The 60948-nt window shown below is 46.0% G+C and overlaps 1 protein-coding gene and 1 pseudogene across 1 annotated transcript in view; one reads left to right on the forward strand and one right to left on the reverse strand.

Annotated features, from left to right (window-relative positions):
• mrpl1 (mitochondrial ribosomal protein L1) overlaps nucleotides 1-14641 on the reverse strand; it is a 19568-nt gene extending 4927 nt beyond the window's left edge. The window contains exons 1-7 of the mRNA XM_036979250.1: nucleotides 14487-14641; nucleotides 8799-8907; nucleotides 6795-7062; nucleotides 4698-4781; nucleotides 3876-3947; nucleotides 3565-3676; nucleotides 2787-2884 (exon numbers count right to left, since the gene is read on the reverse strand). Of these exons, the coding sequence (XP_036835145.1) occupies nucleotides 2787-2884; nucleotides 3565-3676; nucleotides 3876-3947; nucleotides 4698-4781; nucleotides 6795-7062; nucleotides 8799-8907; nucleotides 14487-14514 (771 nt within the window). The 5' untranslated portion in view covers nucleotides 14515-14641. The remainder of the gene's footprint in view (nucleotides 1-2786; nucleotides 2885-3564; nucleotides 3677-3875; nucleotides 3948-4697; nucleotides 4782-6794; nucleotides 7063-8798; nucleotides 8908-14486) is intronic.
• Nucleotides 14642-22861: 8220 nt separating this feature from the next.
• LOC110525066 lies at nucleotides 22862-60589 on the forward strand (annotated as a pseudogene).
• Nucleotides 60590-60948: the final 359 nt, after the last annotated feature.

Consider the following 60948-nt stretch of genomic DNA (forward strand, 5'->3'; position numbering starts at 1 on the left):
CTTTACTTCTTTGACTGAGTGAGTCGTTTTATAGTAGTGGTTCTGGTACCAGCCTTTACTTTGACTGAGTGAGTCGTTTTCTAGTAGTAGTTCTGGTACCAGCCTTTACTTCTTTGACTGAGTGAGTCGTTTTCTAGTAGTAGTTCTGGTACCAGCCTTTACTTCTTTGACTGAGTGAGTCGTTTTCTAGTAGTAGTTCTGGTACCAGCCTTTACTTCTTTGACTGAGTGAGTCGTTTTCTAGTAGTGGTTCTGGTACCAGCCTTTACTTTGACTGAGTGAGTCGTTTTCTAGTAGTAGTTCTGGTACCAGCCTTTACTTTGACTGAGTGATCCGTTTTCTAGTAGTGGTTCTGGTACCAGCCTTTACTTTGACTGAGTGAGTCATTTTCTAGTAGTGGTTCTGGTACCAGCCTTTACTTCTTTGACTGACTGATCCGTTTTCTAGTAGTGGTTCTGGTACCAGCCTTTACTTTGACTGAGTGAGTCGTTTTCTAGTAGTGGTTCTGGTACCAGCCTTTACTTTGACTGAGTGAGTCGTTTTCTAGTAGTGGTTCTGGTACCAGCCTTTACTTCTTTGACTGAGTGAGTTGTTTTCTAGTAGTGGTTCTGGTACCAGCCTTTACTTCTTTGACTGAGTGAGTTGTTTTCTAGTAGTGGTTCTGGTACCAGCCTTTACTTCTTTGACTGAGTGAGTTGTTTTCTAGTAGTGGTTCTGGTACCAGCCTTTACTTCTTTGACTGAGTGAGTTGTTTTCTAGTAGTGGTTCTGGTACCAGCCTTTACTTCTTTGACTGACTGAGTGAGCCGTTTGTTCTACATTGTAGAATAATAGTGAAGATATCAAAACTATGAAATAACACATATGGAATCATGTAGTAACCAAAAAAAGGGTGGCTACTTTGAAGAAACTAAAATATATTTTGATTTGTTTGACACATGATACAATGTAGAAAATAGTAAAATAAAATAAAAACTTGAATGAGTAGGTGTCCAAACTTTTGGCTGGTACTTTAAATATATACATATACACAATTTGAATAGCAGGACACCGTAAAGTCCACTATCCCTCTGAAGAGCATTATGTTGGAAGCACCTCTATGAGTGAGGCTGTTTGAGAAGGTTCGAATCCTAAGAAACCTGCCTTACACATTGTTGGAATTACAATAGACCAACATAGCTACTGTAGTAGGTCAACGCTGTGTACTGGGACACCTTGGTAGAGCATTGTGGTACTCATGTGAATTTGTTTTCTTTTTTGCCAATAGCTACTTTTCTTACTGAGGAGTTGGCAACACTGCTCCCAACACCTTCAGACTTACCGTTCCTACTCTAGTGATGACAGCGTCCTTCAGACTTACCGTTACTACTCTAGTGATGACAGCGTTCCTACTCTAGTGATGACAGCGTTCCTTCAGACTTACCGTTCCTTCTCTAGTGATGACAGCGTTCCTTCAGACTTACCGTTCCTTCTCTAGTGATGACAGCGTTCCTACTCTAGTGATGACAGCGTTCCTTCAGACTTACCGTTCCTACTCTAGTGATGACAGGGTTCCTACTCTAGTGATGACAGCGTTCCTTCAGACTTACCGTTCCTTCTCTAGTGATGACAGCGTTCCTACTCTAGTGATGACAGCGTTCCTTCAGACTTACCGTTCCTACTCTAGTGATGACAGGGTTCCTACTCTAGTGATGACAGCGTTCCTTCAGACTTACCGTTCCTTCTCTAGTGATGACAGCGTTCCTACTCTAGTGATGACAGCGTTCCTTCAGACTTACCGTTCCTTCTCTAGTGATGACAGCGTTCCTACTCTAGTGATGACAGTGTTCCTTCAGACTTACCGTTACTACTCTAGTGATGACAGCGTTCCTACTCTAGTGATGACAGCGTTCCTTCAGACTTACCGTTCCTTCTCTAGTGATGACAGCGTTCCTACTCTAGTGATGACAGCGTTCCTTCAGACTTACCGTTCCTTCTCTAGTGATGACAGCGTTCCTACTCTAGTGATGACAGCGTCCTTCAGACTTACCGTTCCTACTCTAGTGATGACAGCGTCCTTCAGACTTACCGTTCCTACTCTAGTGATGACAGCGTTCCTACTCTAGTGATGACAGCGTTCCTTCAGACTTACCGTTCCTACTCTAGTGATGACAGCGTTCCTACTCTAGTGATGACAGCGTTCCTTCAGACTTACCGTTCCTTCTCTAGTGATGACAGCGTTCCTACTCTAGTGATGACAGCGTTCCTACTCTAGTGATGACAGCGTTCCTTCAGACTTACCGTTCCTTCTCTAGTGATGACAGCGTTCCTACTCTAGTGATGACAGCGTTCCTACTCTAGTGATGACAGCCGTCCTACTCTAGTGATGACAGTGTTCCTTCAGACTTACCGTTCCTTCTCTAGTGATGACAGCGTCCTTCAGACTTACCGTTACTACTCTAGTGATGACAGCGTTCCTACTCTAGTGATGACAGCGTTCCTTCAGACTTACCGTTCCTTCTCTAGTGATGACAGCGTTCCTACTCTAGTGATGACAGCGTTCCTACTCTAGTGATGACAGCGTTCCTTCAGACTTACCGTTCCTTCTCTAGTGATGACAGCGTTCCTACTCTAGTGATGACAGCGTTCCTACTCTAGTGATGACAGCCGTCCTACTCTAGTGATGACAGTGTTCCTTCAGACTTACCGTTACTACTCTAGTGATGACAGCGTCCTTCAGACTTACCGTTCCTACTCTAGTGATGACAGCGTTCCTACTCTAGTGATGACAGCATTCCTTCAGACTTACCGTTCCTACTCTAGTGATGACAGCGTCCTTCTCCACTGCATACTCATGGCCAGTCTTGAACAACTCCAGCATCTTGGGAATGTCGACTCCAACCGACCCTGAAACAGTGAGACAGACAGACAGACAGATAGACAGACAGACAGAGAGAGAGAGAGAGAGAGAGACAGAGAGAGAAAGACAGACAGAGCACGTGAGAGAGACAGACAGAGAGACAGACAGACAGAGAAAGACAGACAGAGAGAGAAATATGGTTGTCATGTACTCCTAACTTCTACCTCTCTGAGCCTGGTTCCTCTCAAGTAAAGCTGGGGGGCTTAAAAACAGAAAACACCGACCACTTACCGCAGGCATTTTGTTGACAGTGTTCATTACGATAAGTACGTTAGCCTATTCTAGAGAAACGCAACGTTTCGAATTAAATACATTTTTGCTAACATGAATGATATTTAAAGGATGGCTACAACCATCAAACTAGCAGTGGTTCATGGGATAATAAAATAACCGTGGTACAAATGAATGTTAGAAACTAAAATGTATCATTGAATCGCATCGATTCAGTCAATTTGTTACAGTATGGATTTTTGTTAATATTTCCTCTACGTTTCTTTCTTCCAGGGAATTTCTTTGCCACTGTGCTTCTGATTGCTCTTTGGGGGATCTAAGGCGGGTTACTGTAAAGAACTTTCGTAAAGTGGACTGTATATGCAAATACAATTTGATTGATTGGTTGGTTGGTTGGTTGGTTGGTTGATTGGTTGATTACTGGAGTGTGACCTACCTCTCTTGTTCTTCGGGAACTTCTTTCGCAGTTTGTTCTTCAACGGCAGTAGTTTGGAGATCATGTCTGGGACCGCTACGTAGAAATCTGCATCCACTTCATCATCTAAGATCTACAATCATTAAGGACAACGGGTTGAGACATGAACTAAAACTAATGTGTGTGTAGGGGGTGGGGGGGGGGGGGGGGGGGGGGTGGCGGGTGGCAGAGAGAGAGAGACACAGAGACACAGAAAGACAGACAGAGAGAGAGAGAGACACACACAGAGACAGAGAAAGACAGACAGAGACACAGAGACTTGTGAAACTCACTTTCTGTACAAGGTCGGCCCCTCCCACAAACGCAGCTCCGTTCTCCTGGGCTACTTTAACTTGATCAGGATTCTGTACAGAAATAGACATAATAGACACAGTGTCATTTATTTACACAGTAATATCGTATGAGCACAATGCATGGGACCTATCCTGACATGGGGGGGGCGCAGGATACAGCTGATGTAAACGGTACCGTGAAATGCAAGTGTCATGGAACGTTACGTTAAGTGTGTTTATTTTAACTAAGACTTCACCCCCTGTATAATAAATTATAGAGATATAATGTAATTTAGCAGACTTCACCCCCTGTATAATAAATTATAGAGATATAATGTAATTTAGCAGACTTCACCCCCTGTATAATAAATTATAGAGATATAATGTAATTTAGCAGACTTCACCCCCTGTATAATAAATTATAGAGATATAATGTAATTTAGCAGACTTCACCCCCTGTATAATAAATTATAGAGATATAATGTGTAATTTAGCGGGCGCTTAGAGTACAGTGACTGCATACATGTTTTGTTTGCGCAATGCGGGAATTGAACCCACGCCCTTGATGTTGCTAGCGATACTTTCTTACTGTGGCACACAGAGGAGCCTCATGCTAGTTGACATACAGATTGTGTATTTTCATAAATCACCGCCAGCTCAACAAAAAATAATTTCAATAGAATGACGGATTAAAATTATTATTTTTAAATGACAGCAATGTCCGTCAAGGAAGACACAGCAGATTGATCAATTGAATATTTAGTTAGGACGAAAAAGGGAGATGATCAAGTATAAACAGTAGTTGATAGTCAGATAATATACCTCTGTGAAAACCGCAACTTTGTTGACTTCTGTCTTGAACGGATGAGGCAAATGAACAGTGCTGACAAAGGGATCCACTTTTTTCTGGAAGAGAAGATTCAAACCAAGCAGGTAAATACTGTACATCTTTGTTCTGATTCAAACCAAACAGGTAATACTGTACATCTGTTCTGCTTCTAACCAAGCAGGGGAATACTGTACATCTTTGTTCTGCTGTGAACTCAAAGCCGACATAAAAAAACTATGTGCATAACAGATGGATGAAGAAATCTGGATTTGACTAAACAATATTTACCTTCCTAGACTTCCATGACAATGGTCACCATGACAACACAAAGTGTACTTCCCAAACGGCACACCAGCCAGTACGTAGTGCACTACTTTTGAACAGAGTCTTTAGGGCCCTGGTAAAAGTAGTGCACTATATAGGGAACAGGGTGCCATAGGGCTCTGGTGAAAGTAGTGCACTATATAGGGAACAGGGTGCCATAGGGATCTGGTCTAAAGTAGTGCACTATATAGGGAACAGGGTGGCATAGGGCCCTGGTGAAAGTAGTGCACTATATAGGGAACAGGGTGACATAGGGACCTGGTGAAAGTAGTGCACTATATAGGGAACAGGGTGGCATTTGAGACACAGCCCAACCTCTTCTTTAAATCAACTATTCAAATGTTTTCTTAGTTTCGGGTGCTCTGAAATTATTCTGCGTTTCAATCTATGATTGTTACACACATTTTTCAACTTTTGTATTAATGATACAGCACTGTGAGGAAGTACGTACACCCCCTGAAAAGTTGTGCATTTGATTTATTTATTTTTTTTACATATTTTGGAGATTAGGATATGTGATCTTCATTTCAACACTGACAGATAAAGGTACCCTAATACAACAAATAACACTCAAATTATATTTGCAACCATTTATTTAACACAATTCTACAGAAATTAAATGTCCTTGGGCAGAAAAAAACGAGTACAGCCCACTTCAATAGCTTGTCTTGCCCCAGAAATCACTTCAATAGCTTGTGTTGCCCCAGAAATCACTTCAATAACTTGTGTTGCCCCAGAAATCACTTCAATAGCTTGTCTTGCCCCAGAAATCACTCCCATAACTTGTCTTGCCCCAGAAATCACTTCAATAGCTTGTGTTGCCCCAGAAATCACTTCAATAACTTGTCTTGCCCCAGAAATCACTTCAATAGCTTGTGTTGCCCCAGAAATCACTTCATGTAGGCATTTCTTGTGACTATCAGTCGACTGGGAGGAGTTTTTGTTCACTCTTGCATGTCTCCCTCAGCTTTTCTACAGGATCAACACCTGGGCTTTGACTCCATAACCCTCAGTATTTCTACAGGATCAACACCTGGGCTTTGACTCCATAACCCTCAGTATTTCTACAGGATCAACACCTGGGATTTGACTCCATAACCCTCAGTATTTCTACAGGATCAACACCTGGGCTTTGACTCCATAACCCTACATTTCTACAAGTGGTGCTCTCTGAATGTTCAGACAGACACAGCATTGGCCAAACTCCCTCTTTCTATATGAATCTGGTTTCATCGTTCCCTGCAGGCATCAGCTCTGCCATAACCACAGCTAGACTGGAGTTCAGAAGACAAAACAAATTCAGAAGACAAAACAAGCGAGAGGAATTCCTTGAAGATATTCAACACCCCTTGTTAGGACAATAAGTTTAATTTAATTTTTGAAGCAAACTGCACCACTATCCTATCAAGGGTTGATGAATATCTTCACATCTTCAGTCTTGATCTGCTACACGGGGTGACAGGGTAGCCTAGTTGTTAGAGTGTTGGACTAGTAACCGGAAGGTTGCAAGTTCAAATCCCAGAGCTGACAAGGTACAAATCTGTCATTCTGCCCCTGAAAAGGCAGTTAACCCACTGTTCCTAGGCCGTCATTGAAAATAAGAATTTGTTCTTAACTGACTTGCCTAGTTAAATAAAGGTAAACAAACTAACACTGTTCATGAACAGTTGCTCAAAAAGCGAGGGAGTGATTTCTTTTCTCCGAAGAGAAGAACTACAAATGTTTTTAAAAAATCTGTTCTATAGTTCTATTTTGCTCGTCCGTACCTTTTTCTCCAGCTTCATGTCCAACTTGAGGTTGATATAAACAGGCTGGTCCATAGTTGTGTAGTCCAGCGTCTGGAAACTCTTCAGCATGTCCACGGCCACCGCGGTCTCGTACACCGGCTTGGGGTAGAACCTGGTCACGTACACGTCATCCACCGGCGCCCACGCCGTCAGCCCGTACGGTTTGTGACGACCTGTGTTGTCTATAGGCTTCCGCTCTCTCTTCTCTTCTTTCTCTTTCTCATCTTTTTTGTCTTTTTTAAATGTCCTGTGGAGAAAAAAACATGTTTGTGTTATTTCAATGTCCTGTAGAGAGAGAAAAATGTGTTTTTATTAAATATGTTAATTTTGGTATATTGTGTGATGAATTATAATGTTTTATACACATGTTTTATTATTCTGTTTGAATTGTAATGTACAGTCGTGGCCAAACGTTTTGAGAATGACAGAAATATACATTTTCACAGAGTCTGCTGCCTCAGTTTGTATGATGGCAATTTGCATATAGTCCAGAATGTTATGAAGAATGATCAGATGAATTGCAAATAATTGCAAAGTCCTTCTTTTCCATGCAAATGAATTGAATCCCCCAAAAAACATTTCAACTGCATTTTAGCACTGCCACAAAAGGACCAGCTGACATCATGTCAGTGATTCTCTCGTTAACACAGGTGTGAGTGTTGACGAGGACAAGGCTGGAGATCACTGTCATGCTGATTGAGTTCGAATAACAGACTGGAAGCTTCTAAGGGAGGGTGGTGCTTGGAATCATTGTTCTTCCTCTGTCAACCATGGTTACCTGCAAGGAAACACGTGCCGTCATCATTGCTTTGCACAAAAAGGGCTTCACAGGCAAGGATATTACTGCCAGTAAGATTGCACCTAAATCAACTATTTATCGGATCATCAAGAACTTCAAGGAGAGCGGTTCAATTGTTGTGAAGAAGGCTTCAGGGTGCACAAGAAAGTCCAGCAAGCGCCAGGACCGTCTCCTACAGTTGATTCAGCTGTGGGATCGGGGCACCATCAGTACAGAGCTTGCTCAGGAATGGCAGCAGGCAGGTGTGAGTGCATCTGCACGCACAGTGAGACGAAGACTTTTGGAGGATGGCCTGGTGTCAAGAAGGGCAGCAAAGAAGCCACTTCTCTCCAGGAAAAACATCAGGAACAGATTGATATTCTGCAAAAGGTACAGGAATTGGACTGCTGAGGACTGGGGTAAAGTCATTTTCTCTGATGAATCCCCTTTCTGATAGTTTGGGGCATCCGGAAAAAAGCTTGCCCGGAGAAGACAAGGTGAGCGCTACCATCAGTCCTGTGTCATGCCAACATTAAAGAATCCTGAGACCATTCATGTGTGGGTTTGTTTCTCAGCCAAGGGAGTGGGCTCACTCACAATTTTGCCTAAGAACACAGCCATGAATAAAGAATGGTACCAACACATCCTCCGAGAGCAACTTCTCCCAACCATCCAGGAACAGTTTGGTGACGAACAATGCCTTTTCTAGCATGATGGAGCACCTTGCCATAAGGCAAACGTGATAACTAAGTGGCTCGGGGAACAAAACATAGATATTTTGGGTCCATGGCCAGGAAACTCCCCAGACCTTAATCCCATTGAGAACTTGTGGTCAATCCTAAAGAGGCGCTGGACAAACAAAACCCCCAAATTCTGACAAACTCCAAGCATTGATTATGCAAGAATGGGCTGCCATCAGTCAGGATGTGGCCCAGAAGTTAATTGACAGCATAACAGGGTGGATTGCAGAGGTCATTCTCAAAAATGTTGTACACGACTGTAAAAATAGATGCTTCATCTCAATGGACTCCCTGTAGAGATGAAATATGTTTGTGATTTTTTTTGTCTGATGGTGAATAATAATGTCTAAGATAAATGCATGTGTAAATGCCCATTCAGTAAACAACACATTTTATATTCCATCTGACTCTGTGAACGGAGAACATTCGATGTGTGTGTGTGTGTGTGTGTGTTAAATGACTTACTTCGCGGCAGCATAGGTCCTAACAGGAAGATGTCTGAGTGCAACCGGAGAAACACTCTTATATGTTGGACCACCAGCCACCAGGAGATGTCTTTGGCATCCTGCTAAAACTAAGAGAAAACCAACCACATAGCAAGTCACTTCGAGCTGGAATCCTTAAATGGTGAATCAACCACATTAAATTTACGATATTACAACAAAGAAGTTAACGCAAACAACAAACAGTTTGATTTCTCCCTCAGACATCTAAGCATGCACGATATAAGAGCACAATATGTACAGTAATGTTCCCCCACAAGGCTGCGGGCCTTTCCTTAGCTTGGCAACAAAAACAATAACAGCAGTGAGATAACGCCGTTAAGATTTGACTTTTACCTCACCACATTCCTAAAGAAAAGAATGTACTTTTTACTCCATACATTTTCCCTGACAGCCAAAAGTACTTGTTACATTTCGAATGGTTAGAAGAAGGACACTGGTCCAATTCACACACTTATCAAGAGAACTTCCCTGGTCATCTCTTACTGCCTCTGATCTGGAGGACTCACTAAACAGAGAACATCCCTGGTCATCCCTACTGCCTCTGATCTGGTGGACTCACTAAACAGAGAACATCCCTGGTCATCCCTACTGCCTCTGATCTGGAGGACTCACTAAACAGAGAACATCCCTGGTCATCCCTACTGCCTCTGATCTGGAGGACTCACTAAACAGAGAACATCCCTGGTCATCCCTACTGCCTCTGATCTGGAGGACTCACTAAACAGAGAACATCCCTGGTCATCCCTACTGCCTCTGATCTGGAGGACTCACTAAACAGAGAACATCCCTGGTCATCCCTACTGCCTCTGATCTGGAGGACTCAGTAAACAGAGAACATCCCTGGTCATCCCTACTGCCTCTGATCTGGAGGACTCGGTAAACAGAGAACATGCCTGGTCATCCCTACTGCCTCTGATCTGGAGGACTCACTAAACAGAGAACATCCCTGGTCATCTCTTACTGCCTCTGATCTGGAGGACTCACTAAACACAAATCAATGTTTAATTATGCCCCTGGCTATCTGCTAATTAAATAAGGAATTTGAAATTAATTTATACTTTTGATACTTAAGGACATTTAAAACCAAATACTTTTTACTCTAGTAGTATTTCACTGGGTGACTTTCACTTGAGGGTAAATCCATTTCAAGTCAATAACTTTGACAGCACTTCTTATGGTTTGAAGGAAACCTTCCATTCATACAGTGTATTCAGAAAGTATTCAGACCCCTGTACTTTTTCCACATTTTGTTACGTTACAGCCTTATTCTAAAGTTGATAAAAAACGTTTTAACTCTCAATCTACATTCAATACCCCATAATGACAAAGCAAAAACAGGTTTAGACATTTTTGCAAATGCATTAAAAATACTAAACTGATATACAACATTTACATAAGTACTCAGACATTTACATAAGTACTCAGACATTTACATAAGTACTTTATTCAGTAATTTGTTCAAGCAGCGATTACAGCATCAAGTCTTCTTGGGTATGATGTTAGAAGCTTGGCACACCTGTCTTTGGGGAGTTTCTCCCATTCTTCTCTGCAGATCCTCTCAAGCTCTGTCAGGATGGGTGGGGAGCGTCGCTGCACAGCTATTTTCAGGTCTCTCCAAGGATGTTCAATCGGGTTAAAGTCCGGGTTCTGGCTGGGCCACTCAAGGACATTGAGACTTGTCCCAAAGCCACTCCTGCGTTTTCTTGGCTGTGTGCGCTCTCTGTACTTTTCTCCGTTCATCTTTCCCTCGATCCCGATTTGTCTCCCAGTCCCTGAGGCTGAAAAACATCCCCACAGCATGATGATGCTGCCACCACCATGCTTCACAGTAGGGAAGGTGTCAGGTGTCCCCCAGACATGACGCTTGGCATTCAGGCAAAATAGTTCAATCAGACCAGAGAATCTTGTTTGTCATGGTCAACGTCCTTTAGGTGCCTTTTGACCTTCTGGAAGATTCTCCCATCTCCACAGAGGAACTCTGGAGCTCTGTCAGAGTGACCATCAGGTTCTTGTTCACCTCCCTGACCAAGGCACTTCTCCCCCGATTGCTCAGTTTGGCCAGGCGGCCAGCTCTAGGAAGAGTTTTGGTGGTTCCAAAATTCTTCCATTTAAGAATGATGGAGGCCACGGTGTTCTTGGGGGCTTTCGATGTTGCAGAAATTCTCTCTCTGACCTCTACGGACAATTCCTTCGACCTCATGACTTGGTTTTTGATCTAACATGCACTGTCAACTAGATGTCAACCAATTATGATTTTTCAATGCCGATACCGATTATTGGAGGACCAAAAAAAGGCGATATCGATTAATCAGACGGTTTTTATTTATCTATTTGTAATAATGACAATTACAACAATACTGAATGAACACTTATTTTAACTTAATATAATACATCAATAAAATCTATTTAGCCTCAAATAAATAATGAAACATGTTCAATTTGGTTTAAATAATGCAAAAACAAAGTGTTGGAGAAGAAAGTAAGAGTGCAATATGTGCTATGTAAGAAAGCTAACGTTTCAGTTCCTTGCTCAGAACATGAGAACATATGAAAGCTGGTGGTTCCTTTTAACATGAGTCTTCAATATTCCCAGGTAAGAAGTTTTAGGTTGTAGTTATTATAGGAATTATAGGACTATTTCTCTGTATCCGATCTATATTTCATATACCTTTGACTATTGGATGTTCTTAAGTATTAACTATTGCCAGTGTAACAGTATAGCTTCCGTCCCTCTCCTCGCTCCTACCTGGGCTCGAACCAGGAACACGTCGACAACAGACACCCTCGAAGCAGCGTTACCCATGCAGAGCAAGGGGAACAACTACTCCAAGTCTCAGAGTGAGTGACGTTTGGAACGCTATTAGCGCGCAACCTGCTAACTAGCTAGCCATTTCACATCGGTTACACCGAAGTTGAAGTCATAAACAGCGCAATGCTTGAGGCACAACGAAGAGCTGCTGGCAAAACGCACGAAAGTGCTGTTTGAATGAATGATTACGAGCCTGCTGGTGCCTACCATTGCTCAGTCAGACTGCTCCACCAAATCATAGACTTAGTTATAACATAACAACACACAGAAATACGAGCCTTCGGGTCATTAATATGGTCGAATCCGGAAACTATCATCTCGAAAACAAGACGTTTATTCTTTCCGTGAAATACGGAACCGTTCCGTATTTTATCTAACGGGTGGCATCCCTAAGTCTAAATATTCCTGTTACATTGCACAACCTTCAATGTTATGTCATAATTATGTAAAATTCTGGCAAATTAGTTCGTAACGAGTCAGGCGGCCCAAACTGTTGCATATACCCTGACTCTGCGTGCAATGAACGCAAGAGAAGTGACACCATTTCACCTGGTTAACATTGCCTGCTAACCTGGATTTATTTTAGCTAAATATGCAGGTTTAAAAATATATACTTCTGTGTAGTGATTTTAAGAAAGGCATTGATGTTTATGGTTAGGTACAGTCGTGCAACGATTATGCTTTTTTCGCAAATGCGCTTTTGTTAAATCATCCCGTTTGGCGAAGTAGGCTGTCTTTGTTAGGAAGAAATAGTCTTTACACAGTTCGCAACGAGCCAGGCGGCCCAAACTGCTGCATATACCATGACTCTGTTGCAAGAGAAGTGACACAATTTCCCTAGTTAAAATAAATTCATGTTAGCAGGCAATATTAACTAAATATGCATACTTGTGTATTGATTTTAAGAAAGGCATTGATATTTATAGTTAGGTACACGTTGGAGCAACGACAGTCCTTTTTCGTGAATGCGCATCGATTATATGCAACGCAGGACACGCTAGATAAACTAGTAATATTATCAACCATGTGTAGTTAACTAGTGATTATGATTGATTGGTTGTTTTTTATAAGATAAGTTTAATGCTAGCTAGCAACTTACCATGGATTCTGCTGCATTCGCATAACAGGCAGGCTCCTCGTGGAGTGCAATGTAAGGCAGGTGGTCAGAGTGTTGGACTAGTTAACCGTAAGGTTGCAAGATCGAATCCACTAGCTGACAAGGTACAAATCTGTCATTCTGCCCCTGAACAGGCAGTTAACCCACCGTTCCTAGGCCGTCATTGAAAATAAGAATGTGTTCTTAACTGACTTGCCTGGTTAAATAAAGTTGTAAAAAGAAAACTGGCCAAATCGGTGTCCAAAAATACAGATTTCCGATTGTTATGAAAACATGAAATCGACCATTCCGATTAATCGGTCGACCTCTACTGTCAACTGTGGGACCTTAAATAGACAGCTGTATGCCTTTCCAAGTCATGTCCAATGAATTGAATTTAGCACAGCTGGGCTACAATCAAGTTATAGAAATGTCTCAAGGATGATCAATGGAAACAGGATGCCCTGAGCTCAATTTCAAGTCTCATAGCAAAGGGTCTGAATACTCATGTAAATAAGATGTGTTTTTTCTATTTTTTTATAAATGTGCAACATTTTCTAAAAACCTGTTTTCCCTTTGTCATTATTGGGTATAGTGTGTAGATTGATGAAATAAAAATGTTTCCTCATCAATATTAGAATAAGGATGTAAAGTAACAAAATGTGGAAAAAGTCAAGGGGTCTGAATACTTTTCAACGGGAAAAAGTCACACTGCCCCGAGCTGGAGATATCAGGTCAGTTACCTTCCCTAGTCAGCTGGAGATATCAGGTCAGTTACCTTCCCTGGTCAGTCAGTCAGCTGGAGATATCAGGTCAGTTACCTTCCCTGGTCAGTCAGTCAGCTGGAGATATCAGGTCAGTTACCTTCCCTGGTCAGCTGGAGATATCAGGTCAGTTACCTTCCCTGGTCAACCAGTCAGCTGGAGATATCAGGTCAGTTACCTTCCCTGGTCAACCAGTCAGCTGGAGATATCAGGTCAGTTACCTTCCCTGGTCAACCAGTCAGCTGGAGATATCAGGTCAGTTATCACCATCTTTACTTTTACTCAAATATGAACATTTGGTACCTTTTCCACCACTGGACGTTTCAGCTGTCCAGTTAATTGTATGTTTTTCTAACCAGGCAATTAGTTAAGAACAAACTCTTATGTACAATGACGACATTCCCTGGCCAAACCAGGAAGACGCCGCCCTATGAGACCCCAAATCACGGCCGGTTGTGATTCAGCCTTGATTGCTGATTGATTGTTTAAAGTAAAGACGCATTTCACCCGACAATCTGTGAAGTTTAGCCAACTTAGAAACATGAAATCAACATATCCAAAAGGTTTGCATAGTAACGTTAGGTGACGAAAAAAAAATACAGGAATCGTATTCAAAACAAGTCGTACTCGTAGATACAATGTCAGACATTGATTGTGTCATCACGCTCACCAGCATAGACACTGCTGGGCAGATCAGTTAACCACACTAGAAAATGAGTTAGCGCACAGTGGTACATTTATGGACGCGATTTAAGCGTAAAAACAACAACTGGTTAGTTAGTCATATACTGGCGATAGTAGCTAAGACACTAGAACTTGCTAAAAATCTAACCTCGCTAATTAGCTACTGGCCCAAGTCGGCAGCTAAGAACTAACCCGACAATGTATTGGCAAGTTCTGATATATGTCGATATTTTATTGTAATAGTTGAATTGCATGAGAACAGACAACAACAAAAAAACAGTTCGTGGAACTGACCTTTTACAATCCTCGTGCAGGTTGCCATATTTGGTTTCTACGGGTGTCCTTCATTCAATTCGTCTCGTTTAGAAACAACGGAAGGTAACTTGGTTCCGAGGGGCACATACATGGCCCGTGCAATCTGGGATATTTGGGACGTCCATACCCCACATTGAAGTTGGAATTCAAAAGGTTTACATTTAGACACTAATCGGACAACACGTTCCGCTGTGTGTTCAAGTTGTCAGAACTGCTGATATGCATTTCTGACTGATGTTTGCAGATGTCATGAATGGAGGGTTTTGACAGCTCACAGCTGGAAACTAAACTTCTCTTGCAAATCAGGCCCGATGCAGTTGCATAGCTGTTGCTACGTTTGACATTTAGCGATACCCACTACTGTCAGCTAACAAATCAACAACAAGCAATTGTCACTATGTTTACAATCAACGATAGCTACTATTGCAAATGGCTAGTTAACTTCATTGAAATGTACAGTAGATAGCTAGGTTGGTTGGTTGGTAAAGCATTTACAATAGTGTTTTAAGTTAGTTATCAGACATAAATAAACCGTGTCTGCAGTTGCCAATATACTTCGAAAATATATCATTGGATGACAACCCCAGTGTTTATTTCATAACATGGGGTCTGCAGCCACTCAGCAGCCTAGGAACAAGCCCTGTTAAAGCGTTATTGATACTGTGATGCTGGTGCCACTGTCACCGCAACAGGACACGTGACCGGATGCTGGCGCCACTGTCACCGCAACAGGACACGTGACCGGATGCTGGCACCGCTGTCACCGCAACAGGACATGTGACCGTCTTGTGTTTAAACAGAAAAAACGCTTATGTAACTACTAAGCGCGATCCAAACTTCTTCTAGCCACCCATGAGGGAGGAACCTACATGCCAAGTATAGACCATATCTTGTGTTCCCTGCAGGTTGTTGAAAAGAGCAGAAGCTCAGTTCAGATTCCAGTCCTACCTACCTACAGGTTATGGAACATTTCCTTAATAAGGAGAAAGCCCCCCAAATCTATGTAAAAAAGACACTACAGTAAATAGTATTGTAACGACCCTGCGTTTATAATCGCGGATATCGACTCTACCGGTCGAGCATGCTTTTGGGACACAGTCGATAGCACGCTGGACTTCGGGCTAGAAGGTCGAGGGTTCGAGTATACTGCTCCCTGCCTGTTTCATTACAGTGTCTATTACCGTTTTTACAATAGCAATACTACAGTATTTATACTATAATAAACCTTACTACAGTATACTACAGTCATGTCCGCAAAAATACTACAGTGAACTGAATACTATAGTATACTACAGTCATCACGGTTGTGTTTTTGCGCAACAACACTACTGTGAATTCTATAGTATATCAATAGTAATACTACAGTATTTATACTAAAATAAACGTTACTATAGTATACTACAGTTATGCCCACATCACTCCAGTAAATACTATAGTATATCAATAGTAATACTACAGTATTTATACTGAAATAAACGTTACTATAGTATACTACATTTATGCCCGCATCACTCCAGTAAATACTATAGTATTATTACAGTATTTAGAGACACATTTTTATTCATATGGTAAAACTCTACTTTGTTATTTGTTGGGTTATTTGTTCCCAGAACTCCCACTGCATTGAATCAGGTCCATAAAATCAACTTTGAATGACATTCAGGCGTCCAAATGAGTCAGTCTCATAACTGAACCTAATTTTATCTCAGTATGAGCAGAGCACATACCTTCTTTCGTCGTTCTATAATCTACCTTGATGGAAATAAAGTGCCTTTAGCATTGCGTGTTTATTTTTAAATGTTTTATTTATTTTACCTTTTATTTAACTAGGCAAGTCAGTTAAGAACAAATTCTTATTTTCAATGGCGGCCTAGGAACAGTGGGTTAACTGCCTGTTCAGGGGGCAGAACGACAGATTTGTACCTTGTCAGCTCGGGGATTTGATCTTGCAACCTTCCGGTTACTAGTCCAACGCTCTAACCACTAGGCAACCTGCCTCCCTCCTCTAACCACTAGGCAACCTGCCTCCCTCCTCTAACCACTAGGCAACCTGCCTCCCTCCTCTAACCACTAGGCAACCTGCCTCCCTCCTCTAACCACTAGGCTACCTGCCTCCCTCCTCTAACCACTAGGCTACCTGCCTCCCTCCTCTAACCACTAGGCTACCTGCCTCCCTCTTCTAACCACTAGGCTACCTGCCTCCCTCCTCTAACCACTAGGCAACCTGCCTCCCTCCTCTAACCACTAGGCTACCTGGCACAGTCAAGGTTACAACAGTGCTACTGACTGGTACTTTCCTATAGCTTTCAATAACTTTTCCCCATAACTGTTTCACTGACAATCAGCTCTGCACACTCAAACTGAAATTTCAAGTATCCTCCCCTAGAATGAAATCCCCTAGAGAAAGCAGGTACCTCAAGAGACCATGTGTAATTCAATCTTTGGTGTTTGTCTACTAGGCATTTAACCTAGTTTGTTAGTGTTACCAGGCCTTTTAACCTGGTTTGTTAGTGTTACCAGGCCTTTTCACCTGGTTTGTTAGTGTTACCAGGCCTTTTAACCTGGTGTGTTAGTGTTACCAGGCCTTTTAACCTGATCTGGTGGTGTCCGTGTTCCTCAGATTAACAGGTATGCCAAAGGAAAACTATGATCCCCCGGATCCTCGTCGACTATACACCATCATGTCAGCCGAGGAGGTAGCCAACGGGAAAAAGTCACACTGGGCCGAGGTCAGTTACCTTCCCTGGTCAGTCAGTCAGTTGGAGATATCAGGTCAGTTACCTTCCCCAGTCAGTCAGTCAGCTGGAGATATCAGGTCAGTTACCTTCCCTGGTCAGTCAGTCAGCTGGAGATATCAGGTCAGTTACCTTCCCTGGTCAGTTGGAGATATCAGGTCAGTTACCTTCCCTGGTCAGCTGGAGATATCAGGTCAGTTACCTTCCCTGGTCAGTCAGTCAGCTGGAGATATCAGGTCAGTTACACTGTCAACTAGATGTCAACCAATTATGATTTTTCAATGCCGATACCGATTATTGGAGGACCAAAAAAAGGCGATATCGATTAATCAGACGGTTTTTATTTATCTATTTGTAATAATGACAATTACAACAATACTGAATGAACACTTATTTTAACTTAATATAATACATCAATAAAATCTATTTAGCCTCAAATAAATAATGAAACATGTTCAATTTGGTTTAAATAATGCAAAAACAAAGTGTTGGAGAAGAAAGTAAGAGTGCAATATGTGCTATGTAAGAAAGCTAACGTTTCAGTTCCTTGCTCAGAACATGAGAACATATGAAAGCTGGTGGTTCCTTTTAACATGAGTCTTCAATATTCCCAGGTAAGAAGTTTTAGGTTGTAGTTATTATAGGAATTATAGGACTATTTCTCTGTATCCGATCTATATTTCATATACCTTTGACTATTGGATGTTCTTAAGTATTAACTATTGCCAGTGTAACAGTATAGCTTCCGTCCCTCTCCTCGCTCCTACCTGGGCTCGAACCAGGAACACGTCGACAACAGACACCCTCGAAGCAGCGTTACCCATGCAGAGCAAGGGGAACAACTACTCCAAGTCTCAGAGTGAGTGACGTTTGGAACGCTATTAGCGCGCAACCTGCTAACTAGCTAGCCATTTCACATCGGTTACACCGAAGTTGAAGTCATAAACAGCGCAATGCTTGAGGCACAACGAAGAGCTGCTGGCAAAACGCACGAAAGTGCTGTTTGAATGAATGATTACGAGCCTGCTGGTGCCTACCATTGCTCAGTCAGACTGCTCCACCAAATCATAGACTTAGTTATAACATAACAACACACAGAAATACGAGCCTTCGGGTCATTAATATGGTCGAATCCGGAAACTATCATCTCGAAAACAAGACGTTTATTCTTTCCGTGAAATACGGAACCGTTCCGTATTTTATCTAACGGGTGGCATCCCTAAGTCTAAATATTCCTGTTACATTGCACAACCTTCAATGTTATGTCATAATTATGTAAAATTCTGGCAAATTAGTTCGTAACGAGTCAGGCGGCCCAAACTGTTGCATATACCCTGACTCTGCGTGCAATGAACGCAAGAGAAGTGACACCATTTCACCTGGTTAACATTGCCTGCTAACCTGGATTTATTTTAGCTAAATATGCAGGTTTAAAAATATATACTTCTGTGTAGTGATTTTAAGAAAGGCATTGATGTTTATGGTTAGGTACAGTCAAGCAACGATTATGCTTTTTTCGCAAATGCGCTTTTGTTAAATCATCCCGTTTGGCGAAGTAGGCTGTCTTTGTTAGGAAGAAATAGTCTTTACACAGTTCGCAACGAGCCAGGCGGCCCAAACTGCTGCATATACCATGACTCTGTTGCAAGAGAAGTGACACAATTTCCCTAGTTAAAATAAATTCATGTTAGCAGGCAATATTAACTAAATATGCATACTTGTGTATTGATTTTAAGAAAGGCATTGATATTTATAGTTAGGTACACGTTGGAGCAACGACAGTCCTTTTTCGTGAATGCGCATCGATTATATGCAACGCAGGACACGCTAGATAAACTAGTAATATTATCAACCATGTGTAGTTAACTAGTGATTATGATTGATTGGTTGTTTTTTATAAGATAAGTTTAATGCTAGCTAGCAACTTACCATGGATTCTGCTGCATTCGCATAACAGGCAGGCTCCTCGTGGAGTGCAATGTAAGGCAGGTGGTCAGAGTGTTGGACTAGTTAACCGTAAGGTTGCAAGATCGAATCCACTAGCTGACAAGGTACAAATCTGTCATTCTGCCCCTGAACAGGCAGTTAACCCACCGTTCCTAGGCCGTCATTGAAAATAAGAATGTGTTCTTAACTGACTTGCCTGGTTAAATAAAGTTGTAAAAAGAAAACTGGCCAAATCGGTGTCCAAAAATACAGATTTCCGATTGTTATGAAAACATGAAATCGACCATTCCGATTAATCGGTCGACCTCTACTGTCAACTGTGGGACCTTAAATAGACAGCTGTATGCCTTTCCAAGTCATGTCCAATGAATTGAATTTAGCACAGCTGGGCTACAATCAAGTTATAGAAATGTCTCAAGGATGATCAATGGAAACAGGATGCCCTGAGCTCAATTTCAAGTCTCATAGCAAAGGGTCTGAATACTCATGTAAATAAGATGTGTTTTTTCTATTTTTTTATAAATGTGCAACATTTTCTAAAAACCTGTTTTCCCTTTGTCATTATTGGGTATAGTGTGTAGATTGATGAAATAAAAATGTTTCCTCATCAATATTAGAATAAGGATGTAAAGTAACAAAATGTGGAAAAAGTCAAGGGGTCTGAATACTTTTCAACGGGAAAAAGTCACACTGCCCCGAGCTGGAGATATCAGGTCAGTTACCTTCCCTAGTCAGCTGGAGATATCAGGTCAGTTACCTTCCCTGGTCAGTCAGTCAGCTGGAGATATCAGGTCAGTTACCTTCCCTGGTCAGTCAGTCAGCTGGAGATATCAGGTCAGTTACCTTCCCTGGTCAGCTGGAGATATCAGGTCAGTTACCTTCCCTGGTCAACCAGTCAGCTGGAGATATCAGGTCAGTTACCTTCCCTGGTCAACCAGTCAGCTGGAGATATCAGGTCAGTTACCTTCCCTGGTCAACCAGTCAGCTGGAGATATCAGGTCAGTTATCACCATCTTTACTTTTACTCAAATATGAACATTTGGTACCTTTTCCACCACTGGACGTTTCAGCTGTCCAGTTAATTGTATGTTTTTCTAACCAGGCAATTAGTTAAGAACAAACTCTTATGTACAATGACGACATTCCCTGGCCAAACCAGGAAGACGCCGCCCTATGAGACCCCAAATCACGGCCGGTTGTGATTCAGCCTTGATTGCTGATTGATTGTTTAAAGTAAAGACGCATTTCACCCGACAATCTGTGAAGTTTAGCCAACTTAGAAACATGAAATCAACATATCCAAAAGGTTTGCATAGTAACGTTAGGTGACGAAAAAAAAATACAGGAATCGTATTCAAAACAAGTCGTACTCGTAGATACAATGTCAGACATTGATTGTGTCATCACGCTCACCAGCATAGACACTGCTGGGCAGATCAGTTAACCACACTAGAAAATGAGTTAGCGCACAGTGGTACATTTATGGACGCGATTTAAGCGTAAAAACAACACAACTGGTTAGTTAGTCATATACTGGCGATAGTAGCTAAGACACTAGAACTTGCTAAAAATCTAACCTCGCTAATTAGCTACTGGCCCAAGTCGGCAGCTAAGAACTAACCCGACAATGTATTGGCAAGTTCTGATATATGTCGATATTTTATTGTAATAGTTGAATTGCATGAGAACAGACAACAACAAAAAAACAGTTCGTGGAACTGACCTTTTACAATCCTCGTGCAGGTTGCCATATTTGGTTTCTACGGGTGTCCTTCATTCAATTCGTCTCGTTTAGAAACAACGGAAGGTAACTTGGTTCCGAGGGGCACATACATGGCCCGTGCAATCTGGGATATTTGGGACGTCCATACCCCACATTGAAGTTGGAATTCAAAAGGTTTACATTTAGACACTAATCGGACAACACGTTCCGCTGTGTGTTCAAGTTGTCAGAACTGCTGATATGCATTTCTGACTGATGTTTGCAGATGTCATGAATGGAGGGTTTTGACAGCTCACAGCTGGAAACTAAACTTCTCTTGCAAATCAGGCCCGATGCAGTTGCATAGCTGTTGCTACGTTTGACATTTAGCGATACCCACTACTGTCAGCTAACAAATCAACAACAAGCAATTGTCACTACGTTTACAATCAACGATAGCTACTATTGCAAATGGCTTAATAAGGAGAAAGCCCCCCAAATCTATGTAAAAAAGACACTACAGTAAATAGTATTGTAACGACCCTGCGTTTATAATCGCGGATATCGACTCTACCGGTCGAGCATGCTTTTGGGACACAGTCGATAGCACGCTGGACTTCGGGCTAGAAGGTCGAGGGTTCGAGTATACTGCTCCCTGCCTGTTTCATTACAGTGTCTATTACCGTTTTTACAATAGCAATACTACAGTATTTATACTATAATAAACCTTACTACAGTATACTACAGTCATGTCCGCAAAAATACTACAGTGAACTGAATACTATAGTATACTACAGTCATCACGGTTGTGTTTTTGCGCAACAACACTACTGTGAATTCTATAGTATATCAATAGTAATACTACAGTATTTATACTAAAATAAACGTTACTATAGTATACTACAGTTATGCCCACATCACTCCAGTAAATACTATAGTATATCAATAGTAATACTACAGTATTTATACTGAAATAAACGTTACTATAGTATACTACATTTATGCCCGCATCACTCCAGTAAATACTATAGTATTATTACAGTATTTAGAGACACATTTTTATTCATATGGTAAAACTCTACTTTGTTATTTGTTGGGTTATTTGTTCCCAGAACTCCCACTGCATTGAATCAGGTCCATAAAATCAACTTTGAATGACATTCAGGCGTCCAAATGAGTCAGTCTCATAACTGAACCTAATTTTATCTCAGTATGAGCAGAGCACATACCTTCTTTCGTCGTTCTATAATCTACCTTGATGGAAATAAAGTGCCTTTAGCATTGCGTGTTTATTTTTAAATGTTTTATTTATTTTACCTTTTATTTAACTAGGCAAGTCAGTTAAGAACAAATTCTTATTTTCAATGGCGGCCTAGGAACAGTGGGTTAACTGCCTGTTCAGGGGGCAGAACGACAGATTTGTACCTTGTCAGCTCGGGGATTTGATCTTGCAACCTTCCGGTTACTAGTCCAACGCTCTAACCACTAGGCAACCTGCCTCCCTCCTCTAACCACTAGGCAACCTGCCTCCCTCCTCTAACCACTAGGCAACCTGCCTCCCTCCTCTAACCACTAGGCAACCTGCCTCCCTCCTCTAACCACTAGGCTACCTGCCTCCCTCCTCTAACCACTAGGCTACCTGCCTCCCTCCTCTAACCACTAGGCTACCTGCCTCCCTCTTCTAACCACTAGGCTACCTGCCTCCCTCCTCTAACCACTAGGCAACCTGCCTCCCTCCTCTAACCACTAGGCTACCTGGCACAGTCAAGGTTACAACAGTGCTACTGACTGGTACTTTCCTATAGCTTTCAATAACTTTTCCCCATAACTGTTTCACTGACAATCAGCTCTGCACACTCAAACTGAAATTTCAAGTATCCCCCCCTAGAATGAAATCCCCTAGAGAAAGCAGGTACCTCAAGAGACCATGTGTAATTCAATCTTTGGTGTTTGTCTACTAGGCATTTAACCTAGTTTGTTAGTGTTACCAGGCCTTTTAACCTGGTTTGTTAGTGTTACCAGGCCTTTTCACCTGGTTTGTTAGTGTTACCAGGCCTTTTAACCTGGTGTGTTAGTGTTACCAGGCCTTTTAACCTGATCTGGTGGTGTCCGTGTTCCTCAGATTAACAGGTATGCCAAAGGAAAACTATGATCCCCCGGATCCTCGTCGACTATACACCATCATGTCAGCCGAGGAGGTAGCCAACGGGAAAAAGTCACACTGGGCCGAGGTCAGTTACCTTCCCTGGTCAGTCAGTCAGTTGGAGATATCAGGTCAGTTACCTTCCCCAGTCAGTCAGTCAGCTGGAGATATCAGGTCAGTTACCTTCCCTGGTCAGTCAGTCAGCTGGAGATATCAGGTCAGTTACCTTCCCTGGTCAGTTGGAGATATCAGGTCAGTTACCTTCCCTGGTCAGCTGGAGATATCAGGTCAGTTACCTTCCCTGGTCAGTCAGTCAGCTGGAGATATCAGGTCAGATACCTTCCCTGGTCAGCTGGAGATATCAGGTCAGTTACCTTCCCTGGTCAGTCAGTCAGCTGGAGATATCAGGTCAGTTACCTTCCCTAGTCAGTCAGTCAGCTGGAGATATCAGGTCAGTTACCTTCCCTAGTCAGTCAGTCAGCTGGAGATATCAGGTCAGTTACCTTCCCTGGTCAGTTGGAGATATCAGGTCAGTTACCTTCCCTGGTCAGTTGGAGATATCAGGTAGATTACCTTCCCTGGTCAGCTGGAGATATCAGGTCAGTTACCTTCCCTGGTCAGTTGGAGATATCAGGTCAGTTACCTTCCCTGGTCAGTTGGAGATATCAGGTCAGTTATCTTCCCTGGTCAGCTGGAGATATCAGGTCAGTTACCTTCCCTAGTCAGTCAGTCAGCTGGAGATATCAGGTCAGTTACCTTCCCTGGTCAGTTGGAGATATCAGGTCAGTTACCTTCCCTGGTCAGTTGGAGATATCAGGTCAGTTACCTTCCCTGGTCAGTCAGTCAGCTGGAGATATCAGGTCAGTTACCTTTCCTGGTCAGCTGTAGATAACAGGTCAGTTACCTTCCCTAGTCAGCTGGAGATATCAGGTCAGTTACCTTCCCTAGTCAGCTGGAGATATCAGGTCAGTTACCTTCCCTAGTCAGCTGGAGATATCAGGTCAGTTACCTTCCCTAGTCAGCTGGAGATATCAGGTCAGTTACCTTCCCTGGTCAGTCAGTCAGCTGGAGATATCAGGTCAGTTACCTTCCCTAGTCAGCTGGAGATATCAGGTCAGTTACCTTCCCTAGTCAGCTGGAGATATCAGGTCAGTTACCTTCCCTAGTCAGCTGGAGATATCAGGTCAGTTACCTTCCCTGGTCAGTCAGTCAGCTGGAGATATCAGGTCAGTTACCTTCCCTGGTCAGTCAGTCAGCTGGAGATATCAGGTCAGTTACCTTCCCTGGTCAGCTGGAGATATCAGTTCAGTTACCTTCCCTGGTCAGTCAGTCAGCTGGAGATATCAGGTCAGTTACCTTCCCTAGTCAGCTGGAGATATCAGGTCAGTTACCTTCCCTAGTCAGTCAGTCAGCTGGAGATATCAGGTCAGTTACCTTCCCTAGTCAGTCAGTCAGCTGGAGATATCAGGTCAGTTACCTTCCCTGGTCAGTTGGAGATATCAGGTCAGTTACCTTCCCTGGTCAGTTGGAGATATCAGGTAATTTACCTTCCCTGGTCAGCTGGAGATATCAGGTCAGTTACCTTCCCTGGTCAGTTGGAGATATCAGGTCAGTTACCTTCCCTGGTCAGTTGGAGATATCAGGTCAGTTATCTTCCCTGGTCAGCTGGAGATATCAGGTCAGTTACCTTCCCTAGTCAGTCAGTCAGCTGGAGATATCAGGTCAGTTACCTTCCCTAGTCAGTCAGTCAGCTGGAGATATCAGGTCAGTTACCTTCCCTGGTCAGTTGGAGATATCAGGTCAGTTACCTTCCCTGGTCAGTCAGGCAGCTGGAGATATCAGGTCAGTTACCTTCCCTAGTCAGCTGGAGATATCAGGTCAGTTACCTTCCCTAGTCAGTCAGTCAGCTGGAGATATCAGGTCAGTTACCTTCCCTAGTCATTCAGTCAGCTGGAGATATCAGGTCAGTTACCTTCCCTGGTCAGTTGGAGATATCAGGTCAGTTACCTTCCCTGGTCAGTTGGAGATATCAGGTAATTTACCTTCCCTGGTCAGCTGGAGATATCAGGTCAGTTACCTTCCCTGGTCAGTTGGAGATATCAGGTCAGTTACCTTCCCTGGTCAGTTGGAGATATCAGGTCAGTTATCTTCCCTGGTCAGCTGGAGATATCAGGTCAGTTACCTTCCCTAGTCAGTCAGTCAGCTGGAGATATCAGGTCAGTTTCCTTCCCTAGTCAGTCAGTCAGCTGGAGATATCAGGTCAGTTACCTTCCCTGGTCAGTTGGAGATATCAGGTCAGTTACCTTCCCTGGTCAGTTGGAGATATCAGGTCAGTTACCTTCCCTGGTCAGCTGGAGATATCAGGTCAGTTACCTTCCCTGGTTAGTTGGAGATATCAGGTCAGTTACCTTCCCTGGTCAGTCAGTCAGGGAGTCAGTCAACCAGTCAGCTGGAGATATCAGGTCAGTTACCTTCCCTAGTCAGCTGGAGATATCAGGTCAGCTACCTTCCCTAGTCAGCTGGAGATATCAGGTCAGTTACCTTCCCTGGTCAGTCAGTCAGCTGGAGATATCAGGTCAGTTACCTTCCCTGGTCAGTCAGTCAGCTGGAGATATCAGGTCAGTTACCTTCCCTAGTCAGCTGGAGATATCAGGTCAGTTACCTTCCGTAGTCAGCTGGAGATATCAGGTCAGTTACCTTCCCTGGTCAGTCAGTCAGGTAGTCAGTCAACCAGCTAGTTGGAGAGATCAGGTCAGTTACTTTCCCCAGTCAGCTGGAGATATCAGGTCAGTTACCTTCCCTAGTCAGCTGGAGATATCAGGTCAGTTACCTTCCCTAGTCAGCTGTAGATATCAGGTCAGTTACCTTCCCTGGTCAGTTTGAGATATCAGGTCAGTTACCTTCCCTGGTCAGTTGGAGATATCAGGTCAGTTACCTTCCCTGGTCAGCTGGAGATATCAGGTCAGTTACCTTCCCTGGTCAGTCAGTCAGGGAGTCAGTCAACCAGTCAGCTGGAGATATCAGGTCAGTTACCTTCCCTAGTCAGCTGGAGATATCAGGTCAGCTACCTTCCCTAGTCAGCTGGAGATATCAGGTCAGTTACCTTCCCTGGTCAGTCAGTCAGCTGGAGATATCAGGTCAGTTACCTTCCCTGGTCAGTCAGTCAGCTGGAGATATCAGGTCAGTTACCTTCCCTAGTCAGCTGGAGATATCAGGTCAGTTACCTTCCCTAGTCAGCTGGAGATATCAGGTCAGTTACCTTCCCTAGTCAGCTGGAGATATCAGGTCAGTTACCTTCCCTGGTCAGTCAGTCAGCTGGAGATATCAGGTCAGTTACCTTCCCTGGTCAGTCAGTCAGCTGGAGATATCAGGTCAGTTACCTTCCCTGGTCAGCTGGAGATATCAGTTCAGTTACCTTCCCTGGTCAGTCAGTCAGCTGGAGATATCAGGTCAGTTACCTTCCCTAGTCAGCTGGAGATATCAGGTCAGTTACCTTCCCTAGTCAGTCAGTCAGCTGGAGATATCAGGTCAGTTACCTTCCCTAGTCAGTCAGTCAGCTGGAGATATCAGGTCAGTTACCTTCCCTGGTCAGTTGGAGATATCAGGTCAGTTACCTTCCCTGGTCAGTTGGAGATATCAGGTAATTTACCTTCCCTGGTCAGCTGGAGATATCAGGTCAGTTACCTTCCCTGGTCAGTTGGAGATATCAGGTCAGTTACCTTCCCTGGTCAGTTGGAGATATCAGGTCAGTTATCTTCCCTGGTCAGCTGGAGATATCAGGTCAGTTACCTTCCCTAGTCAGTCAGTCAGCTGGAGATATCAGGTCAGTTACCTTCCCTAGTCAGTCAGTCAGCTGGAGATATCAGGTCAGTTACCTTCCCTGGTCAGTTGGAGATATCAGGTCAGTTACCTTCCCTGGTCAGTCAGGCAGCTGGAGATATCAGGTCAGTTACCTTCCCTAGTCAGCTGGAGATATCAGGTCAGTTACCTTCCCTAGTCAGTCAGTCAGCTGGAGATATCAGGTCAGTTACCTTCCCTAGTCATTCAGTCAGCTGGAGATATCAGGTCAGTTACCTTCCCTGGTCAGTTGGAGATATCAGGTCAGTTACCTTCCCTGGTCAGTTGGAGATATCAGGTAATTTACCTTCCCTGGTCAGCTGGAGATATCAGGTCAGTTACCTTCCCTGGTCAGTTGGAGATATCAGGTCAGTTACCTTCCCTGGTCAGTTGGAGATATCAGGTCAGTTATCTTCCCTGGTCAGCTGGAGATATCAGGTCAGTTACCTTCCCTAGTCAGTCAGTCAGCTGGAGATATCAGGTCAGTTTCCTTCCCTAGTCAGTCAGTCAGCTGGAGATATCAGGTCAGTTACCTTCCCTGGTCAGTTGGAGATATCAGGTCAGTTACCTTCCCTGGTCAGTTGGAGATATCAGGTCAGTTACCTTCCCTGGTCAGCTGGAGATATCAGGTCAGTTACCTTCCCTGGTTAGTTGGAGATATCAGGTCAGTTACCTTCCCTGGTCAGTCAGTCAGGGAGTCAGTCAACCAGTCAGCTGGAGATATCAGGTCAGTTACCTTCCCTAGTCAGCTGGAGATATCAGGTCAGCTACCTTCCCTAGTCAGCTGGAGATATCAGGTCAGTTACCTTCCCTGGTCAGTCAGTCAGCTGGAGATATCAGGTCAGTTACCTTCCCTGGTCAGTCAGTCAGCTGGAGATATCAGGTCAGTTACCTTCCCTAGTCAGCTGGAGATATCAGGTCAGTTACCTTCCGTAGTCAGCTGGAGATATCAGGTCAGTTACCTTCCCTGGTCAGTCAGTCAGGTAGTCAGTCAACCAGCTAGTTGGAGAGATCAGGTCAGTTACTTTCCCCAGTCAGCTGGAGATATCAGGTCAGTTACCTTCCCTAGTCAGCTGGAGATATCAGGTCAGTTACCTTCCCTAGTCAGCTGTAGATATCAGGTCAGTTACCTTCCCTGGTCAGTTTGAGATATCAGGTCAGTTACCTTCCCTGGTCAGTTGGAGATATCAGGTCAGTTACCTTCCCTGGTCAGCTGGAGATATCAGGTCAGTTACCTTCCCTGGTCAGTCAGTCAGGGAGTCAGTCAACCAGTCAGCTGGAGATATCAGGTCAGTTACCTTCCCTAGTCAGCTGGAGATATCAGGTCAGCTACCTTCCCTAGTCAGCTGGAGATATCAGGTCAGTTACCTTCCCTGGTCAGTCAGTCAGCTGGAGATATCAGGTCAGTTACCTTCCCTGGTCAGTCAGTCAGCTGGAGATATCAGGTCAGTTACCTTCCCTAGTCAGCTGGAGATATCAGGTCAGTTACCTTCCCTAGTCAGCTGGAGATATCAGGTCAGTTACCTTCCCTGGTCAGTCGTCAGGAAGTCAGTCAACCAGTTAGTTGGAGAGATCAGGTCAGTTACCTTCCCCGGTCAGCTGGAGATATCAGGTCAGTTACATTCCCCGGTCAGCTGGAGATATCAGGTCAGTTACCTTCCCTGGTCAGCAGTCTGCTGGAGATATCAGGTCAGTTACCTTCCCTAGTCAGCTGGAGATATCAGTTCAGTTACCTTCCCTAGTCAGCTGGAGTTATCAGGTCAGTTACCTTCCCTGGTCAGTTGGAGATATCAGGTCAGTTACCTTCCCTGGTCAGTCAGTCAGCTGGAGATATCAGGTCAGTTACCTTCCCTAGTCAGCTGGAGATATCAGGTCAGTTACCTTCCCTAGTCAGCCAGTCAGCTGGAGATATCAGGTCAGTTACCTTCCCTAGTCATTCAGTCAGCTGGAGATATCAGGTCAGTTACCTTCCCCAGTCAGCTGGAGATATCAGGTCAGTTACCTTCCCTAGTCAGCTGGAGATATCAGGTCAGTTACCTTCCCTAGTCAGCTGGAGATATCAGGTCAGTTACCTTCCCTGGTCAGTTGGAGATATCAGGTCAGTTACCTTCCCTGGTCAGTTGGAGATATCAGGTCAGTTACCTTCCCTGGTCAGCTGGAGATATCAGGTCAGTTACCTTCCCTGGTTAGTTGGAGATATCAGGTCAGTTACCTTCCCTGGTCAGTCAGTCAGGGAGTCAGTCAACCAGTCAGCTGGAGATATCAGGTCAGTTACCTTCCCTAGTCAGCTGGAGATATCAGGTCAGCTACCTTCCCTAGTCAGCTGGAGATATCAGGTCAGTTACCTTCCCTGGTCAGTCAGTCAGCTGGAGATATCAGGTCAGTTACCTTCCCTGGTCAGTCAGTCAGCTGGAGATATCAGGTCAGTTACCTTCCCTAGTCAGCTGGAGATATCAGGTCAGTTACCTTCCCTAGTCAGCTGGAGATATCAGGTCAGTTACCTTCCCTGGTCAGTCAGTCAGGTAGTCAGTCAACCAGTTAGTTGGAGAGATCAGGTCAGTTACCTTCCCCAGTCAGCTGGAGATATCAGGTCAGTTACCTTCCCTAGTCAGCTGGAGATATCAGGTCAGTTACCTTCCCTAGTCAGCTGGAGATATCAGGTCAGTTACCTTCCCTGGTCAGTCATCAGGAAGTCAGTCAACCAGTTAGTTGGAGAGATCAGGTCAGTTACCTTCCCCGGTCAGCTGGAGATATCAGGTCAGTTACCTTCCCCGGTCAGCTGGAGATATCAGGTCAGTTACCTTCCCCGGTCAGCTGGAGATATCAGGTCAGTTACCTTCCCTAGTCAGCTGGAGATATCAGGTCAGTTACCTTCCCCGGTCAGCTGGAGATATCAGGTCAGTTACCTTCCCCGGTCAGCTGGAGATATCAGGTCAGTTACCTTCCCCGGTCAGCTGGAGATATCAGGTCAGTTACCTTTCCCGGTCAGCTGGAGATATCAGGTCAGTTACCTTCCCTAGTCAGGTGGAGATATCAGGTCAGTTACCTTCCCCGGTCAGCTGGAGATATCAGGTCAGTTACCTTCCCCGGTCAGCTGGAGATATCAGGTCAGTTACCTTCCCCGGTCAGCTGGATATATCAGGTCAGTTACCTTCCCTAGTCAGCTGGAGATATCAGGTCAGTTACCTTCCCTGGTCAGTCAGTCAGCTGGAGATATCAGGTCAGTTACCTTCCCTGGTCAGCAGTCTGCTGGAGATATCAGGTCAGTTACCTTTACTAGTCAGCTGGAGATATCAGTTCAGTTACCTTCCCTAGTCAGCTGGAGATATCAGGTCAGTTACCTTCCCTGGTCAGCAGTCAGCTGGAGATATCAGGTCAGTTACCTTCCCTGGTCAGTCAGTCTGCAGGAGATATCAGGTCAGTTACCATCCCTGGTCAGTCAGTCAGCTGGAGATATTAGGTCAGTTACCTTCCCTGGTCAGTCAGTCAGCTGGAGATATCAAGTCAGTTACCTTCCCTGGTCAGTCAGTCAGCTGGAGATATCAGGTCAGTTACCTTCCCTAGTCAGCTGGAGATATCAGGTCAGTTACCTTCCCTAGTCAGCTGGAGATATCAGGTCAGTTACCTTCCCCGGTCAGCTGGAGATATCAGGTCAGTTACCTTCCCTAGTCAGCTGGAGATATCAGGTCAGTTACCTTCCCCGGTCAGCTGGAGATATCAGGTCAGTTACCTTCCCCGGTCAGCTGGAGATATCAGGTCAGTTACCTTCCCCGGTCAGCTGGAGATATCAGGTCAGTTACCTTTCCCGGTCAGCTGGAGATATCAGGTCAGTTACCTTCCCTAGTCAGGTGGAGATATCAGGTCAGTTACCTTCCCCGGTCAGCTGGAGATATCAGGTCAGTTACCTTCCCCGGTCAGCTGGAGATATCAGGTCAGTTACCTTCCCCGGTCAGCTGGATATATCAGGTCAGTTACCTTCCCTAGTCAGCTGGAGATATCAGGTCAGTTACCTTCCCTGGTCAGTCAGTCAGCTGGAGATATCAGGTCAGTTACCTTCCCTGGTCAGCAGTCTGCTGGAGATATCAGGTCAGTTACCTTCCCTAGTCAGCTGGAGATATCAGTTCAGTTACCTTCCCTAGTCAGCTGGAGATATCAGGTCAGTTACCTTCCCTGGCCAGCAGTCAGCTGGAGATATCAGGTCAGTTACCTTCCCTGGTCAGTCAGTCTGCAGGAGATATCAGGTCAGTTACCTTCCCTGGTCAGTCAGTCAGCTGGAGATATTAGGTCAGTTACCTTCCCTGGTCAGTCAGTCAGCTGGAGATATCAAGTCAGTTACCTTCCCTGGTCAGTCAGTCAGCTGGAGATATCAGGTCAGTTACCTTCCCTAGTCAGCTGGAGATATCAGGTCAGTTACCTTCCCTAGTCAGCTGGAGATATCAGGTCAGTTACCTCCCCTAGTCAGCTGGAGATATCAGGTCAGTTACCTTCCCTAGTCAGTTGGAGATATCAGGTCAGTTACCTTCCCTAGTCAGCTGGAGATATCAGGTCAGTTACCTTCCCTGGTCAGTCAGTCAGCTGGAGATATCAGGTCAGTTACCTTCCCTGGTCAGTCAGTCAGTTGGAGATATCAGGTCAGTTACCTTCCCTGGTCAGTCAGTCAGGTAGTCAGTCAACCGGTCAGCTGTAGATATCAGGTCAGTTACCTTCCCTGGTCAGTCAGTCAGCTGGAGATATCAGGTCAGTTACCTCCCCTAGTCAGCTGGAGATATCAGGTCAGTTACCTTCCCTAGTCAGCTGGAGATATCAGGTCAGTTACCTTCCCTAGTCAGCTGGAGATATCAGGTCAGTTACCTTCCCTGGTCAGTCAGTAAGCTGGAGATGTCAGGTCAGTTACCTTCCCTGGTCAGTCAGTCAGCTGGAGATATCAGGTCAGTTACCTTCCCTGGTCAGTCAGTCAGTTGGAGATATCAGGTCAGTTACCTTCCCTGGTCAGTCAGTCAGCTGGAGATATCAGGTCAGTTACCTTCCCTGGTCAGTCAGTCAGTTGGAGATATCAGGTCAGTTACCTTCCCTGGTCTGTCAGTCAGCTGGAGATATCAGGTCAGTTACCTTCCCTGGTCAGTCAGTCAGTCAGCTGGAGATATCAGGTCAGTTACCTTCCCTAGTCAGCTGGAGATATCAGGTCAGTAACCTTCCCTAGTCAGCTGGAGATATGAGGTCAGTTACCTTCCCTAGTCAGCTGGAGATATCAGGTCAGTTACCTTCCCTAGTCAGCTGGAGATATCAGGTCAGTTACCTTCCCTAGTCAGCTGGAGATATCAGGTCAGTTACCTTCCCTAGTCAGCTGGAGATATCAGGTCAGTTACCTTCCCTAGTCAGCTGGAGATATCAGGTCAGTTACCTTCCCTGGTCAGTCAGTCAGTCAGCTGGAGATATCAGGTCAGTTACCTTTCCTGGTCAGTCAGTCAGCTGGAGATATCAGGTCAGTTACCTTCCCTGGTCAGTCAGTCAGTCAGCTGGAGATATCAGGTCAGTTACCTTCCCTGGTCAGTCAGTCAGTCAGCTGGAGATATCAGGTCAGTTACCTTCCCTGGTCAGTCATCAGGAAGTCAGTCAACCAGTTAGTTGGAGAGATCAGGTCAGTTACCTTCCCCGGTCAGCTGGAGATATCAGGTCAGTTACCTTCCCCGGTCAGCTGGAGATATCAGGTCAGTTACCTTCCCCGGTCAGCTGGAGATATCAGGTCAGTTACCTTCCCTAGTCAGCTGGAGATATCAGGTCAGTTACCTTCCCCGGTCAGCTGGAGATATCAGGTCAGTTACCTTCCCCGGTCAGCTGGAGATATCAGGTCAGTTACCTTCCCCGGTCAGCTGGAGATATCAGGTCAGTTACCTTTCCCGGTCAGCTGGAGATATCAGGTCAGTTACCTTCCCTAGTCAGGTGGAGATATCAGGTCAGTTACCTTCCCCGGTCAGCTGGAGATATCAGGTCAGTTACCTTCCCCGGTCAGCTGGAGATATCAGGTCAGTTACCTTCCCCGGTCAGCTGGATATATCAGGTCAGTTACCTTCCCTAGTCAGCTGGAGATATCAGGTCAGTTACCTTCCCTGGTCAGTCAGTCAGCTGGAGATATCAGGTCAGTTACCTTCCCTGGTCAGCAGTCTGCTGGAGATATCAGGTCAGTTACCTTCCCTAGTCAGCTGGAGATATCAGTTCAGTTACCTTCCCTAGTCAGCTGGAGATATCAGGTCAGTTACCTTCCCTGGTCAGCAGTCAGCTGGAGATATCAGTTCAGTTACCTTCCCTGGTCAGTCAGTCTGCTGGAGATATCAAGTCAGTTACCTTCCCTGGTCAGTCAGTCAGCTGGAGATATCAGGTCAGTTACCTTCCCTAGTCAGCTGGAGATATCAGGTCAGTTACCTTCCCTAGTCAGCTGGAGATATCAGGTCAGTTACCTCCCCTAGTCAGCTGGAGATATCAGGTCAGTTACCTTCCCTAGTCAGCTGGAGATATCAGGTCAGTTACCTTCCCTAGTCAGCTGGAGATATCAGGTCAGTTACCTTCCCTGGTCAGTCAGTCAGCTGGAGATATCAGGTCAGTTACCTTCCCTGGTCAGTCAGTCAGCTGGAGATATCAGGTCAGTTACCTTCCCTGGTCAGTCAGTCAGTTGGAGATATCAGGTCAGTTACCTTCCCTGGTCAGTCAGTCAGGTAGTCAGTCAACCGGTCAGCTGTAGATATCAGGTCAGTTACCTTCCCTGGTCAGTCAGTCAGCTGGAGATATCAGGTCAGTTACCTCCCCTAGTCAGCTGGCGATATCAGGTCAGTTACCTTCCCTAGTCAGCTGGAGATATCAGGTCAGTAACCTTCCCTAGTCAGCTGGAGATATGAGGTCAGTTACCTTCCCTAGTCAGCTGGAGATATCAGGTCAGTTACCTTCCCTAGTCAGCTGGAGATATCAGGTCAGTTACCTTCCCTAGTCAGCTGGAGATATCAGGTCAGTTACCTTCCCTAGTCAGCTGGAGATATCAGGTCAGTTACCTTCCCTAGTCAGCTGGAGATATCAGGTCAGTTACCTTCCCTGGTCAGTCAGTCAGTCAGCTGGAGATATCAGGTCAGTTACCTTTCCTGGTCAGTCAGTCAGCTGGAGATATCAGGTCAGTTACCTTCCCTAGTCAGTCAGTCAGTCAGCTGGCGATATCAGGTCAGTTACCTTCCCTGGTCAGTCAGTCAGTCAGCTGGAAATATCAGGTCAGTTACCTTCCCTGGTCAGTCAGTCAGTCAGCTGGAGATATCAGGTCAGTTACCTTCCCTGGTCAGTCAGTCAGTCAGCTGGAGATATCAGGTCAGTTACCTTCCCTGGTCAGTCAGTCAGCTGGAGATATCAGGTCAGTTACCTTCGCTGGTCAGCTGGAGATATCAGGTCAGTTACCTTCCCTGGTCAGTCAGTCAGCTGGAGATATCAGGTCAGTTACCTTCCCTAGTCAGCTGGAGATATCAGGTCAGTTACCTTCCCTGGTCAGTCAGTCAGCTGGAGATATCAGGTCAGTTACCTTCCCTGGTCAGTCAGTCAGCTGTAGATATCAGGTCAGTTACCTTCCCTGGTCAGTCAGTCAGCTGGAGATATCAGGTCAGTTACTTCCCCTAGTCAGCTGGAGATATCAGGTCAGTTACCTTCCCTAGTCAGCTGGAGATATCAGGTCAGTTACCTTCCCTAGTCAGCTGGAGATATCAGGTCAGTTACCTTCCCTGGTCAGTCAGTCAGCTGGAGATGTCAGGTCAGTTACCTTCCCTGGTCAGTCAGTCAGCTGGAGATATCAGGTCAGTTACCTTCCCTGGTCAGTCAGTCAGTTGGAGATATCAGGTCAGTTACCTTCCCTGGTCAGTCAGTCAGCTGGAGATATCAGGTCAGTTACCTTCCCTGGTCAGTCAGTCAGTTGGAGATATCAGGTCAGTTACCTTCCATGGTCAGTCAGTCAGTCAGCTGGAGATATCAGGTCAGTTACCTTCCCTGGTCAGTCAGTCAGTCATCTGGAGATATCAGGTCAGTTACCTTCCCTAGTCAGCTGGAGATATCAGGTCAGTTACCTTCCCTAGTCAGTCAGTCAGCTGGAGATATCAGGTCAGTTACCTTCCCTAGTCAGTCAGTCAGCTGGAGATATCAGGTCAGTTACCTTCCCTGGTCAGTCAGTCAGTCAGCTGGAGATATCAGGTCAGTTACCTTCCCTAGTCAGCTGGAGATATCAGGTCAGTTACCTTCCCTGGTCAGTCAGTCAGCTGGAGATATCAGGTCAGTTACCTTCCCTGGTCAGTCAGTCAGCTGGAGATATCAGGTCAGTTACCTTCCCTGGTCAGTCAGTCAGTTGGAGATATCAGGTCAGTTACCTTCCCTGGTCAGTCAGTCAGGTAGTCAGTCAACCGGTCAGCTGTAGATATCAGGTCAGTTACCTTCCCTGGTCAGTCAGTCAGCTGTAGATATCAGGTCAGTTACCTCCCCTAGTCAGCTGGAGATATCAGGTCAGTTACCTTCCCTAGTCAGCTGGAGATATCAGGTCAGTTACCTTCCCTAGTCAGCTGGCGATATCAGGTCAGTTACCTTCCCGGGTCAGTCAGTCAGCTGGAGATATTAGGTCAGTTACCTTCCCTGGTCAGTCAGTCAGCTGGAGATATCAAGTCAGTTACCTTCCCTGGTCAGTCAGTCAGCTGGAGATATCAGGTCAGTTACCTTCCCTAGTCAGCTGGAGATATCAGGTCAGTTACCTTCCCTAGTCAGCTGGAGATATCAGGTCAGTTACCTCCCCTAGTCAGCTGGAGATATCAGGTCAGTTACCTTCCCTAGTCAGCTGGAGATATCAGGTCAGTTACCTTCCCTAGTCAGCTGGAGATATCAGGTCAGTTACCTTCCCTGGTCAGTCAGTCAGCTGGAGATATCAGGTCAGTTACCTTCCCTGGTCAGTCAGTCAGCTGGAGATATCAGGTCAGTTACCTTCCCTGGTCAGTCAGTCAGTTGGAGATATCAGGTCAGTTACCTTCCCTGGTCAGTCAGTCAGGTAGTCAGTCAACCGGTCAGCTGTAGATATCAGGTCAGTTACCTTCCCTGGTCAGTCAGTCAGCTGGAGAAATCAGGTCAGTTACCTCCCCTAGTCAGCTGGAGATATCAGGTCAGTTACCTTCCCTAGTCAGCTGGAGATATCAGGTCAGTTACCTTCCCTAGTCAGCTGGAGATATCAGGTCAGTTACCTTCCCTGGTCAGTCAGTCAGCTGGAGATGTCAGGTCAGTTACCTTCCCTGGTCAGTCAGTCAGCTGGAGATATCAGGTCAGTTACCTTCCCTGGTCAGTCAGTCAGTTGGAGATATCAGGTCAGTTACCTTCCCTGGTCAGTCAGTCAGCTGGAGATATCAGGTCAGTTACCTTCCCTGGTCAGTCAGTCAGTTGGAGATATCAGGTCAGTTACCTTCCCTGGTCTGTCAGTCAGCTGGAGATATCAGGTCAGTTACCTTCCCTGGTCAGTCAGTCAGTCAGCTGGAGATATCAGGTCAGTTACCTTCCCTAGTCAGCTGGAGATATCAGGTCAGTAACCTTCCCTAGTCAGCTGGAGATATGAGGTCAGTTACCTTCCCTAGTCAGCTGGAGATATCAGGTCAGTTACCTTCCCTAGTCAGCTGGAGATATCAGGTCAGTTACCTTCCCTAGTCAGCTGGAGATATCAGGTCAGTTACCTTCCCTAGTCAGCTGGAGATATCAGGTCAGTTACCTTCCCTAGTCAGCTGGAGATATCAGGTCAGTTACCTTCCCTGGTCAGTCAGTCAGTCAGCTGGAGATATCAGGTCAGTTACCTTCCCTGGTCAGTCAGTCAGTCAGCTGGAGATATCAGGTCAGTTACCTTCCCTGGTCAGTCAGTCAGTCATCTGGAGATATCAGGTCAGTTACCTTCCCTAGTCAGCTGGAGATATCAGGTCAGTTACCTTCCCTAGTCAGTCAGTCAGCTGGAGATATCAGGTCAGTTACCTTCCCTAGTCAGTCAGTCAGCTGGAGATATCAGGTCAGTTACCTTCCCTGGTCAGTTGGAGATATCAGGTCAGTTACCTTCCCTGGTCAGTTGGAGATATCAGGTAATTTACCTTCCCTGGTCAGCTGGAGATATCAGGTCAGTTACCTTCCCTGGTCAGTTGGAGATATCAGGTCAGTTACCTTCCCTGGTCAGTTGGAGATATCAGGTCAGTTACCTTCCCTGGTCAGCTGGAGATATCAGGTCAGTTACCTTCCCTGGTTAGTTGGAGATATCAGGTCAGTTACCTTCCCTGGTCAGTCAGTCAGGGAGTCAGTCAACCAGTCAGCTGGAGATATCAGGTCAGTTACCTTCCCTAGTCAGCTGGAGATATCAGGTCAGCTACCTTCCCTAGTCAGCTGGAGATATCAGGTCAGTTACCTTCCCTGGTCAGCAGTCAGCTGGAGATATCAGGTCAGTTACCTTTCCTGGTCAGTCAGTCAGCTGGAGATATCAGGTCAGTTACCTTCCCTGGTCAGTCAGTCAGCTGGAGATATCAGGTCAGTTACCTTCCCTAGTCAGCTGGAGATATCAGGTCAGTTACCTTCCCTAGTCAGCTGGAGATATTAGGTCAGTTATCTTCCCTGGTCAGTCAGTCAGGTAGTCAGTCAACCAGTTAGTTGGAGAGATCAGGTCAGTTACCTTCCCCGGTCAGCTCGAGAAATCTGGTCAGTTACCTTCCCCGGTCAGCTGGAGATATCAGGTCAGTTACCTTACCTAGTCAGCTGGAGATATCAGGTCAGTTACCTTCCCCGGTCAGCTGGAGATATCAGGTCAGTTACCTTCCCCGGTCAGCTGGAGATATCAGGTCAGTTACCTTCCCCGGTCAGCTGGAGATATCAGGTCAGTTACCTTTCCCGGTCAGCTGGAGATATCAGGTCAGTTACCTTCCCTAGTCAGCTGGAGATATCAGGTCAGTTACCTTCCCCGGGCAGCTGGAGATATCATGTCAGTTACCTTCCCCGGTCAGCTGGAGATATCAGGTCAGTTACCTTCCCCGGTCAGCTGGATATATCAGGTCAGTTATCTTCCCTAGTCAGCTGGAGATATCAGGTCAGTTACCTTCCCTGGTCAGTCAGTCAGCTGGAGATATCAGGTCAGTTACCTTCCCTGGTCAGCAGTCTGCTGGAGATATCAGGTCAGTTACCTTCCCTAGTCAGCTGGAGATATCAGTTCAGTTACCTTCCCTAGTCAGCTGGAGATATCAGGTCAGTTACCTTCCCTGGTCAGCAGTCAGCTGGAGATATCAGTTCAGTTACCTTCCCTGGTCAGTCTGCTGGAGATATCAGGTCAGTTACCTTCCCTGGTCAGTCAGTCAGCTGGAGATATTAGGTCAGTTACCTTCCCTGGTCAGTCAGTCAGCTGGAGATATCAAGTCAGTTACCTTCCCTGGTCAGTCAGTCAGCTGGAGATATCAGGTCAGTTACCTTCCCTAGTCAGCTGGAGATATCAGGTCAGTTACCTTCCCTAGTCAGCTGGAGATATCAGGTCAGTTACCTTCCCTGGTCAGCTGGAGATATCAGGTCAGTTACCTTCCCTGGTCAGTCAGTCAGCTGGAGATATCAGGTCAGTTACCTCCCCTAGTCAGCTGGAGATATCAGGTCAGTTACCTTCCCTAGTCAGCTGGAGATATCAGGTCAGTTACCTTCCCTAGTCAGCTGGAGATATCAGGTCAGTTACCTTCCCTGGTCAGTCAGTCAGCTGGAGATATCAGGTCAGTTACCTTCCCTGGTCAGTCAGTCAGCTGGAGATATCAGGTCAGTTACCTTCCCTAGTCAGCTGGAGATATCAGGTCAGTTACCTTCCCTAGTCAGCTGGAGATATCAGGTCAGTTACCTTCCCTGGTCAGTCAGTCAGGTAGTCAGTCAACCAGTTAGTTGGAGAGATCAGGTCAGTTACCTTCCCCGGTCAGCTGGAGATATCAGGTCAGTTACCTTCCCCGGTCAGCTGGAGATATCAGGTCAGTTACCTTCCCTAGTCAGCTGGAGATATCAGGTCAGTTACCTTCCCTAGTCAGCTGGAGATATCAGGTCTGTTACCTTCCCTGGTCAGCTGGAGATATCAGGTCAGTTACCTTCCCCGGTCATCTGGAGATATCAGGTCAGTTACCTTCCCCGGTCAGCTGGAGATATCAGGTCAGTTACCTTTCCCGGTCAGCTGGAGATATCAGGTCAGTTATCTTCCCTAGTCAGCTGGAGATATCAGGTCAGTTACCTTCCCCGGTCAGCTGGAGATATCAGGTCAGTTACCTTCCCCGGTCAGCTGGAGATATCAGGTCAGTTACCTTCCCCGGTCAGCTGGATGTATCAGGTCAGTTACCTTCCCTAGTCAGCTGGAGATATCAGGTCAGTTACCTTCCCTGGTCAGTCAGTCAGCTGGAGATATCAGGTCAGTTACCTTCCCTGGTCAGCAGTCTGCTGGAGAAATCAGGTCAGTTACCTTCCCTAGTCAGCTGGAGATATCAGTTCAGTTACCTTCCCTAGTCAGCTGGAGATATCAGGTCAGTTACCTTCCCTGGTCAGCAGTCAGCTGGAGATATCAGTTCAGTTACCTTCCCTGGTCAGTCAGTCTGCTGGAGATATCAGGTCAGTTACCTTCCCTGGTCAGTCAGTCAGCTGGAGATATTAGGTCAGTTACCTTCCCTGGTCAGTCAGTCAGCTGGAGATATCAAGTCAGTTACCTTCCCTGGTCAGTCAGTCAGCTGGAGATATCAGGTCAGTTACCTTCCCTAGTCAGCTGGAGATATCAGGTCAGTTACCTTCCCTAGTCAGCTGGAGATATCAGGTCAGTTACCTTCCCTGGTCAGCTGGAGATATCAGGTCAGTTACCTTCCCTGGTCAGTCAGTCAGCTGGAGATATCAGGTCAGTTACCTCCCCTAGTCAGCTGGAGATATCAGGTCAGTTACCTTCCCTAGTCAGCTGGAGATATCAGGTCAGTTACCTTCCCTAGTCAGCTGGAGATATCAGGTCAGTTACCTTCCCTGGTCAGTCAGTCAGCTGGAGATATCAGGTCAGTTACCTTCCCTGGTCAGTCAGTCAGCTGGAGATATCAGGTCAGTTACCTTCCCTAGTCAGCTGGAGATATCAGGTCAGTTACCTTCCCTAGTCAGCTGGAGATATCAGGTCAGTTACCTTCCCTGGTCAGTCAGTCAGGTAGTCAGTCAACCAGTTAGTTGGAGAGATCAGGTCAGTTACCTTCCCCGGTCAGCTGGAGATATCAGGTCAGTTACCTTCCCCGGTCAGCTGGAGATATCAGGTCAGTTACATTCCCTAGTCAGCTGGAGATATCAGGTCAGTTACCTTCCCCGGTCAGCTGGAGATATCAGGTCAGTTACCTTCCCCGGTCAGCTGGAGATATCAGGTCAGTTACCTTCCCCGGTCAGCTGGAGATATCAGCTCAGTTACCTTTCCCGGTCAGCTGGAGATATCAGGTCAGTTACCTTCCCTAGTCAGATGGAGATATCAGGTCAGTTACCTTCCCCGGTCAGCTGGAGATATCAGGTCAGTTACCTTCCCCGGTCAGCTGGAGATATCAGGTCAGTTACCTTCCCTGGTAAGTCAGTCAGGTAGTCAGTCAACCAGTTAGTTGGAGAGATCAGGTCAGTTACCTTCCCCGGTCAGCTGGAGATATCAGGTCAGTTACCTTCCCCGGTCAGCTGGAGATATCAGGTCAGTTACCTTCCCCGGTCAGCTGGAGATATCAGGTCAGTTACCTTCCCTAGTCAGCTGGAGATATCAGGTCAGTTACCTTCCCCGGTCAGCTGGAGATATCAGGTCAGTTACCTTCCCCGGTCAGCTGGAGATATCAGGTCAGTTACCTTTCCCGGTCAGCTGGAGATATCAGGTCAGTTACCTTCCCTAGTCAGCTGGAGATATCAGGTCAGTTACCTTCCCCGGTCAGCTGGAGATATCAGGTCAGTTACCTTCCCCGGTCAGCTGGAGATATCAGGTCAGTTACCTTCCCGGGTCAGCTGGAGATATCAGGTCAGTTACCTTCCCCGGTCAGCTGGAGATATCAGGTCAGTTACCTTCCCCGGTCAGCTGGAGATATCAGGTCAGTTACCTTCCCTAGTCAGCTGGAGATATCAGGTCAGTTACCTTCCCCGGTCAGCTGGAGATATAAGGTCAGTTACCTTCCCCGGTCAGCTGGAGATATCAGGTCAGTTACCTTTCCCGGTCAGCTGGAGATATCAGGTCAGTTACCTTCCCTAGTCAGCTGGAGATATCAGGTCAGTTACCTTCCCCGGTCAGCTGGAGATATCAGGTCAGTTACCTTCCCCGGTCAGCTGGAGATATCAGGTCAGTTACCTTCCCTAGTCAGCTGGAGATATCAGGTCAGTTACCTTCCCTGGTCCGTCAGTCAGCTGGAGATATCAGGTCAGTTACCTTCCCTGGTCAGAAGTCTGCTGGAGATATCAGGTCAGTTACCTTCCCTAGTCAGCTGGAGATATCAGTTCAGTTACCTTCCCTAGTCAGCTGGAGATATCGGGTCAGTTACCTTCCCTGGTCAGCAGTCAGCTGGAGATATCAGTTCAGTTACCTTCCCTGGTCAGTCAGTCTGCTGGAGATATCAGGTCAGTTACCTTCCCTGGTCAGTCAGTCAGCTGGAGATATTAGGTCAGTTACCTTCCCTGGTCAGTCAGCTGGAGATATCAGGTCAGTTACCTTCCCTAGTCAGCTGGAGATATCAGGTCAGTTACCTTCCCTAGTCAGTCAGTCAGCTGGAGATATCAGGTCAGTTACCTTCCCTGGTCAGTTGGAGATATCAGATCAGTTACCTTCCCTGGTCAGTTGGAGATATCAGGTCAGTTACCTTCCCTGGTCAGCTGGAGATATCAGGTCAGTTACCTTCCCTGGTTAGTTGGAGATATCAGGTCAGTTACCTTCCCTGGTCAGTCAGTCAGGGAGTCAGTCAACCAGTCAGCTGGAGATATCAGGTCAGTTACCTTCCCTAGTCAGCTGGAGATATCAGGTCAGCTACCTTCCCTAGTCAGCTGGAGATATCAGGTCAGTTACCTTCCCTGGTCAGCAGTCAGCTGGAGATATCAGGTCAGTTACCTTTCCTGGTCAGTCAGTCAGCTGGAGATATCAGGTCACTTACCTTCCCTGGTCAGTCAGTCAGGTAGTCAGTCAACCAGTTAGTTGGAGAGATCAGGTCAGTTACCTTCCCCGGTCAGCTGGAGATATCAGGTCAGTTACCTTCCCCGGTCAGCTGGAGATATCAGGTCAGTTACCTTCCCTAGTCAGCTGGAGATATTAGGTCAGTTACCTTCCCTAGTCAGCTGGAGATATCAGGTCAGTTACCTTCCCCGGTCAGCTGGAGATATCAGGTCAGTTACCCTCCCCGGTCAGCTGGAGATATCAGGTCAGTTACCTTCCCCGGTCAGCTGGAGATATCAGGTCAGTTACCTTCCCCGGTCAGCTGGAGATATCAGGTCAGTTACCTTTCCCGGTCAGCTGGAGATATCAGGTCAGTTACCTTCCCTAGTCAGCTGTAGATATCAGGTCAGTTACCTTCCCGGTCAGCTGGAGATATCAGGTCAGTTACCTTCCCCGGTCAGCTGGAGATATCAGGTCAGTTACCTTCCCCAGTCAGCTGGAGATATCAGGTCAGTTACCTTCCCTGGTCAGCAGTCTGCTGGAGATATCAGGTCAGTTACCTTCCCTAGTCAGCTGGAGATATCAGTTCAGTTACCTTCCCTAGTCAGCAGTCAGCTGGAAATATCAGTTCAGTTACCTTCCCTGGTCAGTCAGTCAGCTGGAGATATCAGGTCAGTTACCTTCCCTGGTCAGTCAGTCACCTGGAGATATTAGGTCAGTTACCTTCCCTGGTCAGTCAGTCAGCTGGAGATATCAAGTCAGTTACCTTCCCTGGTCAGTCAGTCAGCTGGAGATATCAGGTCAGTTACCTTCCCTAGTCAGCTGGAGATATCAGGTCAGTTACCTTCCCTAGTCAGCTGGAGATATCAGGTCAGTTACCTTCCCTAGTCAGCTGGAGATATCAGGTCAGTTACCTTCCCTAGTCAGCTGGAGATATCAGGTCAGTTACCTTCCCTAGTCAGCTGGAGATATCAGGTCAGTTACCTTCCCTAGTCAGCTGGAGATATCAGGTCAGTTACCTTCCCTGGTCAGTCAGTCAGTCAGTCAGCTGGAGATATCAGGTCAGTTACCTTCCCTGGTCAGTCAGTCAGTCAGCTGGAGATATCAGGTCAGTTACCTTCCCTGGTCAGTCAGTCAGTCTGCTGGAGATATCAGGTCAGTTACCTTCCCTGGTCAGTCAGTCAGTCAGCTGGAGATATCAGGTCAGTTACCTTCCCTGGTCAGTCAGTCAGTCAGCTGGAGATATCAGGTCAGTTACCTTCCCTGGTCAGTCAGTCAGTCAGCTGGAGATATCAGGTCAGTTACCTTCCCTGGTCAGTCCAAACTGACACTTTGATTTCATCCGTATCTGTGATTTCCATTGCTTTCTCAATGGGACTTGTACGTTGATGGTCAGCGGAGATTACACGTCCCTATCCAGAAAATGTCCCTCAGTTTTCACAGACAAAATGTTAAAATGAGTTGAGCTTTTTTTGATAGGTCTATTTAGAAGTTAGCCAATTACAAAAGAGGACACGTGTAGGGTCCACAGACCATAATTCATCCATTCTCATTTGATGTCAGTTCTCCACTGATCAGTTTGGCTGCGCCTTAAGTCAGTCAATCAGTCTGTCAATCAGAAAAAGACAGACAGTTTGAAAAAAGCTAATGAAAACAAATTATCTGTCCTCTGAAGAATGCAGTATTGTAAGCCTTATTTGTAGCATTTAGCTCTAACAAGTATCTCGTTGATCTCCTCTTCAGGTCGGGTCAGGAGTCTGAGCTGCTCTCTCTGGACCCTCACTCACTTGACGGCTCTACATATCAACGACAACAATCTGAGTCGCATCCCGCCTGACATCGGCAAGCTGCCACACCTCATCTACTTGAACCTGTCCTCCAATAAGCTCCGGAGCCTGCCCGCCGAACTCGGAAACATGGTGTGTCTCAGGTAAGAGCTCCCATGTGGTGGTCCTGAAGTGGTGCTGGTAATGCTAAGGTTGTGGGTTCAGTTCCCACTGGGATCACCATGATGATGCGAGGCAGGGATGGCTGGTTTTAGTCCCGTTCTCTATTCAGTCAATTCTACCCTCAGATTTATTTTAAAATTTAAAAAATGTTCAACTGTTTCTCCTATCACTTATTCTCCAGGGAATTGCTTTTAAACAACAATCTTTTACGAGTTTTACCTTACGAACTCGGGCGGCTTTTCCAGTTACAATCACTGGGGTTGAAAGGTATGTATTTGTTTTAAAGGTTAATCACAATTCATATTGATTATCAACATCATTGATTTTAATGGCGAGTAACAAAAGCTAATAATAATGTAAAAAATAAAAGAAAGCTTATGGTTTGGATAAATTGCCTCTGCAGGTAATCCTAGTCTATCTGTTGTGCAGGTAACCACAGTATTAGATAGATACAATATCATAAGCATTAATAATAGGTTATCTCTGTGCAGGTAACCCTTTGTCCCAAGACATTCTCAACCTGTACCAGGAATCAGATGGAACCAGAAACCTGTTGAACTACATGCTCGACAATCTAGCAGGTAAAATGTTGAACGACTACATGCCACAATCCAGCGGGTAGATTGGCTGTTGAACTACATCTATGGTAAATGCTTCCACCGATTCACGTCACAGGAAAACCATCGACGCGGCTCATACCAATTTAAGCAGTCATTAGGTATAAACCTGATAGGAGCACCACACCTGAATTGTCTTATTGTCTTCTCCTGAACCAGAGAGCATTAAACGCCAATGTCTCCTTCTAATTAATCATGTAGTTAATTGGTTAATTAGTTAATTGGTTAATTAGTTAAGTGGTTAATTAGTTAATTGGTTAATTAGTTAATTGGTTAGTCGGTTAATTGGTTAATTGGTTAATTGGTTAATTTGTTAATTGGTTAATTAATTAATAGGTTAATTTGTTAATTGTGTCCTTTATTTATTTAGTGCACCCAGAACAACTCCCCCAGAGACCTTGGATCACCTTGAAGGAGCGAGACCCAATGACCCCAACAGGTACTTCAAGATAACTCCCTACCCACTGGTCCCAATGGCAGCTACAACATTACTACCCCCTGGTCCCAATGGTAGCTACAACATTACTACCCACTGGTCCCAATGGTAGCTGTGACATTACTACCCACTGGTCCCAATGGTAGCTACAACATTACTACCCCCTGGTCCCAATGGTAGCTACGGCATTACTACCCACTGGTCCTAATGATAGCTACAACATTACTATCCCCTGGTCCCAATGGTAGCTACAACATTACTACCCCTGGTCCCAATGGTAGCTACGGCATTACTACCCACTGGTCCTAATGGTGGCTACAACATTACTACCCACTGGTCCCAATGGTAGCTGTGACATTACTACCCACTGGTCCCAATGGTAGCTACAACATTACTACCCCCTGGTCCCAATGGTAGCTACGACATTCTTACTCACTGGTCCCAATGGTCGCTGTGACATTACTACCCACTGGTCCCAATGGTAGCTACAACATTACTACCCCCTGGTCCCAATGGTAGCTACAACATTACTACCCACTGGTCCCAAAGGTAGCTACAACATTACTACCCCCTGGTCCTAATGGTAGCTACAACATTACTACCCACTGGTCCCAATGGTAGCTACGACATTACTACCTCCTAGCTACAACATTACTACCCACTGGTCCCAATGGTAGCTGTGACATTACTACCCACTGGTCCCAATGGTAGCTGTGACATTACTACCCACTGGTCCCAATGGTAGCTTCAATAGTTATTATTGTCACTGAATAGCAATGATTGATCTACTATTGTTATTAGAACTAGTAGTGTTATTGTTGTTGTTGTAGTAGTAGCAGTATCAGTAGTAATAGTAGTATCAGCAGTAGTATCAGTAGTAGCAGCAGTATCAGTAGTAATAGTAGTATCAGCAGTAGTATCAGTAGTAGCAGCAGTATCAGTAGTAATAGTAGTATCAGCAGTAGTATCAGTAGTAGCAGCAGTATCAGTAGTAATAGTAGTATCAGCAGTAGTATCAGTAGTAGCAGCAGTATCAGTAGTAATAGTAGTATCAGCAGTAGTATCAGTAGTAGTAGCAGTATCAGTAGTAGTAGCAGTATCAGTAGTAGTAGCAGTAGTAGCAGTATCAGTAGTAGTAGCAGCATCAGTAGTAGTAGCAGTATCAGTAGTAGCAGTAGTAGCAGTATCAGTAGTAGTAGCAGTATCAGTAGTAGTAGCAGTATCAGTAGTAGTAGTAGCAGCATCAGTAGTAGTAGCAGCATCAGTAGTAGCAGTAGTAGCAGTACCAGTAGTAGTAGCAGTATCAGTAGTAGTAGCAGCCGTATCAGTAGTAGTAGTTATAGTAGTAGTATCAGCAGTAGTATTGGTAGTAGCAGCAGTATCAGTAGTAGTAGTTGTAGTAGTAGTAGCAATAGTAGCAGCAGTATCAGTAGTAGCAGCCGTATCAGTAGTAGTAGTTATAGTAGTAGTAGTAGTATCAGCAGTAGTATCGGTAGTAGTAGTTGTAGTAGTAGTATCAGTAGTAGCAGCAGTATCAGTAGTAGTAGTTGTAGTAGTAGTATCAGTAGTAGCAGCAGTATCAGTAGTAGCAGCCGTATCAGTAGTAGTAGTTATAGTAGTAGTATCAGCAGTAGTATCGGTAGTCGCAGCAGTATCAGCAGTAGTAGTAATAGTAGCAGTCGTAGTAGTATAAGTAGTAGCAGCAGTATCAGTAGTAGTAGTATCAGCAGTAGTATCAGTAGTAGCAGCAGTATCAGTAGTAGTAGTAGCAGTAGTATCAGCAGTAGTAGTAGCAGTAGTATCAACAGTAGTATCAGTAGTAGCAGCAGTATCAGTAGTAGTAGTAGCAGTAGTATCAGCAGTAGTATCAGCAGTAGTAGTAGCAGCAGTAGAAGTAGCAGTAGTAGTAGTAGTAGTAGTAGCAGCAGTATCCGTAGTAGTAGCAGCAGTATCAGTAGTAGTAGCAGCTGTATCAGCATTAGTAGTATCAGTATCAGTAGTAGTAGCAGTATCAGTAGTAGTATTAGCAGCTGTATCAGCATTAGCAGTATCAGTATCAGTAGTAGTAGCAGTATCAATAGTAGTAGTAGCAGCTGTATCAGCAGTAGTAGTAGTATCAGCAGTAGTAGTAGTATCAGCAGTAGTATCATCAGTAGTAGTAGCAGTAGTATCAGCAGTAGTATCAGTAGTAGCAGCAGTATCAGTAGTAGTAGTATCAGCAGTAGTATCAGTATCAGTATCAGTAGTAGTAGCAGTAGTATCAGTAGTAGCAGCAGGATCAGTAGTAGTAGTATCAGCAGTAGTATCAGTATCAGCAGCAGTATCAGTAGTAGTAGTATCAGTAGTAGCAGTAGTAGTAGTAGTAGTAGTAGCAGTAGTAGTAGCAGTAGTAGTAGCAGCAGGATCAGTAGTAGTAGTATCAGCAGTAGTATCAGTATCAGCAGCAGTATCAGTAGTAGTAGCAGTAGCAGCAGGAGTAGTAGCAGCAGGAGTAGGTTGTTGTCCAGGGTCATGCCAAGGTTAGTTGCACTCTGGGAGGGGGATACCGTGCAGTTGTCAACCATGAATGAGAGGTCTTGATGCAGGCAGGCCTTTCTCGGGAGTAAGAGCATCACCTTCTTGTCGATTTTGAGGTGATGGGCCGACATCCAACCTAAGATATCTGCCAGGCACAAAGAGATGTGTGTCGCCTCCTGGGTGTCAGAAGGTGGATGGAGAAAAGTAGTTGAGTGTCATCTGCATAGCAATGATAGGAGAGACCATGTGAGGATATGATGGAGCTGAGTGACTTGGTGTATAGTAGAAAAGAGGAGAGGGCCTAGAACCGAGCCCTGGGGGACACCAGGAGTGAGAGTACGTGGTGCAGACGCAGATCCTCTCCATCCTCAGACTATGAGAGAAAACATAGTCAGATGACGAGAGAGCAGCTGGATTAGCAGTGTTCTCTGGGGTGATCCATGTCTCCATCAGGGACAAACATACAAGGGACTGAAGGGCAGCGTAGGCTGAGATGAACTCAGCGTTCTGGACCTCAGATCAGCAGTTCCAACTGCTACCAGAGACCAGGAATCCCACGTGGGTGGTGAGCGTCTGTACAGCCTGCAGGGAGAGTAGCAAACAAGTCTAGAAAACACACACACACAGTTGACAAAGCTACAAAAGAGCAACAATTGATCCTCTGAAAATCACTAGGTTAAGATACTCAAGTGAGAGAATGGTGTGGAGCCTTCCTCTGTCCTTCGTCGAACAGCTCGGCAGAAACGTCTTTGTTTTGGCGATGGTCTTAGTTCTGCGACACGACCGCAGCTGACAAAACAGGGGAGACTGAAGTACTAATACTAATTGCTAATTGCCTTGAAAAGGTGAAGCGCACACCTCCCGGGACGAATTGCCTAGGAGAGGAGAAACCATTCCCTCTCCAATGCAGTCACACATTCCCCGGCCCCTTGATCCTGGTTGATGTGTTAACAATCATCTGCAAGTTAATAGCAGTCAGCAGTTCACACAGCAACTAGTCTACTATTGAAAACAGTCACCAAAACAGACATAGACAAAAGGCAGTACTAGACCACAACAGATCAACAACAGATAGACAGAGAGACAGTACTAGACCACAACAGATAAAGACAGTACTAGACCACAACAGATAAAGACAGTACTAGACCACAACAGATAAAGACAGTACTAGACCACACCAGATAAAGACAGTACTAGACCACAACAGATAAAGACAGTACTAGACCACACCAGATAAAGACAGTACTAGACCACAACAGATAAAGACAGTACTAGACCACAACAGATAAAGACAGCACTAGACCACACCAGATAAAGACAGTACTAGACCACACCAGATAAAGACAGTACTAGACCACAACAGATAAAGACAGTACTAGACCACACCAGATAAAGACAGTACTAGACCACAACAGATAAAGACAGTACTAGACCACAACAGATAAAGACAGCACTAGACCACACCAGATAAAGACAGAGAGACAGGACTAGACCACAACAGATAAAGACAGTACTAGACCACAACAGATAAAGACAGAGAGACAGTACTAGACCACAACAGATAAAGACAGTACTAGACCACAACAGATAAAGACAGTACTAGACCACAACAGATAAAGACAGGACTAGACCACAACAGATAAAGACAGAGAGACAGGACTAGACCACACCAGATAAAGACAGGACTAGACCACAACAGATAAAGACAGAAATGATACTCATCACTCCTGGGCCAGTACTACATGCGTCATGATGCATGCCATTGAGTTGTTGATGGTGTTTTAAAGATCCCCCCCCCCCCCCTCACTTCCCTGCTCCTCCCTCCCTCTCCCAGCCATGTTCACAGTGATGTGTTACAACGTGCTGTGCGATAAGTACACAACGCGTCAGCTGTACGGCTACTGTCCCTCCTGGGCCCTCAACTGGGAGTACAGGAAGAAGGGCATCATGGAGGAGATAACACACAGTGACGCTGACATCATCAGTCTACAGGTAGGGTCTGACATCATCAGTCTACAGGTAGGGTCTGACATCATCAGTCTACAGGTAGGGTCTGACATCATCAGTCTACGGGTAGGGTCTGACATCATCAGTCTACAGGTAGGGTCTGACATCATCAGTCTACAGGTAGGGTCTGACATCATCAGTCTACTGGTAGGGTCTGACATCATCAGTCTACGGGTAGGGTCTGACATCATCAGTCTACGGGTAGGGTCTGACATCATCAGTCTACTGGTAGGGTCTGACATCATCAGTCTACTGGTAGGGTCTGACATCAGTATACAGGTAGGGTCTGACATCATCAGTCTATGGTTAGGGTTTGACATCATCAGTCTACAGGTAGGGTCTGACATCATCAGTCTACGGGTAGGGTCTGACATCATCAGTCTACAAGTAGGGTCTGGCATCATCAGTCTACAGGTAGGGTCTGGCATCATCAGTCTACAGGTAGGGTCTGACATCATCAGTCTAGGGGAACTTACTGTAGGGTCTGACATCATCAGTCTACTGGTAGGGTCTGACATCATCAGTCTAAAGGTAGAGTCTGACATCATCAGTCTACAGGTAGGGTCTGAGATCATCAGTCTACAGCTAGGGTCTGACATCATCAGTCTACTGGTAGGGTCTGACATCATCAGTCTACAGGTAGGGTCTGACATCATCAGTCTACAGGTAGGGTCTGACATCGTCAGTCTACTGGTAGGGTCTGACATCATCAGTCTACGGGTAGGGTCTGACATCATCAGTCTACTGGTAGGGTCTGACATCATCAGTCTACTGGTAGGGTCTGACATCAGTATACAGGTAGGGTCTGACATCATCAGTCTATGGTTAGGGTCTGACATCATCAGTCTACAGGTAGGGTCTGACATCATCAGTCTACAGGTAGGGTCTGACATCATCAGTCTACAAGTAGGGTCTGGCATCATCAGTCTACAGGTAGGGTCTGGCATCATCAGTCTACAGGTAGGGTCTGACATCATCAGTCTAGGGGAACTTACTGTAGGGTCTGACATCATCAGTCTACTGGTAGGGTCTGACATCATCAGTCTAAAGGTAGAGTCTGACATCATCAGTCTACAGGTAGGGTCTGACATCATCAGTCTACAGGTAGGGTCTGACATCATCAGTCTACGGGTAGGGTCTGACATCATCAGTCTACTGGTAGGGTCTGACATCATCAGTCTACGGGTAGGGTCTGACATCATCAGTCTACGGGTAGGGTCTGACATCATCAGTCTACTGGTAGGGTCTGACATCATCAGTCTACTGGTAGGGTCTGACATCAGTATACAGGTAGGGTCTGACATCATCAGTCTATGGTTAGGGTCTGACATCATCAGTCTACAGGTAGGGTCTGACATCATCAGTCTACAGGTAGGGTCTGACATCACCAGTCTACAAGTAGGGTCTGGCATCATCAGTCTACAGGTAGGGTCTGGCATCATCAGTCTACAGGTAGGGTCTGACATCATCAGTCTAGGGGAACTTACTGTAGGGTCTGACATCATCAGTCTAAAGGTAGAGTCTGACATCATCAGTCTACAGGTAGTCTGACATCATCAGTCTACAGGTAGGGTCTGACATCATCAGTCTACAGGTAGGGTCTGACATCATCAGTCTACGGGTAGGGTCTGACATCATCAGTCTACATGTAGGGTCTGACATCATCAGTCTACAGGTAGGGTCTGACATCATCAGTCTACTGGTAGGGTCTGACATCATCAGTCTACGGGTAGGGTCTGACATCATCAGTCTACGGGTAGGGTCTGACATCATCAGTCTACAAGTAGGGTCTGGCATCATCAGTCTACAGGTAGGGTCTGGCATCATCAGTCTACAGGTAGGGTCTGACATCATCAGTCTAGGGGAACTTACTGTAGGGTCTGACGTCATCAGTCTACTGGTAGGGTCTGACATCATCAGTCTACGGGTAGGGTCTGACATCATCAGTCTACTGGTAGGGTCTGACATCATCAGTCTACTGGTAGGGTCTGACATCAGTATACAGGTAGGGTCTGACATCATCAGTCTATGGTTAGGGTCTGACATCATCAGTCTACAGGTAGGGTCTGACATCATCAGTCTACTGGTAGGGTCTGACATCATCAGTCTACGGGTAGGGTCTGACATCATCAGTCTACGGGTAGGGTCTGACATCATCAGTCTACTGGTAGGGTCTGACATCATCAGTCTACTGGTAGGGTCTGACATCAGTATACAGGGAGGGTCTGACATCATCAGTCTATGGTTAGGGTCTGACATCATCAGTCTACAGGTAGGGTCTGACATCATCAGTCTACGGGTAGGGTCTGACATCATCAGTCTACAAGTAGGGTCTGGCATCATCAGTCTACAGGTAGGGTCTGGCATCATCAGTCTACAGGTAGGGTCTGACATCATCAGTCTAGGGGAACTTACTGTAGGGTCTGACATCATCAGTCTACTGGTAGGGTCTGACATCATCAGTCTAAAGGTAGAGTCTGACATCATCAGTCTACAGGTAGAGTCTGACATCATCAGTCTACAGGTAGGGTCTGACATCATCAGTCTACTGGTAGGGTCTGACATCATCAGTCTACAGGTAGGGTCTGACATCATCAGTCTACTGGTAGGGTCTGACATCATCAGTCTACGGGTAGGGTCTGACATCATCAGTCTACGGGTAGGGTCTGACATCATCAGTCTACTGGTAGGGTCTGACATCATCAGTCTACTGGTAGGGTCTGACATCAGTATACAGGTAGGGTCTGACATCATCAGTCTATGGTTAGGGTCTGACATCATCAGTCTACAGGTAGGGTCTGACATCATCAGTCTACGGGTAGGGTCTGACATCATCAGTCTACAGGTAGGGTCTGACATCATCAGTCTACAGGTAGGGTCTGACATCATCAGTCTACTGGTAGGGTCTGACATCATGAGTCTACGGGTAGGGTCTGATATCATCAGTCTACGGGTAGGGTCTGACATCATCAGTCTACTGGTAGGGTCTGACATCATCAGTCTACTGGTAGGGTCTGATATCAGTATACAGGTAGGGTCTGACATCATCAGTCTATGGTTAGGGTCGGACATCATCAGTCTACAGGTAGGGTCTGACATCATCAGTCTACGGGTAGGGTCTGACATCATCAGTCTACAAGTAGGGTCTGGCATCATCAGTCTACAGGTAGGGTCTGGCATCATCAGTCTACAGGTAAGGTCTGACATCATCAGTCTAGGGGAACTTACTGTAGGGTCTGACATCATCAGTCTACTGGTAGGGTCTGACATCATCAGTCTAAAGGTAGAGTCTGACATCATCAGTCTACAGGTAGAGTCTGACATCATCAGTCTACAGGTAGGGTCTGACATCATCAGTCTACAGGTAGGGTCTGACATCATCAGTCTACAGGTAGGGTCTGACATCATCAGTCTACTGGTAGGGTCTGACATCATCAGTCTACGGGTAGGGTCTGACATCATCAGTCTACGGGTAGGGTCTGACATCATCAGTCTACTGGTAGGGTCTGACATCATCAGTCTACTGGTAGGGTCTGACATCAGTATACAGGTAGGGTCTGACATCATCAGTCTATGGTTAGGGTCTGACATCATCAGTCTACAGGTAGGGTCTGACATCATCAGTCTACGGGTAGGGTCTGACATCATCAGTCTACAAGTAGGGTCTGGCATCATCAGTCTACAGGTAGGGTCTGGCATCATCAGTCTACAGGTAGGGTCTGACATCATCAGTCTAGGGGAACTTACTGTAGGGTCTGACATCATCAGTCTACTGGTAGGGTTTGACATCATCAGTCTAAAGGTAGAGTCTGACATCATCAGTCTACAGGTAGAGTCTGACATCATCAGTCTACAGGTAGGGTCTGAAATCATCAGTCTACAGGTAGGGTCTGACATCATCAGTCTACGGGTAGGGTCTGACATCATCAGTCTACGGGTAGAGTCTGACATCATCAGTCTAGGGGAACTTACTGTAGGGTCTGACATCATCAGTCTACAGGTAGGATCTGACATCATCAGTCTAGGGGAACTTACTGTAGAGTCTGACATCATCAGTCTACGGGTAGGGTCTGGCATCATCAGTCTACGGGTAGGGTCTGACATCATCAGTCTACAGGTAGAGTCTGACATCATCAGTCTAGGGGAACTTACTGTAGGGTCTGACATCATCAGTCTACTGGTAGGGTCTGACATCATCAGTCTAAAGGTAGAGTCTGACATCATCAGTCTACAGGTAGAGTCTGACATCATCAGTCTACAGGTAGGGTCTGACATCATCAGTCTACTGGTAGGGTCTGACATCATCAGTCTACAGGTAGGGTCTGACATCATCAGTCTACAGGTAGGGTCTGACATCATCAGTCTACTGGTAGGGTCTGACATCATCAGTCTACGGGTAGGGTCTGACATCATCAGTCTACGGGTAGGGTCTGACATCATCAGTCTACTGGTAGGGTCTGACATCAGTATACAGGTAGGGTCTGACATCATCAGTCTATGGTTAGGGTCTGACATCATCAGTCTACAGGTAGGGTCTGACATCATCAGTCTACGGGTAGGGTCTGACATCATCAGTCTACAAGTAGGGTCTGGCATCATCAGTCTACAGGTAGGGTCTGGCATCATCAGTCTACAGGTAGGGTATGACATCATCAGTCTAGGGGAACTTACTGTAGGGTCTGACATCATCAGTCTACTGGTAGGGTCTGACATCATCAGTCTAAAGGTAGAGTCTGACATCATCAGTCTACAGGTAGTCTGACATCATCAGTCTACAGGTAGGGTCTGACATCATCAGTCTACAGGTAGGGTCTGACATCATCAGTCTACGGGTAGGGTCTGACATCATCAGTCTACAGGTAGGGTCTGACATCATCAGTCTACAGGTAGGGTCTGACATCATCAGTCTACTGGTAGGGTCTGACATCATCAGTCTACGGGTAGGGTCTGACATCATCAGTCTATGGGTAGGGTCTGACATCATCAGTCTACAAGTAGGGTCTGGCATCATCAGTCTACAGGTAGGGTCTGGCATCATCAGTCTACAGGTAGGGTCTGACATCATCAGTCTAGGGGAACTTACTGTAGGGTCTGACGTCATCAGTCTATGGTTAGGGTCTGACATCATCAGTCTACAGGTAGGGTCTGACATCATCAGTCTATGGTTAGGGTCTGACATCATCAGTCTACAGGTAGGGTCTGACATCATCAGTCTACTGGTAGGGTCTGACATCATCAGTCTACGGGTAGGGTCTGACATCATCAGTCTACGGGTAGGGTCTGACATCATCAGTCTACTGGTAGGGTCTGACATCATCAGTCTACTGGTAGGGTCTGACATCAGTATACAGGGAGGGTCTGACATCATCAGTCTATGGTTAGGGTCTGACATCATCAGTCTACAGGTAGGGTCTGACATCATCAGTCTACGGGTAGGGTCTGACATCATCAGTCTACAAGTAGGGTCTGGCATCATCAGTCTACAGGTAGGGTCTGGCATCATCAGTCTACAGGTAGGGTCTGACATCATCAGTCTAGGGGAACTTACTGTAGGGTCTGACATCATCAGTCTACTGGTAGGGTCTGACATCATCAGTCTAAAGGTAGAGTCTGACATCATCAGTCTACAGGTAGAGTCTGACATCATCAGTCTACAGGTAGGGTCTGACATCATCAGTCTACTGGTAGGGTCTGACATCATCAGTCTACAGGTAGGGTCTGACATCATCAGTCTACGGGTAGGGTCTGACATCATCAGTCTACGGGTAGGGTCTGACATCATCAGTCTACGGGTAGGGTCTGACATCATCAGTCTACTGGTAGGGTCTGACATCAGTATACAGGTAGGGTCTGACATCATCAGTCTATGGTTAGGGTCTGACATCATCAGTCTACAGGTAGGGTCTGACATCATCAGTCTACGGGTAGGGTCTGACATCATCAGTCTACAGGTAGGGTCTGACATCATCAGTCTACTGGTAGGGTCTGACATCAGTATACAGGTAGGGTCTGACATCATCAGTCTATGGTTAGGGTCTGACATCATCAGTCTACAGGTAGGGTCTGACATCATCAGTCTACGGGTAGGGTCTGACATCATCAGTCTACAGGTAGGGTCTGACATCATCAGTCTACAGGTAGGGTCTGACATCATCAGTCTACTGGTAGGGTCTGACATCATGAGTCTACGGGTAGGGTCTGACATCATCAGTCTACGGGTAGGGTCTGACATCATCAGTCTACTGGTAGGGTCTGACATCATCAGTCTACTGGTAGGGTCTGACATCAGTATACAGGTAGGGTCTGACATCATCAGTCTATGGTTAGGGTCTGACATCATCAGTCTACAGGTAGGGTCTGACATCATCAGTCTACGGGTAGGGTCTGACATCATCAGTCTACAAGTAGGGTCTGGCATCATCAGTCTACAGGTAGGGTCTGGCATCATCAGTCTACAGGTAGGGTCTGACATCATCAGTCTAGGGGAACTTACTGTAGGGTCTGACATCATCAGTCTACTGGTAGGGTCTGACATCATCAGTCTAAAGGTAGAGTCTGACATCATCAGTCTACTGGTAGGGTCTGACATCAGTATACAGGTAGGGTCTGACATCATCAGTCTATGGTTAGGGTCTGACATCATCAGTCTACAGGTAGGGTCTGACATCATCAGTCTACGGGTAGGGTCTGACATCATCAGTCTACAGGTAGGGTCTGACATCATCAGTCTACAGGTAGGGTCTGACATCATCAGTCTACTGGTAGGGTCTGACATCATGAGTCTACGGGTAGGGTCTGACATCATCAGTCTACGGGTAGGGTCTGACATCATCAGTCTACTGGTAGGGTCTGACATCATCAGTCTACGGGTAGGGTCTGACATCATCAGTCTACAAGTAGGGTCTGGCATCATCAGTCTACAGGTAGGGTCTGGCATCATCAGTCTACAGGTAGGGTCTGACATCATCAGTCTAGGGGAACTTACTGTAGGGTCTGACATCATCAGTCTACTGGTAGGGTCTGACATCATCAGTCTAAAGGTAGAGTCTGACATCATCAGTCTACTGGTAGGGTCTGAAATCATCAGTCTACAGGTAGGGTCTGACATCATCAGTCTACGGGTAGGGTCTGACATCATCAGTCTACGGGTAGAGTCTGACATCATCAGTCTAGGGGAACTTACTGTAGGGTCTGGCACGCCTAGAGGTAGTTAGGTTGGCCATGCGTTGAAGATGTTGAATATTGTTGTGGAAAACGGAAAGCTCCGGCTTAACTGAACTTGCAAAGTATCACAAATGTATTTCCTGTGCAAAGTAGCCTAAGCAAGATGAGAACCAACCACGGTTCACACACTCTCTGTGAGGAACGTTGGCTCGTTGAATTATTCCATTAACATCTTAAATGCGAACTTTGTCCCAGAAACTTAATTCAACCGTCTTGGTCGCGTGTCCTCAGGAGGTGGAGACGGAGCAGTATCACGCTCTGTTTCTGGAGACACTGAAGGAGCGTGGGTACCACGGGTACTTCTGCCCAAAGTCTCGTGCCAAACTGGTCTCAGAACAGGAGAGGAAACACGTGGACGGGTGTGCCGTGTTCTTCAAGACAGAGAAGTGAGTGAATCAATCAAATACAATTTTTATATCGTCCTTTTTTATTACATCAGTGTTTTTAAAAAATCTGTGTTCGATTGAGCTTGCCTCTTGAACCCAGGTCTGGTTATGTTTCACATGTACTCTGGTGCAGAAACACCACAGGTTGCCATGGCGAACTCTGAGGGTTCAGAGGTCATGTTGAACAGGGTCATGACCAAGGACCACATCGGGGTCGCTGTCCTGCTGGAGGTCAACAAGGACATGTTCTCTGGTGGTGAGGAGCCTGTCAGTCAGTCAGACAACTTCTCTGGTGGTGAGGAGCCAGTCAGTCAGTCAGACAGACAACTCCTCTGGTGGTGAGGAACCAGTCAGTCAGTCAGACAACTCCTCTGGTGGTGAGGAACCAGTCAGTCAGTCAGACAACTCCTCTGGTGGTGAGGAACCTGGTGGTCAGTCAGTCAGATAACTTATCTGGTGGTGAGGAGCCTATCAATCAATCAGACAGACAACTCCTCTGGTGGTGAGGAACCAGTCAGTCAGTCAGACAACTTCTCTGGTGGTGAGGAGCCTGTCAGTCAGTCAGACAGACAACTTCTCTGGTGGTGAGGAGCCTGGTGGTCAGACATGTTCTCTGGTGGTGAGGAACCTGGTGGTCAGTCAACAATAATTATTGGTGAAGCCTTCTCTTCCTGTGGAGATACTGTACCATTTGAAGTACCAGTACCAGATTGAACCAGTAGATGGCAGTCTCTGCTCTTCAAAGTGACAAGTTCTGAAATGACTACAGTTTGTTGTTAACTCTCACCATTGTTCGTGGGGGAAAAAAACACACACACAAAAAAAATTCTGCCTTTGTGCAACTCGTCCTAAAAAAAGTTCAGATTAGTTCAACTTGATGGACAAAAATAGAAAATGTTTCATTGGTTTTCAATTCATACGTTTCTGTGTAGCCTCAGCCTAACTCACTGTGTCTGTTTCTCAGGCCTGAAGCCGCTGCAGGAGAAACAGCTGATCCTGGTGGCCAATGCCCACATGCACTGGGACCCGGAGTTCTGTGACGTCAAGCTGATCCAGACCATGATGTTCCTGTCTGAGTTAAAGAGCATCGCTGAAAGGCACCAGAGCTCCGTGGGAACAGGCTCCCCGACCTCTGACCCAGCCTCCATCCCTATCGTGCTCTGTGCTGACCTCAACTCCCTGCCCGACTCTGGTAAGAACCTAACACTAACTCACACCCAGCCCCTATCCCTATCATGCTCTGTGCTGACCTCATGTCGCTACCTGACAAATAAGAAAATGCTCACGCAGATGCGTCGACTCCTAGTGGCCGGGGAGTTTAATGCAGGGAAACTGAAATCTGTTTGACCTTATTTCTACCAGCATGTCACCTGTACAGCTAGAGGAGACACAACTGTAGACCACCTTTGCCCAACACACAGAAACACATATGAAGTTCGCCCTCGACCTCCATTTGGCAAATCTGACCATTACTCCATCCTCTTAAGTCTTGCTTTCAAGCATAAACTCTTTAACAGGAAGTACCTGTGACGCACTCAATACAGAAGTGGTCAGATGAAGCGGTTGCTAAGCTACAGGACTGTTTCCCTAGCAACGACTGGAATATGTCCCGGGATTCATCTGATGGCATTGAGGAGTTTACCACATCTGTCACCGGCTTCATTAATAAGTGCATCCACGACCTCGTCCCCATAGTGACCGTACGAACATACCCCAACCAAAAGCCATGAATTGGGCCTCCCGGGTGGCGCAGTGGTTAAGGGCGCTGTACTGCAGCGCCAGCTGTGCCATCAGAATCCCTGGGTTCGCGCCCAGGTTCTGTTGTAACCGGCCGCGACCGGGAGGTCCGTGGGGCGATGCACAATTAGCCTAGCGTCGTCGTATAGGGACTGTCCTCATAGGGTTAGTGGTAGGCTATAGGGACTGTCCTCATAGGGTTAGTGGTAGACTATAGGGACTGTCCTCATAGGGTTAGTGGTAGGTTATAGGGACTGTCCTCATAGGGTTAGTGGTAGGTTATAGGGACTGTCCTTACAGGGTTAGTGGTAGACTATAGGGACTGTCCTCATAGGGTTAGTGGTAGGTTATAGGGACTGTCCTTACAGGGTTAATGGTAGACTATAGGGACTGTCCTCATAGGGTTAGTGGTAGGTTATAGGGACTGTCCTCATTGTCCTCATAGGGTTAGTGGTAGGCAATAGGGACTGTCCATCTAGGGTTAGTGGTAGGCTATAGGGACTGTCCTCATAGGGTTAGTGGTAGGCTATAGGGACTGTCCTCATAGGGTTAGTGGTAGGCTATTGGGACTGTCCTCATAGGGTTAGTGGTAGGCTATAGGGACTGTCCTCATAGGGTTAGTGGTAGGCTATAGGGACTGTCCTCATAGGGTTAGTGGTAGAATATAGGGACTGTCCTCATAGCGTTAGTGGTAGACTATAGGGACTGTCCTCGTAGGTTTAGTGGCAGGCTATAGGGAGCCTCATGACTTACACCAAATACACATACGACTTCAAGGTAAAGCTGACTGGGTACTGTCGCTCTCTCTATTTCTCTCCCTTCTCTCTCTCCTTTTGTTGAGATCCTTATTATTCTCTATGTTTGGTTAGGTCAGGGTGTGACTCGGGTGGGAATTTCTATGTTTTCTATTTCTTTGTTTTTGGCCGAGTGTGGTTCCCAATCAGAGGCAGCTGTCTATCGTTGTCTCTGATTGGGAATCATACTTAGGCAGCCTGTTTTCCACCTGAGTTTGTGGGATCTTGTTTTCTGTTTAGTTGCTGTAGCCTGACAGAACTGTGCTCTTTTGTTTTTTTTGTCTTTGTTATTTTGTTTGGTGAAGTCAATAAAGTTACGATGTGCCACGCTGTGCCTTGGTCTCCTTCTACAATCGAAAGCCGTTACACTCTGCCTCCTCTCTCGCGCTCCCTCTTTCTGTACTCCTTCTCTCTTCTCTCTCTCCTTCCATCTCTCTCCCTCCCTCCTCTCTGTCCATCTCTCTCTCTCTCTGCCTCCCCTCTCTCTCTCTCTCTCCCCATCACCCCATACTGTAGAGCAAAGTGTCAACATTACAGAGCATCCATGATGCTAAAATATATTTTAGAATATTTGAACGTATAGCAATGCTAACAAGATCTTTCTCCGTTCTTTATTTCTTCCTCGCTGTGCAGGGCGTAATCGACTACATCTTCTTCTCCAAGACTCACATGTCTGTAGCCGGGTTGCTCGGTCCCCTGGAGTCTCGGTGGTTAACGGACAACAACATCACCGGCTGTCCCCACCCCCCCCACCCCCACATCCCCTCTGACCACTTCTCTCTGCTCGCCCAGCTGGAGCTCCACCCGCCCCTCACCACCTCCTCCTCCTCCCCCTCCTCCTCCCTCAACGGCCTGCACCTGCCTGTCCACAGGTATTGGTTGTCCCGACTACTCACCCTCTGACCCCTTTGAACCCCTAATGCCCCGCCTCCTCTGCCAAAAAAAAGGACTTTGTACATTTTCTTATCGTGTCCCTAATCTCAGACCATCCACGGAACTCCGACGCAGACAACCCATTCCCCAAAGGAGTGAAGTATTCTCACCGTACTGCTCCTTTTTTTTAACCTCCATTTTGCACACATATGTTATTTCTGTTTGTTTTGCTTGTTGTTTTTCCGTCCATTTGAACGGCTTGATACCAAATCATGTTTTGTGTTGTTTTCTGGTCATATGCTACTGCTGCTGCCCGTCTCCTTGGAAACTCCAAGGGTGCGTCAGAAAGAGCACCCTGTTCCCTATATAGTGCACTACTTTTGACCAGG

The sequence above is a fragment of the Oncorhynchus mykiss genome, chromosome 6 (genome assembly GCF_013265735.2).
Source record: "Oncorhynchus mykiss isolate Arlee chromosome 6, USDA_OmykA_1.1, whole genome shotgun sequence".
Lineage (NCBI taxonomy): Eukaryota > Metazoa > Chordata > Actinopteri > Salmoniformes > Salmonidae > Oncorhynchus > Oncorhynchus mykiss.